The 72,089-nt window shown below is 39.4% G+C and overlaps 2 protein-coding genes across 2 annotated transcripts; one reads left to right on the forward strand and one right to left on the reverse strand.

Moving 5' to 3' along the window:
* Positions 1–641: 641 nt before the first annotated feature.
* On the reverse strand, positions 642–9,018 carry slc25a29 (solute carrier family 25 member 29). The gene is made up of 4 exons (XM_037750911.1): positions 8,671–9,018; positions 4,020–4,063; positions 3,655–3,738; positions 642–1,954 (listed from the first exon to the last, which is right to left on the reverse strand). Exons 1-4 carry the CDS (start codon positions 8,696–8,698, stop codon positions 1,190–1,192), a joined length of 921 nt encoding a protein of 306 aa, XP_037606839.1. The 5' UTR covers positions 8,699–9,018; the 3' UTR covers positions 642–1,189.
* A 1,499-nt stretch (positions 9,019–10,517) lies between these two features.
* On the forward strand, positions 10,518–17,784 carry slc25a47a (solute carrier family 25 member 47a). The gene is made up of 6 exons (XM_037751566.1): positions 10,518–10,691; positions 11,609–11,652; positions 11,748–11,819; positions 12,665–12,844; positions 15,018–15,282; positions 16,458–17,784. The coding sequence occupies exons 1-6, from the start codon at positions 10,655–10,657 to the stop codon at positions 16,766–16,768; spliced, it is 909 nt and encodes a 302-aa protein (XP_037607494.1). The 5' UTR covers positions 10,518–10,654; the 3' UTR covers positions 16,769–17,784.
* The last annotated feature ends 54,305 nt before the right edge of the window (positions 17,785–72,089 follow it).

Consider the following 72,089-nt stretch of genomic DNA (forward strand, 5'->3'; position numbering starts at 1 on the left):
CAAAGAGGTGCTTTAGCTTCCTTACACAAAATAAAAGTATTTATATTATAAGGCAGGAAAAATGTTTCCAATATACATACAAAAAAAGAAATGCATCAAAAGCAATGATATATACAGGTGCCGTTAAACACTGCACATTTCAAGATATATATATATAATAGAATAATATAATCAATATATAATAATCAACCTTCAGTGTATACATACTACCTAGCCACACCATTAGCATGGTGGCTCAGTAGCAAGTCTAGATCAGTGTCATACAAGAGATTTATAACAGAAAATAAGCGGTAACACTTCATTTTACTGCAAATTTCATGGTAATAAGGTGATAATTAGCAGGTAACCTATTTGAAATTTCTTTGGAATTCCTGCCAAATTACCCCAATATTTATCGAACATTATTTTATTCTAAATGTTATTTAATAATTATATTACACTATTTCCCAATAGCTGGTAATTTACTTAATACATTTCCAGGAAAAGAATACAAAGTTGCTGTCTGCTGATAAATAGATAATTAGCAAATAAATATTTGAAATTTCTTTAAAAAAACTCCCTGAATCATTACATTACGTAGACAATAAGTCACACAATGGTGAGATTTGTGCCTGATCAGAAGTGTCTTCTATTAGTTTTGGTTTTCCACGTCCGATGAAGAGCAGCGCACAGCCGCTTCTCAAGCCTAAGTGCCCTATTTTAACGATTATATGTTATTTTAGCATTTAATTATTAAATAATGTTTATAATAAAGTAATTTTGGATCATTTCTGAGATAAATATTGGGCTAATTTGGCAGTAATTCCAAAGAAATTTCAAATAGGGTACTTGCTAATTATCACCTAATTACCATGAAATTTGCGGAACTGTAAAATGAAATGTTACCAAAAAAGCTGCTGTTAAAAATCTCATAGATCCCCATCTTAGTAGAGGTAACACCATCCCCTTTACAAGTCTGCATCTTCAGAGGCAAACCTGAAACTTTTGCTAAAAATAAATACAGTTTTTTTTCCTTTTTGACATGAAAGTACAAACAAGTTTATATAAACCAGGTATTTTTGACTCAAACTTGGGAATGACGGGTCTGATGTGAGACTGAGTCAGACAGTGATAAAGGTTTTGTACGTGTATTTTGTCTTTCCATGCTCTTGTAAAGTGCCCAGGTTGAGGGTGAGCCCCCGCTGTGTTGTCACAGGCTGGTGGCCTGCTGCTGTATCTGTGCGTGGTGACTCGGCTGAGGCATCTCGCAGTCTTTAGGTCCCTCCTCCACCCCCCGAGCGTACAGGAGGATGAGGGTGACGGTGGCGAAGGTGGCTGCATTTACAGGGAAGGCTCGCAGCAGCGTGGAGGTGAGGCCTCGCGTGAACACCATGTAGCCCTCTCTCCTGACGCTCTGCCGCACGCAGTCGGCGATGCCGCTGTACTGGTTGACTCCACCCACCCCGTCCGCCTGCCACCGCGATTTGATCACGTCCACGGGATAGGTGGAGAGCCAGGAGGCGATGCCGGCCATGCCCCCGGCGAACAGCAGCTTGGGGATCATGTAGCGGTCGTTGGGCTCACAGCCAATGCTGCGCGTCAGCACATCATAGGCCAGGAAATACACTCCGAAGCCAGGCGTCTCGCGGATGAATGTGGTGACCATGCCTCTGTTTACGCCCCGCAGGCCCTCCCGGTTGTAGATGCGTGCCAAGCAGTCCAGGGAATTCTTGTACAGCTTCCTGGAAGACTTCTTCTCCCCAGTGCCCTGCATTTGCATACGGGTTTTAGCCAGCTCCATGGGGCAGCAGATGACACACTGGATGGCGCCTGCTGCTGCACCAGCAAGGAACTGGTTCATAGGGGTGTCGTGGCCCAGCAGCCGCATGGTGTTTCCCTGAACACCAAATACTATAGCATTGATGAATGTAAGGCCCATCATAGGGGATCCGATGCCCTTGTATAAACCAAACATCTGTGGAGAGGATCAGAAGCGTCTCATTAGACAAGAAGATTTCACACATAACTAAAAATAAACAAAAACATTTAGGGTCTTACTTTAACTGTGTCAGCAACTTTAGATACAATACAAGACCAGCCTGTGCTTTGTGAGAACTAGCAGGTCAAAACATTGCTGCTAAAATCTAGGAAGCTTGCTCCTCCTAAAAGCAGAACAAGGTGTTATAGTGTAAAAGACACCATGTACTTCATCTTTTCAGCACAGACATTTTGTCTTCCTGGCTTCATGTAATAAAGGTGCCTGCAGTATATGTGAAAAATGTGAAACGCCTTGGGGCTACTTAAATAATGACCCTGGAAACAGGTGCTTCTTCAGTTTGCCTTGGCACAAAAACATGTTCTCCACCTAGCAGTGATCTGCTCCTGGTAGTTATTCAGTAACTATGAATAACAAATCCTGTGATGTAAAAATAGTTGACCTAATTGCATAAAATCATAATAATAAAAGAAAAAACAAATCCCAATGATAACACTAAAAGTAAAAAAAATAAAAATAGATTAATTGGGTCAACAGTGGAAAACAAAACTCTGAGCCCATTCAACAACTAGACTTATCCCCACTCAAAGTGTCCCACACGTTGGCCTCCCATGTTAAGGTGTCCCATTCAGTCTTAAGACCAAGAGTGACATAAGTCCGCTATCAGGTCTCTCTGACCTCACAGACTTTTAACTGAAGACCATGAACAGCCATGGTGGCCAGACCTTGCTAAAGATAGGTTCTGTTAAACATAACTGTTGCATAGGTGTCATCGTGAGCAGCAGGCTTCCAGCTTTACAGTCAACACATTCTCACTCCCAACCCGTCAAATACCGCCGCTTGGTCAGTGCCCTTCAGTATCGGAGACCGACTCACGGTTTACCCCTCTTGCGTTGCTTTTGGACGGACCAGGGACGGCGTGTCAGTATACGCTAGTTACATGCATAGTGTCCTTTCAAAATAAACTTCTGTTTTCACAGGAAGGTGGGTTTAGGCAAGACAAACCCTTTGGTAGGGTTAGGAAACGGGCGTGGCTGGCGTTAACTTCACGGACTAATGGCTCAAGTGACTACGATTCATGTGTCTGATGATACAAATGACTCAAGTGACTACCGACTCATGTGACTGACGACTCATGGGACTGACGATACCGTCGAGTCCCATGACTAACGACTGACGTGACAGAATAAGTAAACGTTACTTTTAGTTTTGTTTAGTTTCACACAGGACACAAACACCGGTCACCAAGTTGAAAGTCTTGTGTTTGTTTGACCCATTCACCACCCCTCCCGCCAACCCTGAGTGGATTCTAACGCTATTAATACTACGTCACTTGCTCAGAATACCAGCGAATACCGCCGTGGGTGGGTTTACATCGGAGTTAGTTGAAAGCCCGGTTCGTCACATACTGTCACTAAAGGGTGCTTCCGTACGTCGGTTTCAGATGCCGAGGGGCGCTGCCTAATCTGCGGTGAGAGCAGGCTGTTACAGCCCAGAAAGGTAGATGACACATAGCAACAAACCACCTGAAAAACACTTCAGGCTGGAACACCTTCACATGCTTCAGAGCCAAGCTAACCAAGCAAACACTGTACATAACATAACCTTGGTCACTTATCAGTAATATTACTGCATGCATATATTAACATTAGATTCGGATGGGAAATAAATCCACGTACCGACTCCTGCCGTACGATGGACTGGAAGCAGTGAAAGGTCCCACGGTACAGAGGCTTGTCAACACTCTGGACCTGTAGCCTCACCTGGAAAACAAGACACTCTTCAGTGATCAGTTAAACCAAACAGTTTCCCTTCTGATATACAATCCTAATCCGATCATAACAGAGCAAAGGGATTGAGAAATTTGAAATGAGCAATTCAGTTAGCTGAATGGTAATGGCAACTTGATGAAAAACATTGAACAGGAAACAGAAAAACATCTAAAAAATGTGCATTTAAACAGAGAATTACCTAAAAAGGCTTATGAAGTTGTTGAAACTCTGTAATAACATTGCGCCTTTAAAAAAAAAAAAACTTTTCCCACCTTAACTGTGTCAAATGGGTGTCCAACCAAGACTCCAGCAGCACCTGGAGACAAAGGAAACAGCTGTGAGTCATCATTACCTTTAGAGTTACTACACACGCCACTTTTTCTGAATCTGGACCCACTAACACATCATGCCTATTTAACCAGTTTTTGGCCTATTTCACCAGTCTTTGAAGGCCCCAACTATTGCTGCTGGCACTGTTGTGTAATTTTAGAGCATGCTGCCATCTCCTCCAGGGTAACACACACTGCCTTATCGAGCCCGAGCCAGCTCACTGGGCACCATCACCCTCTAAAACTCTCTTTAGGGTGCCTTTGAAAGTTACATAACCTAGGCTTGTGCAGCACATTCTTATGTTCTGATGCCAGTTTGGGCTTCTCACCTCACTCTATGGTGAAACCTGATAACAGTTCCTGGACAGACCGTAAACAACATTGAGCATTAGCACAGAAACGAAGGAAGTAGCTGCTACAATCCCAGATATGACAGCATTAGGTTTTTCAAGGCAATGTGATGATGTAAATTTGTCTACCCTAAGACATTCTGCCATACTTTTTGTGTTAGCTATGTCTTTAATATCTGTGGGTGTGTTGGATCATTGTGGGTAACGTTGTCAATCAATAAGTAAGACAGTATTTATTTGATTACGATATTATCAGTGAACAGTTTTCGGTAGATTTTCCAGAAAATGTACAATATCATGATATTGTACATTGATATTATCATTATCAATGTACAATATCATGATATATAAACAAAATATTGCAACATGAAGTTACTGGGGCTGTCAAAGTTAACGTGATAATAACGCATTAATGCAAATTCGTTTTAATGCCACTAATTTCTTAACCGCATTAACGCAATCAATCTTTTGGAGGTTTTAGTGAGCTCAGTTTTAAAGCTAGAGTGAATATACTGGCATCTTATTAAACTACAAAACCTAAGGAATCCATTGGTACCAATTGGTTATTTAGGAAGCTAAATAATGCTCCAAACTGTCATTATGATTATCTTATAATTTGAGCACATTTTTGTATGCTAAATGCAGTACCTGTGAGGGTTTCTGGACAATATTTGTCATTGTTTTGTGTTGTTAATTGATTTCCAATAATAAATATGTACATACATTTGCATAAAGCAAGCATATTTGCCCACTCCCATGTTGATAAGAGTGTTAAATACTCTCCCTTTAAGGTACATTTTGAACAGATAAAAAATGTGCAGTAAATTTGCAATTAATTGATTGACAACCTGAGAAATGACACATACCTCATAGAGGATTGTGTGGATTATCTTCCACTCCAAGAGGTTAATAACATCCAATCTAAATGTTCAAAACATCTAATGCTGCAACTAGCAAGTATTTTCATTCCTGACTGATCTAATGAGAATTATTTTTCTATTAATCATTTAGTCAATAAAATAAACTGTGACAAATGCCTATCACAGGTTGGCAAACAAATACTTTTGTCATTTTTTATGTTTTGAATTTATTGTTTTCTTTTAACAAAAAAAAAATATTCCAGATGTCAAGGAAATAATTACACAGTTTTAAGGTTGAAAAAAATAATGATAATAGTCCTAATAATATGAATAAAGAAGTTGTTGACAATAAATAGACCTGAGGTTATTGGCCCGTCTGTGTCACCACAGTAAACAAACCCCGGCAAGCTTATCCGTCATAAGCGCCTGCTTTGTCACCTGACCCATTTGTAAAAAGAGCCAATCAGGAGGAGTCCCAGCTGTAAGCTAGGGAAAGAACACAAGCAGGCGTGTGTTTGACACAATGACTAGCGGTCATTGACCTCAATGCAATGGTATGATCCAAGTACAAGGAAAACAAACACACGAGGGTGTTGCATCATAGTTGTTATAACAATTCTCGTCAGTGTGTCACCACCAAAAGTGATGCCACTTCATTTTAACCTTGTTTCGAGCTGAGCAACCAGCTTCCCATTTGACTGTAGATGGTTCTCTGAATTCTACCACTCTGTGAGAGGGTGGGAAACCACTGTTAAGAAAGGAAAGCATGAGATTGGTCTGTGAAGGGGTGTGTACTGATTCGTGTCATCTGCGTATGGTGTTTGCGGCCACCCTTGCTTGAAAGCTCGGGTTGCACTTGTGTAGTGTTTGCATGCTTTCAGTTCTCAACAGGGTGACACCAGGGAGAAATGCAGAAGGTTGGAGCACCCTTGGGTACCCTAGCAAGCATGTACAAATGTATTTCCAATGTAGACCTTGTAATATGCTGTAAATTGGACATACCAGAGAACTTACATTCTGTATTTGAAAGTTAGCATATTTTTTGTTTTTGTTTATGCGGAGGCACAAACATTGGCTCACATTTATTTATAAGTCCATTCTTGGTATACTCCTCTCCCATCTGTGCACTCTCATATCGCATAACACTGGCAGCTATAGCCTACGCTCGTCTGACCTGTACTTATTATCTGTACCTAAGGTCCGCACAGAACTAGGTAAGATGGCCTTTAGCTATTCTGCTCCCTTTTCCTGGAATACACTGCAAGCTAAGTTGAAACTGGGAAATCTGATTACTTTTGATGAATTTAAAACATTAATGAAAGGCCTAGAAGCAGAGTCAATCAGGAGCTGTCTGTGTTTCTGAATATTTTCACTTTAATGTTGGCTTCAAACACTTGATTTTAATAGTGTTTTGTATGATATTATGCTATGTATTTATTTTGCAGTTGTTTTATGTTGTGGCGTCTGAAACTTTAATGTATGTTTAAATGCTGCTGTCTTGGCCAGGTCTCTCTTGCAAAAAGAGATTCTTAATCTCAATGAGTACTAACTGGTTAAATAAAGGTTAAATAAAATAAAATAAAAATAAAATATTTAACCTAACCTTCTGCATTACTTTTTTTTAGCAATCACAAAAACTACTGTAGGGAAAATAACATCTTATAATAGTGAATTTTACATTAAAGTTTACTACTTGACACTGCAGCTAACACAGAATAAGCCTCTCAAAACTTTACACTCCCTCAAAGTCAAAGTCTGCCACCAGGTCAAAGGCAATCAGTGGCAATCATTTGTTGTAGGTGTGCCGACCTGCGGTGGAATTTGGAAAATGCACTTATAATCTTGTGATAGAGTTGCATCACATTTAGAAAGCATGGTTTATGGTTTGCTAGTGTTATAAGAGAAACAAAGGGGGCATTTCACAGCACATTTGCCCACTCCCATGTTGATAAGAGTATTAAATACTCTCCCTTTAAGGTACATTTTGAACAGATAAAAAATGTGCAATAAATTTGCAATTAATTGATTGACAACCCTACAAATGACACATACCTCATAGAGGATTGTGTGGATTATCTTCCACTCCAAGAGGTTAATAACATCCAATCTAAAATGTTCAAAACATCTAATGCTGCAACTAGCAAGCATTTTCATTTACTGACTGATCTAGTGAGCATTATTTTTTTATTAATCATTTAGTCAATAAAAGGAACTGTGACAAATGCCTATCACAAGTTGGCAAACAAATAGTTTTGTCATTTTTTATGTTTTTAATTTTATTGTTGTTTTTTTATCAAAAACAATATTCCAGATGTCAATGAAATAATTATTACACGGTTTTAAGGTTGAAAAACATAATGATAATAGTCCTAGTCAAAGTCTGCCACCAGGTCAAAGGCAATCAGCATGTACTGTATTTACAGCACGTGTTGTAGTGTAGGTGTGCCGACCTGCAGGTGGAATTTGGAAAATGCAACCTGTAATCTTGTGATAGAGTTGCATCACATTTAGGAAGCATGGGGTTTGTGGTTTGCTACTGTTATATATAAGAGGAACAAAGGGACATTTCACCATAGCTAGGTCACACTATAATGGCTCCCTGTCTCTCAAGAATTGATTTCAAAATACTCCTGCTGGTTTACAAAGCACTAAATGGTTCAGGGCCAAAATACATGTCTGATCTTCTGCTATGTTATGAACCTCCAGACCTCTCAGATTCATCTGGATCAGGTCTGCTTAGTGTCCCCAGAGTCAGAACTAAACATGCAAAAGTTCAGTTTTTATGCACCAAATATCTGGAACAAGCTCCCAGAAACCTGCAGGACAACTCTGAGTTCTTTTAAATCAAAGCTTAAAACTTTCCTGTTTGCTTCTGCTGCCTTTTATTAAACCAGATAATGATCTTATACTGCACTAGAGCTTTTACTCTTGTGTGTTATTATTCTATTTTAGCTTCAATCCTAGCTTTTATTTTTAGCTTATTTTTATTTTCTAATCTTTAATGTTTTTATAGCTGTTTTAATTATGTCTTAATGTTCTTTTGCACTTTGTTGCAATGTTCTTGAATGTTTATGTAAAGCACTTTGAATTGTTGCTGAAATGTGCTCTACAAATAAAGCTGCCTTTCCTTTACTGTCTTTTGATTGTTTTTATTATCCTTTTAATTTTTTTTTTCTTTTAACTTATACTTCTATCTTATGCACTGTGTGCTCTTTTATCTTGCTTTTCTATATGTAAAGCACTTTTAATTGCCTTTGTGTATGACATGTGCTACATAAATAAAGCTGCCTTGCCTTTTGCCTCAAATCAAGGTGTCAATTTCTGGACTCATCTAACACATTACAAGATAAAATGCCTAAACACAAGTACAGCTGACAGACTTACCTCCTATGCATCCTGCAAGGAAGTCCATCTCCTCTCTTTCAACGTCACCTAGCTGCTGAAGGACTAAATGTGATGTTAAGTTAGATAACTGACACTTCTAGTTAGCGTCTATGTTAGCTAGCACTGCTAGCTCCAAATCCACCTCTTAGACCTGGCAATTGTATTGTTTTAATGTAGCTTGTTGTCAATTTATCCCTAACAAAACTCTCCTGGTTGACCTACACGACCTCAGTGTGTCGTTACAAGTCAATGCGGACACCTTCTCTTCGCTGTCTGTGTGATTCAAGGAGGTTTATTCTGTAGCACGCAAAGCTAAGCGACACAGGAAGTAGAACTAGTAGTTAGGGGGCGGGACTTACCGGGGGGAGTTTTTTATCCAATCAGAGTGAAGAGATGACGCCGACACCCCGCTACGTCAGACGTAATCCTCGTCATTCATTGGCTGCGGTGCCGCAAAGGGGCTTCCCAGTGTTATGAAATGCGTCACACAAAGTGCCGTGTGATGTGTGTTGCTTTTGAATGAACTGTCTGTCCATGAAGTCTCGTGTCAGGTTTTTTTTTTTTTTTTTTTTCATACTTTATTTCGAAAGTTCAATACAGTAGTGAGTAGTAGTTCAGATTTATCATTACAAATAAAATCAGCAAAAATGTTTTAAAGTATAAAAAAAGATAATAATAAAAATAATAATAATAATAAGTTCAATACAGTGGTTACTTAAAAAAATCAGCAAAAATATTTTATAGTATAAAAATAAAAAAGATAATATTGATAATAATAATAATAATAATAATTATAATCATAAGTTCAATACAGTAGTTACACAAAAAATCAGCAAAAATATTTTATAGTATAAAAATAAAAAAGATAATATTAATAATAATAATAATAATAATAATTATAATCATAAGTTCAATACAGTAGTTACACAAAAAATCAGCAAAAATATTTCACAGTATAGAAATTAAAAAATATAATAATAATAATAATAATAATAATAATAATAATAATAATAATAATAAATTCAATACAGTAGTTACACAAAAAAAATCAGTCAATCAATTTTGAGTTTTAAGGTTTCAAAATCTTTAAAAGAATAAAAGGGGGTATTCTTTTAAGCCATAACATTTTAAGGAAAGTGTTGTGAGGGTTTGCTTTTGAATGAACTGTCCATGAAGTCTCGTGTCATTTTTTTTTTTTCCATACTTTATTTCGGAAGTTCAATACAGTAGTTACATAAACATGTTCAGATTTTTCATTACAAAAAAATCAGCAAAAATATTTTTACCGTATAAAAATAAAAAAAGACAATAATAATAATAATAATAAATCAGTTGATGAGGGCAATTCATAATTTACAAAATTGACTTTTGTGTTCGATAAGTTTATGAACCACTTTTGTTATTATTATTCAAAAATGTGCAACTTCAAGAAATTACATTTTATCTGTCAATAAGCTTAAAAAGTTCCGCTGAAAAAGGTTTTGAAAAGCGACGTTTTCATTTCATTTCATTCATTTCAAAATGTATTTCGAACATGTAAAATACAAAAAAAATAAAATAAAAAATAAAGAAAAAGAATGATCATACCAACAAGTGGACAGTCAGAAACAAGTAGTATTTACATACAATTAAAAAGCATAAGAAAAATAAATTGTCAAACTCTTGATGCCTTGAGTTACATGTTTTTATGTATAAAGTCTGCTTTGAAATAATTAGAATCTAAATTTTTGTCTTTCATGTAGTTTGTGTTGTTTAAACACAATTTTGTCTACTCAAACCACTCATTTAGATCCAATACATCCTTCGGCTATCTTCGGGTAAAGTCGGGACCAGTCGACGCTGTTCGGCTAGTAGCGAGTCACGCCTCTGTTACGTCATCACAGCAACACACTCAAGGTTACTGCTGGTTATGCAGCAGCACATGCGAGAGGAAGAATGGGCTCACATTTAAAAAGGATCTGGCGGTCAGTCACCATCTGACAGGATGCATATCGCTGACTTTGTGTCTGGATCAGTTGCAGGTAACAGCTAAAGCTACTAGTTTCAGCATTAGTTGCTGTCTGTTTGCTAAATGTCTAGCTACTGTATTAGCATGGTACAATAAACATCTACTATGACAGCATGTGCAAAGATTATGTATGTACGGTATGTCTCTTGTAATATGGGTTTTGCTTGTCCTCTTATACATGGTATATCTGCAAAGTTAGTTTGCAAATTTTAACCTGACGAATTTAAATATAATAGTAGTAGAACTAATCTGACATATCAGAACTGCCATATGCTTGTGATTCATTTAATGTCCTTTCACTGATATAACAAAAATAAAAGTTACACATTACTCAAAATCATGGCTTAAAATTGGTTATTTTGTCCAGTCAAAGCATTCATTTTTAAAGATGTAAAACAAATTATAATAATAATAATTATAATAATAATAATAATAATAATAATAATAATAATAAACTTTATTTGTATAGCACCTTTCCAAACACAGTTACAAAGTGCTTTACATAAGTTAAAATAGTGCAAACATCAAGATAAAAACAATACAGAATAAAAACATAAAAACATAGGCCAAAATAAAATGTTGAACTTGAGACTTTTGTACAAAAAATCAACAATAATGAAATTTAAAACAAGGGATTGCTATGAAAAAGGCCTTCCTGTAAGGGTGATTTAAAAGAAGAACCAGAGTTTACTACCCTGAGTTCCACAGTTGTGGGGCTCTAACAGAGAATGCCCGGTCTCCCTTTGTAACAAGATGGGCTGTGGTGACAGTGAGGAGGGTCCTACCTGAGATAAGCAACCAATCATCACGTTGGACCTTCCTGTCAGCTGCACATCATTAAAAAGGATTGCAGTTCAAGCTTAAATAGCCTTGAGCATTGCTGTGTTTCTGTTGTATCCTTGATGCTCTCTTTCCTCTGCAAACACACAGGGGCATGTGGAGTTGCAGTGGGCTACCCTCTGGACACTGTGAAGGTACACCAAGTGGCATGTATCTGAAACATTATGTCAAGATGTAACAAATGGATGCCATTTTTTTTTTTACATCATATTCTTTATTTATTTTCTAGGTCCGGATCCAAACCCAGAAACAGTTCACTGGGATATGGCAGTGTGCGGCGGAGACATTTTCAAAAGAAGGGGTAAGTAAGTGGAGCCGGTGTAGACTACATGGTGCCACGTTTTTTTTAGTGTGCCTGCTATAAAATGTTCTCAAATGATTGTTGCGAGTTGTTGTAAGGCAAAAGCAACATTGGGTGGGTAGAAAGCATTGTGTCAAGTCAAGAAACAGAGGCTGCCACCAAAAACAACAATGTGAGAAGAGCAGGTGTGTGTGTGGGTCAGCTGAACAATCTCTGAACCAACTTAATCACACACAATCCAGGGTTAGAATAACATAGGAAATGGAGCCAATATCTGGTAAATGTGTCACTGTTGTTCAGATAAGTGTCAAAAGTGTAACAGCATGTGAACTACACATTTACAACAACTTTCATAGACGAACATTATTCAGGGTATCTGCACATCATCACAGTGGATTTGGACTTCGGTGCTAATTAGCCTGCATTAAAATGTAAAGATTAGGACTGCAACTAATGATTATTTTCATATTCAGTTAATCTGTCGATTATTTTCTCCATTAATCGATTAGTTGTGTGATCTATAAAATGTCAGAAAATGGTGAAAACTGTCCATCAGTGTTTCCCAAAGCCCAAGATGACGTCCTCAAATGTTTTCTTTTGTCCACAACTCAAAGATATTCAGTTTACTGTCGAAGAGGAGTACAGAAACCAGAAAATATTCACATTTAAGAAGGTGGAATCAGAGCATCTTTTCTTTCAAAATGACTCAAATCGATTAATCTGTTATCAAAATATTTGGTGATTAATTCTATTTCTGAAAATAAATGTGATAGATGAAGAGTGGGGCGCTTTGTTCGCTACCTCTCTGTGCTGTATCATTTGTTTTTTCTCATTTGCTTCATCAGGTGCATGGCTTCTTCAAAGGCATGTCCCTACCCGTCACTACGATCTCCATGACTTCCTCAGTGGTGTTCGGTACGTACAGGAACTGCCTGCAATGTCTGAGTCAGGCGCGAGGAGCTGGTTCTGGTCCAAACACCAAACTAGAAATCTTCCTGTCTGGTATGGCGGGAGGTATCGCTCAGGTAACGGAAACAAATCCTTTGAAAAAATTGTTGAATCATGTGCCTGAATAATGTGTTTCATTTGACCTGCAATTTAGACTGTAAGATTCATGTTTCTTTATTCATCATAATACACAACAATTACAGCAAGCAGTCGTTGGCAATGAAAATCTTGGGTTTCAGGTACCCTTCAACAATGCTCATTAAAAATACATATTCTGTATATAAGGAAAATGACACATGTTAAAGCAAAATGAGAATCAAAGACGTAAAATAGTGCAAGTTAAAATATAGGGCGTAAATATTAACATTCACAAGCATAAAATAAGAAATGTAAATATAAGTAATGTAGGGCTGTCCCGTATACCTTTTTTTTGGCTTCGAAGCTTTGGTGAGAAATATTTAAAGGTATTCGAAGCTTCGGGGCATGGCGCAGCGCATATGTGGGATTTTTCCTTATTTAATGGGCTATTTTTGTATTTATACATTATTATTACATGCTTATATGTAAAAACGAAGCATTCGAATACTGATTCGGAGATCGATTTCCATGGCAATGGTCGAAGCTACAAAGCATTTGGGTCAGCCCTAATATATAAACTGGAAAAACAAAGTTTGGAAACTTGTGTTTGGTGGATTATTTCTCTGTTGTTACAATGCTAATTGGCATTGTATTTTAAATCGTTGGAAAGCCTGTTTATTTACCTTCACAATGATGTCCAACTTGTAAGGATCATGCATTTGTGGGATGAGCAGCACAGCTGATTATGTGGGTAGCGCCCAAGAAAAATTTGCAAAAATACTCCGTCAATGGTAAACAGTGTATTCTCCTGTTGGTGTTGACTCTTGTTTTGAGTTGTTTGGTGGATTGGATGAATGAACTCTCTATCAGTAACAAGGAACAAACAAGACATATTGGCTATTTTACACTTTATTAATTTAATCCACCGTCAGGAGCCTCAGTAGCGGTGGAAGATCCATACGCAGCCACAACAGCCTGGCACCTCCTCCTCATGCAGGTCACCAACCTGGTCACACATTGCTGTGGGATGGCATTCCATTCCTCAACCAGGATTCGTTGCAGGTCAGCCAGCGTGTTTGTGTTGGTCACTCTAACACGTACAGCACGCCCAAGCTGATCCTACAAGTGTTGAATGGGTTGAGGTCTGGACTCTTGGCAGGCTGTTCCATTCTCTCACTCCCACATTGTGGAGGTAGTCTGTGATAACCCTGGCTCTGTGGGGGTGAGCGTTGTCATCTTGGAGGATGAAGTTAGGTGCCAGATTGTGGAGATATGGGATCGCCACTGGCTGCAGAATCTCATCCCGATATCTCCCTGCATTGAGATGGCCTTCAATGATGACATGCCTTGTTTTGCCAGTGAGGGAGATGCCGCCCCACACCATGACACCGCCCCCACCAAAAGCTGTTACTCCATCAGTGCAACAATCAGCATAGCGTTCTCCGCGTCGTCTCCATACTTTGACCCTGCCATCCAACTTTGGCAGACAGAACCTGGACTCATCACTGAACATGACATTCCCCCACATGTTCAGGTTCCATTGTCTGTGTTGTCGACACCAGCGCAAACGGGCCTGATGGTGAAGGGCAGTCATTGCAGGCTTCCTGGTAGCCTTATGAGAATACACTGTTTAACATTGGCAGAGCATTTTGGCAAATTTTTCTTGGGCGCTACCCACATAATCAGCTGTGCTGCTCATCCCACAAATACATGATCCTTACAAGTTGGACATCATTGCGAAGGTAAATTAAACAGGCTTTCTAACGATGTAAAATACAATGCCAATTAGCATTGTAACAACAGAGAAATAATCCACCAAACACAAGTTTCCGAACTTTGTTTTTCCAGTATGTATATAAATATATTTGTGGAAGGCAGTATTTCAAATAGATAAGCTGATATATATACAGAGGCGTAAACAGTTTGCAAAATAGTAAGTAAAATAGAGTATGTAGAGTATATAGAGCTGAGGTGACAGGTGACAGTATATTGGTAAAGAAGTAATGGCAGCGGTGTAAAGGGTAATACATAGTTTACATCCATGTGTATATTTGGCACCTAAAACACACCAAAAAGTACATTTTCTATCATATCCCCAGATGTGTATAACCTTGCAGATAGTTAGGTTTTGAGATATCCACTTCTGAGACTCTCCTTATCTGCCTCCAACAGACGTCAGTGATGTCTCCAGGTGACATAGTGAAAGTGCGTCTGCAGTGTCAGACGGAGTCCATGCGCGGAGGAACCAACGTGCTCAAACCCAGGTACCGCGGTCCAGTTCACTGTCTGCTGAGCATCATCAAAGAGGACGGCTTCATGGGGCTCTACAGGGGAGCGTTCCCGCTCATGCTGAGAGACGGGCCGTCGTTCGCCACGTACTTCCTGACTTACGCGACCATCTGTGAATGGCTGACAGAAAGCGGCAAGCAAAGACCAAGTGAGTGACGTCAACGCTGCATTATATCTTTCAAGAAAAGGCTCTTCTTGCGTGCTGATCTGTATCAGCACTGTAAAATTGTCTTTATACGTGTCTTCATATTTTCAGTTACAGCCCAAGTTTTGACGTTTTAATCTAATAAACGTGTGACGTCATACCTTATTATTGCAATATTCAATTACAGCTCTTCTTGTTTGCTTGTCAGCCTCAGTCGTCGTTTTGTATTACGGGAAATCTAAATTGAAAGTGCTGCGTAAGCTGTAAACAAGCTCATATCCTTGAGGTTGGCCAAGAGGAACACAACCAAGGCCAACAAGCATTTAAATGCCAAAACTCTTCCTAGTCCATGAGCCTGACCCCCAAATTTTAGAGGGACCATGACTCATAGTGATTTTTTTTAAAGGTCTATTTCCCTAGTATTGGAAAATGTATGATAGCATTGCAGCAATAGTAGCTCTCTTTGTGCTATCACTTCTTTTTCCTTCTTTTTTCATCATCGAGACAGTATAAAAGAGGGTAACCTACACACAATATCATGAAGCCATATATCATTGTAAAGCTTAGACTATAATCTATCGAGCAGTCACATTGTCATGACACTGAGGACAACATAATTTGACCTTTGACCTCTAACGCTGCAATAAGGCAAATTCGGAATGCTTCTGCAAATGTCCTTATAACTAACTTCATGTATATCTGTTGTGTCCATGGATAGTTCCACCATTAAGAGCACAAAAATAGCTTTAAAAGGATATATTACATGAATAACAACAATAAAAACATTTCTTATCAGAATAAACGTAACTTTGTGCAGTTTGTATCTGATAGAATATTCAGAACTTTGCATTGGATTCTGTTATTGGGGCAGTTTGTAAATGGCTTTCTAAGCAGCAGAAACAAAATAATAAAAAAAACTTTCTTAAGAAATTAATTCTCTACCAGGTTTATTATTATTTTATATTTTCCCACCCTTAATCCATTGTCTATATATACATGTTTCAGCCCGTGTTCAGTAGCAACGGGTTATAGTCCAGGTGATATGTGAAGATGATGTTCACGTTTTCGTAAAAGCATGAAACTTGTACACTTTGCGGCCCTTTATGTTACAAATTCCTTGAAGATTTAAAAAGACAATTAAAAAAATTCCCTTTTTAACGTCTTTTTATTTCCTCCAGGTTTGGGTGGTGTGATGCTGGCCGGTGGGTTAGCAGGGATGATAGGCTGGACTTTAGGGACACCCATGGACGTGATCAAAGCCCGTCTGCAGATGGACGGTGGGCGGAAGACGAAGCGATACAAGGGTTTCTTTCACTGCATCACCGAGACGGCGAGGACTGAGGGAGCCGGGGTGTTCTTCAGGAGCTTAGGCATCAACTGGCTTCGCGCATTCCCCGTCAACATGGTGGTGTTTGTTACATACGAGGTCCTCACCGGTTTCCTCCGAGCCGGACCGGACGGTGTCGAACCCGCCTCGTTTAAGGCTTGAATAGTATTGACTGAATCCATTCTCACTGCCTCTTCATGTTCTGTTGGAGTTTGTTCGTTTGTGTTTAATGCTGATGATAGTTTTTACATAACAGCTAAGACATTTGGCAAGAAAAATGTCTGGTGCATTGCAATATTTTAATGGAATGATTGCTTCTACAGCTGTTAGTTACATGTATATTACTCAGTTAGGTAGGGTAATGTATCCTAATATGCTCAGGGAGTAATTTATCAGTAACAGGCAGTGTTGGTATCATAGATTGGACCACATCCGACCACTAGATGGCCTCCCTGGCCAGCTTGTTTCCGTTTTTTGCTATATGTTTATGAGAAGAGAACAGTCTGTATTTTCCACCAGAAGAGCAGCGCATTAAGAAACCTCAGTAGTTTTTAGAGTGTTAAAACATATACTTAACTGTATTCAAGGGCATTTAAGGGCTTGAGTTTAGTATTTATGAATGAGCTGCAGCACGCACAATTTACAGTACGATACCCGTCCAGTCCCTCGCTGCTTGTATGCATATTATATCATCCATGACTCATTTGCAGCTCAGTAGCAGAATGGATGGGCAATCTAAATAAAACATAATATGTTAATATTTTAAACCTTGGATGAACTGGATTTACAAAAGAATTATTCTAATAATAATAAACACTAGGCTCAGGATAATCAGTAAATGTTTGTATATCACTTGTTACACACTACAAAAGTGACTGATGTTACGATCAACTTTGAAATCCTCAAAGCAAATTGTCTGTTATCAGAAGATTAAGCACATCTGAAATGGCATTTGTTTCATTCCGTCTTTCTCTTACCCATATTATAAAATGCATTTTACTGCTACGTGTAGGTATTTTTTTAAGGGCGTAGGTTTGGTCTCAGAGCTGGGGACGCAGTGAAATCAGGGTTCCTCTACTAGAGGAAAAATGTGAATTATATTTTGGGTAATTTATTTGTACGATTGTCATGGAAATGCTTATTGTGCCTTTCATAATAAAGGTAGTTCAACAAAATAATTACTCTGTTTTTATTTCTGCAGGAACACTACTAATCCAACACATGTAGTTTCACTAATATAGATCTAAAGCTTAACACAAAAGCGAGGAAAGATACAGTAAATTATGTAATGTAAGCAAGCAGACACTGGAATAATTACTCATTGAACATTCATTATTGTATCAAGAGCATTCTCCTTTATGTCCTTAGCCTTGACTTATAGTAGTATATACAACATCGTTGTGTGATTATATTATAAATACACCTGTAAATGGAAATTAATGCAGGAGATGGGAAGTAAGCATGTTTTGTTTGTAAAATCAGGTAACTACAGCAGTAAAATAAATGTAGTTAATAAAAAGGATAATATTACCATCTGAGATGTAGTACAGTAGAAGCATAAAATGGAAATACTCAAGTAAAGTACAAGTACCTCATAATTGTAAAGTGCAGTACTTGAGTAAATGTATTTTCCACCACTGTGTAACAAGATATCAATCATAATGATGAAGTGCCAGTTGAGGGTACATGGGACACACAGATATACACACACAATTATAAAGTATTTAAGTGAACAGACATAAATACTGTAGATACATATGAACAACATACATACTTAAATACACACAAAACAATTAACTTCTTCACAACAAGGCCCCCCTAACAGCCTGTTTCCAGGTGAAGTGTGTCCTGTATGATTGTACAGATTAAATGTTGCTGTGTGCTCTGTGCTGATCTGTTCTGTGGGGTTGTACCACCATCTAGTGTCCGAGTAGGACACCAACATGGTAATGTCATCCACACCTACATTACCAAATTGCACAGGCTTTGCTCCAGCTGAGACCTTCTGTGTGTTCCAATACCCATACCACCCCACTATTTAGTATGCCAAAAAAATACTTAGTATGTCCCAATTAGGGCTGTCAGTTAATTGCACATTTTTCATCTTTTCAAAATGTATCTTAAAGGGAGATTGTCAAGTATTTAACACTTTTATCAACATTGGAGTGGACAAATATGCTTGTTTTATGCAAATATATGTATATATTTATTACTGGAGATCAATTAACAACACAATGCAATGACAAATATTGTCCAGAAACCCTCACAGGTACTGCATTTAGCATAAAAAATATGCTCAAATCATAACATGGCAAACTGAAGCCCAACAGACAACAACAGCTGTCAGTGTGTCAGTGTGCTGACTTGACTATGACTTGCTCCAAACTGCATGTAATTATCATAAAGTGTGCATGTCTGTAAAGGGGAGACTCGTGGGTACCCATAGAACCCATTTTCATTCACATATCTTGAGGTCAGAGGTCAAGGGACCCCTTTGAAAATGGCCAAAATTTAGCGTGAAGTGTGGAGCGTCATTTAGCCTCCTTGTAAAATGAGGCTAAATGACGCCAAAAAGTATGAAAGTATGCCAAAAATACCAGGATGTTCTACTACATCTGGTCGCATTTTGCAGTATAGAAGCCAGCATGCTTTTCTGGCTATTCTGGTAGTTTGTCCCAATTGAATACATACTAGATGCAACAGTATGCACTTAGTAAGGGCAGCTGCAGTACATAACAAAAATAAAAAAGTATGCGATTTATTTGGAACGTAGACCATGTTCCTGTAGGCTGCCATTTAAAATATATCCAATTATATTGAACTCTAATGTATGCAATATAATGTAATTGTATTCTACTTTGATTTGTTTTGCAGAACCAAAGATCTATGTCATGAAAAGTGTGAAAATTATTTCAGCCTTTATTTTTTAGATGAGAAGAAAAATTACAGTATAATCTTATAACAACTTGTTTAAATCCTTAAAATGATTTGGAGGTGAGTAGTTCATGAATAGATACTTACTGTTGTAGTTGTGATCAGATTACTGCAGTGTACAATTTAATGGAACCTGTTGCTTCTTCAAATCTGTACAAATTGTATCTCCAGTGTATCAAATGAAAGCCCCAATTAATACTTCCATTGGTCCAGTGTGCAAAAGCATGTTTTAAACTCATAAACTCACAACTCAGAAATACTGAGACTGTTTTATCTGACTTGAGGTGGACCGTGCAACATTTGTGGCACCGTTTTCCACCATTTTCCAATGAGGAACTACTGGTAAAGCTTTGATTATTATAACTGATTGTATCCGCTCTGCACCAGTGATGTCAATGTAGATATAAAGATCCACCGTCTGCCTGAAATTCCCAAAAATGTCCCTGGGTTTCATCATTTGCCAAAGCTCCTTGAATGCAGCAGCCACCTTTTATATTCCCTTCCAACTTCTAAGTATAAGAGGGACAAACAAGCCTATTGTTAAATGAAATAATTAACCGAATCTGATTATCCCACAAGCAATATCAAGTGGAATCCAGGAAAGATTTTAAGAGCCAGCGCAGCGACCAGCCCACAGACGTTATTACTGCAACAACTCTGTCTCTTTCTCACTCTCTTTCTTTTGTCTACTTGTTCTGTGAGATTACAATTATGAACTCCGCATGAGTGTTAAATTATGTTTTCGTCTGTTATACATGTGTAATTGGTTCATGTTTATCCCACCATGAATACAATAAAGCTCCATTATAAAGAACTCAACTGTGATAATATAATTGCCTTACGACTAACAGATTTACTCAATGGATGAAGAGGGGTCACACTGGGTGAGAACCCAGGAGAGTTTTCACTCACTGGGTGGCAGCCCTTTAGATTACACACTGTAAACAGGAACAAAATAACAGAAAAGGACAGTCTTTTTAGCAAATTTGTGGTTCGAATCAGTCTTAATTACTTAGCAATAGTTAAAAACTCTCTGTGCAGCACATCAGTTTCATGCCCTGTATTGGAACTATGTTAAAGTGCATCGTCCCTATCAAATAAATCAAATCAAAACGTGTTTTATAACTTGTAAAGATATTAGTTGGTGTTAATTAGTCGCGACCCAACAGAACAATAGTAGTTCACAGCCTTTGAACTGCAATGGCTGGCGGTTTGGCCATACATAAAACGCTGCACAGTTTGCTGAAACTGAACGCCTTTTATTTCACTTCCCAAGCTTCATAAAACAGCCTTTTTCCACAATCGGATACTTGCTGAAGTTCTAGGAATCGCAGACTGTACTGTGAAATGAGAAAACCCCTGAATGTTGCCTTTGTTAGCTGCTTTTAATTAAACGCTGCATGTCTTTCCCCCGTTATGCAACAGCAGCCTGCAATTACGCAAGCATCTGAAGATCTCATTGAATGAAGTTACAGGCCGATTGATCGTCTACGATATTTTCAGTTGACTTCCAACATATTTGCAAATGCTTCGACGTCTCACATAACATGCCCCTGGGCTTGACGTAAGAGCTATACAGAAATATGGCCTGTCAGTGATGAATAAAGATCTGTTTCTCACCTGGATTGTTACATTCTTTGGATGATCTTCAGACAATTTGGCAACTAAATAGCATCACTTCTGCTGCACAAAGCAGATCATGCAACCGGTTATTATCCCAGTCGTGAATATCATGTTCGTGGCATTTTAATAAGCAAATCGGTGGGATGAGCTCTAGCGCATGACTCACATCAGAAGAGGCTTTCATGTCTTCCAACTGTATAACAGTATATGTGTCTGTGTTGGCCTATGTTGTATATTCTGGCATCACATACACAGAAGCCTTCATCAATAGGCCCTAATCATGCTGTGGAATAAAAATGTCCTTTCCAAAGAAGTGCAGAGACACATGATAAATCAACCAACAAGGCTTTGCGTGGGTGATTCATTAAATGATGGGTGTTCACATAATGTTGGAAAGCTTCATTTTGTTGTCAGAATCGGTCCTCGGTAACTACCACTTGGGCCCCAATTCACCAATTGCTGTTTGGGCTATTTTGGGAGCTCTGCGCTCCCCTGTCAGTGACGTGTGCTGCTGGGTAAATTTGCAGCTCCGGCGGCCTGGGCCTGCAACCTCAGATGGCATCAATCGGGAGAACATGGCAGGGTGGGAGGGAGGAGAGGGACGGGTAACGGGGAAGATGCTAGAAGGAGAGGAGCAGAGGCGGAGGAACTGGACAGAAAATATTAACTGTTGCGAGATGACTCAAGGACATGAGTGGGGCTTGAATAAGAGGACATAATGTCCAAAATGGCAAAACTAACCAAACTAATCTATTAGAAATAGGTATTTTAAAGTGAATCTGAATCTGAAGAGGAATCTGTTTGCATCAGATGAGAGAGATGAAGGCTGCGTTCATGGGAACTGTTATTCTTACTGATGACTAACAAGTGTAGGGAAGAGTGATAAGTGATGATGGAGGTGGAGGAGTGGGGGCGCTATTGTACTTCGTACTAACCAACTGTGGCAAATGGAAGGAGGAAAGGACACACTGAATAAATCTTTTTGATGCTGAGTGCAAATTCTGCCTGAAATGCTGTGCTTGGTAATGTTTTTGTTTTGTTTCTTGCATGGAAGACTGCCTAATGACAAGTGCTTTTAAATGGGAATGTTTTCAATATTGGATTGCAAAAAAGAACAAAGAAATCATCACTGTCCATCACTGGTACTTCAGAGTAATTCTTCTTAAAAAAAAACAAATCCAATACAGTTAAGGTTTATTTATTTGGAAAGTCTAGCTGAGATCAGTATTAGCCATTACACACATGCAGATACACACTGTGTAATACAATCACAGACTTCTTTTAAAGGAACAGTGTGTAACATTTCGGGGGATCTGTTGTGCAGAAATGGAATATATTATTCATAACTATGTTTTCATTAGTGTATAATCACCTGAAACTAAGAATCGTGTTTTTGTTAGCTTAGAAAGCGCCCCCCTTCATATCTACATAGGGAGAGGGTCCTCTTCAAGGTGTCCGCCATGTTTCTAGTTCTCCGACACGCTTGTGAAACTGCGATAAAGTGAGCCGCAGAGTGCTAAACCGTGTGACCACCAGCTGGCGTCTGACTTCCGGTGTAGTAAGTAACGTTATTATGGTAAGGATGACCTCTGAGCAGGGCGAACGGCGTTATCACGGTTTTCACTTGGCAGCTCACGTTACTGCAGTCTGGGAAAGGGAGGAGTGAGCGAAGGGGTACTCAGTTGGTTGCAATCTGCAACCACACCGCTAGATGTCACCAAATCCCACACACTGTACCTTTAAAATATCAGTAATTAAAACTTGCAAGTAGGGCTGGGCGATATGGAGAAAATCAAATTGTTTTTTAACAAATATCTCAATATCGATATTGTAGTTTTTACTCTTTGTGCTTTCACAAAATATTTACACAATGAGATTTTTGATAAATAGTCAGTAATGTGGATATAATGACTAAGTGGGTTAAGGTAAATAATAGAGCAGCTAGAACAGTCTGGTAAGTTCAGAAAATCCCATCACTTAACTGTAATGCAGTCTTTAAAACCCGGAAAAGACACTTATGCAATATTACAGTATCCAAAATCTAAGACGATATCTAGTCTCATATCACAATATCGATATAATATCGATATTTTGCCCAGCCTTATTTGCAATATCCATCACAATTCATTGCAGTAACCGGTTAGACACTACTGGAAACCAGTTTCCAGTGTCAGTATGCTGTGATTTGCTGCCATAATTATTAGCTGTGAAATTAAATCTGTCTAATTAAGTTGTAAATTTAGTTATTAGCTGTGAAATTAAATCTAATTAAGTTGTAAAATTAAATTTGAGAACCAGAACAGGGTAAGGAACTGCAAAGCATCATCCATCCTGTGGAGGAGGTCTAAAGTTGTCAAAAATGCACTAGTGGTAAAATTTCAGACTAGCGTGATAAAAAGGCAAAACTGAATCTAACCATCCATGTCAGTGAATGAAAACTGGAATTAATTTGACTTAGTTACAACAGTAACGGCAGTGACACTAGAGAGCGCAACGAGCCGGGGGTTTAGTCTGTAGAATAAATGGAAGGAGACCCAATATGAATCCTTGCGGAACACCTTTCTCAGCATTTCAGGGCTTCAATTTGAAGAAAATGGCAAAAACGGTTAGCTACAAACTACAAGAAAGTCAAGTTATCATACAGTACTATGACAATGACTAAATCCTGACCAGAGGACATAGTCAACCCCCAGAAACAACCTTATTTGTATTGTTGAACAGTGATTCTAGGATTTTAGACAAACAGCAAAGAGCTCACCTTTATGCATTGAAACCACCTGAGCCAATTTCCGTATGGAAGGAACTCCGTCAGATGGAAAGTTGAATTGAAAAATAAGTAAAAGTGATGTTGTGATGTGATAGAACAATCAACATACATGTAGAAGGCTAAGTTACAAGTTGACTATCTGAGCATGTAACAAGTTTAAGTGAATATTTGGTTTTGTGATAAAAATGATGATTAACAAATCAAAGTCTTGTGACGATGAAATGTTAGCTTTGTCATTGTGTACAGGTAAGTTATCTAAAGGCTCATATGATGAGATGAAACAACACGTGGGCTGGTTGGGCCATATTCACAATAAAACAACTGGTGGCTTTTATTTTTTCTAGTGTTTCTAACACAAATTGTTGAGCGGTTTTCACAGAATGACAACACCAAAATGATGGGGTGGTTTGTTTTCCAGAATAAGATCTATTAAAATGATTTAGCAAGATTCTTCATATCATTGGTCTGCTTGGTTTGGACATCAGCTGAGACTGATTAAATTCAAAAAACATCTTTCAGCTTGTCTGAGGTGCTGGGAAACCATAATAAGCAACTCAGAGGATCTATGTATTGACCATAAATTCCTGAGACCGTCCCTAATTACAGAGATGGGGCAGTAAACACCCGTAATAGTGTTGCGCACATTTCAAATATCCCCAGTTCCCCATTCACATTCCTCAGCACTGAAGAGGAGTTAAGTAGACATACAGTGAGGTTTGCATAAATCAATACAACACCTCCTTTCTCTTTGCTGTCACATCCAATCACAACACCAGTTATGTCTTCATTTGAAACATTGGCAATGAGCCAGGCATCTGTGGGGACATCCTGTACAGTTACATGTGTACAAATTCCAATATGGGATTTGGTTTCTTATGTTTAGGTCTGTACTTTATACTGTGAACGTTTGTCCATCCCTGCAATTGTACAGCTCTTCATTTTACAGTAAAAACATGTTTTTTATATATATATATATATATCATAACTTTTTTAATTGTCAATTTCTCTATTTTATCTATGTTTCTTGACTGTTGCAGTACTTGCTTTTATATTTTATTTTCTCTATTGTTATGCACCAAAAATACCAAGGCAAATTGTTTATATGTCATGGTTAGGAGAGCAGGCAGAAGCGGAAGAACTCAAACACAGATGAGGAGAGGCTAACTGGTGCAGTACAATGATTTTTTACAAATAAAAAGGCTTACAGGCATTGAGTCATCCAATTAGACTGTTATCAGCCTATTTCATAAGCGTTATAGTGCACCCAGTACTAGGTTTTATCATCTATCTTCCTCATCCATTGGGCCCATAGAGCAGGCGCAGTAGCGTTTCCTTTAACTCCGCCTCCCAGCTCACGCTCCAGCCTCGGTCTAGGGAAATAACTCTGGATTCCGCTATAAGTGCATTTTACAACTTTTAATATCTAATGATTTAAATAAAAGCTATTCAAGTGTTTATACTGGGAAGTTTATCTATCTAAAAGAAAAAAAACAATCCCAGGAGGCCAAAGCAGGGAACACATTAAACATGTCGAGGCCGAATGCTGATTGAATGTGCTGTTGGGCCATTGAAGGCAAGGTCTGGAGCACTAAGAAGGGTGATGGACATCGACCTGAATGACCTTCCTTGCGTCATTTATGCATGTAAAGAGACAGTTGAGGACAACAGAGTGATGACAGTCATGCAGTTCGACCAGGAATCCCAGTCCCCCACCAACAATATCGAACTGACTGTGATGAAGCTGAAGGAAAGGGAGTGAGAAGGGCGGTAACAAAATTCCTTGACCCTTAACTTGTGATCTCACTTGTGGTGACATGTAAATATTGTGGCGAACGTTCGGAGTTTTTGCGTTTGAGTGTGGACAGAGATATTTTGTAAAACAAAGGTAGTGTGGACAGATTTTGATTTTTTTTAAACGGAGGGGAAAATATCCGTTTTTAGAAATATCTGTATACTTGTAGACCGAGCCTTAGTTTCACTTTCACTTTTGAAACATAGTTTCTTTTAAGCCAAAACACAATATTTGTTTGTGTTTTCGTTGCCTAAACCTAAAGAAGCCTTTTTGTTTGTGTTCAAAACTTATCATTTCATTCAGGTTTACAACGTGTTAGAACATGTTTCTTTTATATTTCGCTTTCACTTTTACAACGTAGTAGGCCTAGTAGGCCCCTAATGACCCACATATATGGTATTCATGGACTGATAACAGTCGAATCGGGTGCCCAGATGGCAGGCAGGCAAAACTCCATACAGCAACAATGATGATCTGACAATGGAACAAAGTAAGTGGACCGGTATATGTAGTGACTGACTGATGGGGAAGTGGGAACAGGTGAGCAGAGGTCTGGTGTATGCAGGGCTAATGAGGGACAGGTGAAACTAATCAAGAAGGCGGGAAACACACAAGGGCAGGAACTGGAACAACAGGAAAAGTTAGTTTTTCAAAATAAAACAGGAAATTATGACTACATGAGAAGAAACAAAGAAAACAGAGCAGACATTGTATGTGAAAACCTACTTGGCAATAAACCGGATCCTGATTCTGATAGCTCAAGGTATATCTTAAACTCAACTGAGAATTTAATTCCATTATTAATATTAGATGTGTTAGAGGAGGAAGAGTATAGTTTTAGATATAAGAGCCCAACCTTGTCTGATACATTCGGAGAGACATATAATGCCATCTAAACTCAGTTTTATCAACATAATGTTGATTTTGATTAACATATATGCAAATTCACAAAATGTTCTTATCGAATGTATCTGCATTCTGCTGCTGTTTTCCTGCATATAGCATACTGATATAGCAACTGAAGCATGATAAACATTTTTTATGAATATGGTTATGTTAAGGCCCTCAGAGTACATGGTTAAGGTTGTTGAATAATGAAAAAGTCACAACCAACTTTAAGCATAAGACAGGACATGCTTACCACAATCTCTCCCTAACCAGTATGAAGCGCTTGGATAACGTCTCTCACAAACTCTTTTTTTTTCATTCTTCATGCAATTACTTCTGTCACTTCCCATATGTATTAGTGCAACACCGTGAACGCTTTCGAGGAAAGACTGTCCGCAAGTGTGTTTCCAATTCATTTGTCATAGAGCGATGTAATCGCTAGGACTGCTGGCTTTTTGTCCTATCTTTGATTGTGGTCGTCGGGAACAGCCATGAACAATTTTTCTTTCAGATATGGTCAGTCAGCATGTTTGTTTGAAGCATACCCTGACCACCTCCATACAAATTGCTGGCAGTACAAGAACATATCACTAGATTTTCTGGAAAAAAAACGATTATGTTTGTGGCAAATCAAATTAGTTGTATATAAAGCATGCCAGGACAGCTGTATAATGCAGACAACTGTAGGAATGGAAATGTGAGTGGAGTAGATTAATCCCAACTATCACTTGGAAGCAGCCTTAAAGCAGCAGTGGCTAGATTTGGAGCAAATATGATTAAACAGAGTTACTTGAAACGGTCACTATATCCTGACAGTAGTGCATGAGACGAGTAATCTGAAAAAATATCATGTGCGTCTGTGTCCTCCGGCGCTCCTAACGGCATCTGCAAGATTTCACAGACCGGAGGAAAACAACCAATCAGAGCCGAGCTGGAGCCTGCCGTCCAGCTGCTGTCTATGAGCCGGCTGTCAATCACTCACGAACTCTGATCAAACGGTCAAACTAGGCAGCGCTGATCAAATATGAATCAATATTCTATTACTGTAATGACTATTTCTCGCCTCAAATGTTTTCAGAAACATCTTGTAGCATACTGTTTAGCCGTAAAATGAGAAAGTTTGTGACCCCGCAGCCATGTTGAGATCAGTTGAGGAAATACCAAGCACCGCCCACCAGCCGGAGCACAGCAAATGAATAGGAACGCTCTCTCTCTGAAATGACCTGTGATTGGTCGAAGTCTCCCGTCACAGGCTAGATTTTTGAAAGCCCGAAAACAGACCAATGAGGAGGTGCAGAAGTGTAATTTTCTCTCAGAACACTTGAGTTACTATATGCTGGAAGGTTATTATGGAATGTTTTGCCCACTGATGACAAAAACATTCTGTCTGCTGCAGGTTTAATAGACTGCATGTTAGTTTGGCTCCATGATGTTAAGGGTCAAGTCAATCTCAATTGCAACAGTCCAGAAGCTGTCCAGAAAATGCACAACCAAGAGATGCTAGTTTACTTTTGACTTCTATGTCTCTGTAACAAGGGACAGGTGAGGGGCCAGCAATAATGCAGCGCTTAACAATGAAAGACAGTGGTGACATGTAATCCTCTTTTAGATTTTGTTGATTGTTCCAACCTAATGTCATTTGATCTGGTATACAAGATGCTGTATATAACAGATGGTGCACAGACTGGAGGCAGGCAGGGAAGCGGGCCATTGGCTGCTTACAAGCAGCTTTTGAGAAAACAGGGTCCAGGCAGATCAGGCTTTTGTTAACAGAGAAATAAAATAAGGTAACCATCGATTGGGATTGCACACAAAAATATGCAAATTATAATCTTTATTAGGATAATAATAAAATAAATCATTATTGTGAGTTAAGCAAAAATATTGCAGGGCACATGGGAGAAGTTAGCTTCCCGGGCTTCTGCCAGAAAGGGTCTATTTTAACCCAAACCTTGATCTTATCCTAAACCTAACCTCCTGCAGAAAGTTCTGAAGGCTAACGTCTCCCATGTGCTAAATCAGGTCAGTGGATGCTTGGAAGGAAGTGAAGAGAGGAAGTATTAGTATTAAAGGCACTTAAATTGGCCTGGGACCCACACTACCCCAGGTGGAGAATACATTACTATCCACAACTCTAAATATTGCATTGGCTTCAGACCACCCACAGAATCCACACTACCCCTCACCTTGAACACTGATCAGTAATACTGATTGAGTAGTCTTAAAGTAGCTGCTACAGCATCATTAACTACCAGTCTGTGTTTAAAGGAGCAGTAACAGGCCACAAAGTGCTTGAGAAAGTGAACTAAATTGGCCCAAGCAAGGGTCTGCAGAGTGCACAAACAAACACGAAGTGAGAATGAAGAACGCTTTTGCGAGACCAGATAATGAGCAGACATGGAGAGAACAGAGAAAGCACAAACAGAAGAGACACAGCAGAAAGCGAAGGACAAGCATAACTGGGAGAGAGGGGGAAGGAAAGAGGAGAAGAAGCAGAGAAAAACAGAAAAAAGAGATATAAGAATAGGAGAGAGGTGAATGGAGGGAGCCGTCACGCAGCGCTCGGAGCGAGCCTTGACGTTGACATCTCTCATCGCCTACTCACTCTGACAGCCTGGTGCAATGTGGAGGGTTCAGACCAGGTCAGTCGCTCACAAACATGCTGGACAATCTTGACTCTGACGACACTTTGGCAGAGGAGACCAAGGGGAAGCAAACCCCAAATATTCAAACCATGTGTTGAGCCAGTAGATAAATTCCACATTTGCCCTGTTAGTTTGCAACACAACAGTTTAAAATGTGCTCAGACTTTTATAAAATGATGAAATTATTACATCTTCTTGGCATTGAAAGCTCAGTGACGTCAGACTGTAGATTTACATCATAAATCTAAACTTTATGCACTATTGGCAACATAAAAATAAGAACAAAGAGATCTTGTTTTTCCTTTTTATTCCATTTCCAGCTAATTAATAGAACACAAAGATCATTACAGCTGTAAGCAGCGATAAACGGGTCCTCGTCCCTTGTGCACGTTGGGGGTATTGGTGGGACACTGGTTAACGCGGCTGAGCATTTCCATGACCATCAGACACCGTGTTCCTGAGTTAGATGGTATTTCCTGCATGGAGTGCATGACCTGGAAATGACGTTTTGCAAAATTTGTACCACTTCCTGTGTCCACTATGTGGCGCTATAGAGCACACACACTAATTATACATCATGTTGCTGTTTATCATCTGTACACATGTCAATTTCATGTAAATTGAATGATCTTTGTCACATAAAGTGGTGGACACACTGCCAGCATGAGGCTCACGTGAGTCTCGCGTGGCGTGTTGTTTTTTATTTCGGCGTCCATGTTAACAGGTTAGAGTGGACACACTGCCCGCATGAGACGCGCGTCAGACGCGTGTCTATTTTATAGAACAGAAGGGTCGCCTATTTTACACGCGAGACCCTCGCGTCTCAGCTGCGTGTCCTTGCAGCAACAGACAGTGAAGGTGATCTATTGACAGTATATGGACATCATATCAGCTACATGATACAGTTTACATGTCTAGACATCTGTAGAATATGTCACAGACAGTGAAAGGGATCTAGTGACTGTATATTAACATCGTACCAGCAAGACTTTACTGCAGTTTACATGTCTGGACATCTGTATAATATGTCACAGACAGTGAAGGTGATCTATTGACTGTATATGAACATCATCAGTGACTTGGAAAGCATCATAAATGAATACAGTACGGAGTTTTAATTGTGTATTATTACTATTATTTACTAATTACCACACGTTTCTGAACCCTTCTGTCTAAAATAAATATAAGTTATATTTATCATGAAGTTAAATGGCCATTAAAAGGCAAACTCTATGTAGAAAGAAAGGGCTGTCAGCAGCAGCAGAAATACAGCTGACAGGGAGCAGACACGCTCCCGACAGGCAGCTAATTAGCATCTAGTGTGAACACCCTAGGTGTGCATCACGCAGCCACGACGCGACGCTGCCGTCAGGCGAGCCTCATGCGGGCAGTGTGCCCACGGCATAAGGCTGTCTTCCTGTTGCCAGTTGGTGGTGCTATGACTATGACTCACTACGGGCATGTAGATGTCTTCAGGCCCGAACTCTTATCCAGTATGTGAAATTTGGGGGTAAATTGGACAATGTAAAGTCCAGTTACAACAGCTTCCTGTGTCATGGTTAAACATAAAAATTGTCCACCTCGCCACGGCGACGCCATTCCATGAAAACACAAAAGCTTCACAATTTTGCATCGTGAAGGTGTTGAGATTCTGCTGACCAAATATGAGATGGATGTGTTGAATCCTGTAGGAGGAGTTTTGAAAAGTGCCTAAAATGGCATTTTTTCACATGACCTATGACATCATCGTTCAACTATTCTTTCGCAAATTAGTGTCACAATAGTTGGAGGGTTATACCAACCAAATTTGAAACAAATCTGATCAACCCTCAAGGAGGTGTTAGAAAAAGTTTGCATAAAATCCATGAAAAATAAAAATGGCCGACCTGTAAAAGCCACGTCCGAAATGATGAGAGCAATTTGAATGTGTGAATATTGGAGCAACTATGTCCCAACTATGGCCTTCCATGCATTACGGGCAGTATGGTGCCCGCTAAGCAAGAATGAACCATAGGCGATATATAAGAAGTGAACGTAGTCACCGTTACGTCACCCGTTGGTTGTGGGCTTCTGTTTTGAAGCCTTTAGTTCGGCATTTTGGCTGTCGCCATCTTGGTTTTTTGGAACCACAAGTGACATGAGAGGGGTGGAGCTCAGTATAACTGAACCCTGACATTTTTAGGCAACCAAAATATTACAATTAACTTTCCAGAACTGAAAACACACTGTGAAAGGGTTAAAGTTCTAAGACGAAAACGCGGACAACTCCCAGATCGGACGATGCCGTGGTAGCAACCCGTCAATCACAAGGTAGCCACGCCCTAAAGCATACTTATGGTCGATTTGACTCTAAAAAGGACCATAATGTACTAAATGAGCATGTTGTTGTATTGATGAAGACTTGAAACTGACAATTAAGAAAATAAACTAGCTAATAGTTTGAACATGAGTGCAAAGTTATGTGAGTTTTGGCGCATCCTTAAAATTCTCAAAAAATGCAAATGAACGCACAATATCCAACATGGTTGACTTCCTGTCCGGTGAAAAAAAATTAAATTACATTTATATGTTCTTAAAGATGAGAGTAATGATCACACCAAATTTTGCAAACATTAAAGGAACTGTATCTCAACACTGGCGTGCATTTGGGGACGTTATGGAGCCCACTGGTTCTAAAGTGTGTGCCAAATTTTGTGAGTTTTCAAGCATCCCGAGTCCCTCAAAAATTGCACAACAGAAAAATAATCTCTACAAAAACAACATGTTCCTCGCACTTTCAGTGCCAAGGACCGTTGGGGCCCTGGCACTTTCATGCTCGGGCCCTAATTAGCTGGAAGCTTCATGGATTTTAGCCATGAGTGTGCAGCTACGAGAGGAAACAACTGAAGGGTATGAAAGGGCACTATTAGAGGCCACTTTGTCAGAGGGATGTTACTCATTGACCTTTTGGAAAAACAGAAAATGCGTGTCATATGGACACAGGAGACTGCTGTTTGTTTCCAGATTCCTGAAACTATTAAGTGCACATTGCACAGTGTTAAACTGACAATGAAAAAAGGATGTGTGTGGGGATAGGGAGGTGGTTCCAACAGAGCTCGGGAGGACATTGGGCTTGTGTCAGAGCTCTGGAGGACATTGGGCTTGTGTCTAAACCCAGTTTAACCATACCATACTACTGCAGATCAGAAAACAGTCATGTGAATCATTTTTTAAACGACCATTTGTAAAAGTTTTGTAAGTCACTGACGAACAAAGTTCCTTCCAATTGGGCCATTATATGGGTCGATTTTGAAGACAAAGTGTGGTGAATTTTATTTGGAGGACATGACGGTGTCTTCAACCTCTACCCTCTGCAACAAATGTATTATTTATGTTAAAATTGTGTTGAAAAATTACGTTCCTATGCATATAGCATTGAAACATGTATCCATTGCAATCATCAGCTGGAAATAGTGCTGTCACATTTGTTTCATATATTGATTCTGACCTTGAATAGATTCTATGTGACCTCAGGCATACGTGCACTTGCAAGATCATTAAAAAGAAAATGTGAGTAAAACAAGACTTCTCTCTAGTTGTATTGTTTGTAACGTGATATCTACCAGAGACTGGGTTGAAAGAAGATGTCTATATTTCTTTGTCTTGTATGTAGTTCGCAGTGAGCTTTGATTATTCTGCTTTTACTTCGAAATACAGATAAGGGTGCTCTATATGGAATTATGACTTCCCGGTGCACCTACATATAAAAGGAATAGAAACTATGTTGCATGCACCATGAAAACATTTGCAATACAGATTTCTTGACTTATTAGAAAATATAAATGTCTTTGCTCGGGGTGAAATACCTTTTTCCCACTGATTATAAATCAGGAATATTTTTGCGAAAAATGTGACTATTTCATAGTTAAACTATATTTCATTGGTGTGTAGTTGGCATTTTTGTGATATATATGTTTTACAGGTTAGGTCTGACCTATTTAACTGCTTTATCGTGGCAGAACACTGGAAAACCTGTTATAATGTAATACTATCTGTGTGGTAAAAAATAACCTGTCAGATGGTTATAATTGACATATCTGACGCACAAACTCTCTCATAAAGGATTTATATTTATGTTTCTCTGGGTTGACCCATCAGGTCTGTACTGGTTCATGTACTGTAATGTCTGACTCATAAGGTGAGGCCGTACAAAGTGCACAGAGAATGTACACAGCGCACTTTTTGGTGTGCTGACAAAAGGTCAGACAACTGCCCTGGGCATTAATTACAAATTAGAAAGTTGATTATGAACTAACCTAAAGATTACACAAACAATGCTTTATTATAACAGGAAGCTAATCACTCCATGGGCTGGGGTAAATGTTCAAACTGACAAAATCGTCACAAGTCTGCAGTTAATAAGCCTGGGGTTGAACAAACAGATTATGGGTTGGGAGTTATCTCTAAGAGAACAGTCCTCTGAGGACAAGGCAAGAAAATATGATGGAACATTTGTGATCAGGTGCTACAGACAGAGGCAGATCTATGTATATATGAACTGCTCTATGAAATGTAAGTAACAGCTTGTCATGTATTAATCTGGTAATAGGCATCCACCCCCTTTTTAAATGTATTTATTTATCTTTTAAATATTTTAATAATATTATTTATTTTATTTTATTATTACTTTTTTCTTTTTTCCTGTTGGTAAGGCAATACACTCTTCTGTAAATTGTAAATAATTGTATGTATATATATATATATATATATTATATGACAGATTGTTTATTACCAATGTATAATTATAATTCTTATACTTTGTATCACCTGCAAATACTGGCTGGAAGTGTGTGGCTGGAATGCTGATGGACTAATCATTTGAGTTATCAGTTAAATTGTATTGACAACATGTGCCTTTTTCACAGCAGACATGTTGAGTAATCATGGCATCAAAAGCACAGGTGTAAAAGACACCATTGGCGATGGCTCTGCTCCATTAATCAGTACCCAACAGTTCAGCCAAGGGTAATATACAGGAAACTATGTAGGAACATATTATGCAGGGTTTTACTCCGGCTGGAAAAAAAGGACGTAATCTGGTGGGAGCCCTGGAGGTGTGCGGGGACAGGGGCGGTTTGCTGTACTCACATGAACCCCGTAGTTCCAGCAGAGCTCAGGAGGACATTAGGCTTCTTGACAAAGAAGCCTTGTATCCTTTTGGAAGACCGCATGAGGCCGCAACCTTTTGTTTCCCTCGGCTCAGCTTCAAACTGCTGTTTGACGCAGACCTCCTCTCAACGTCAAAATAAAAGTCTGGACCCAATTAATTACAGAATATATCACATCTTCTCCAAATGCTTCCATTTTGTTGCGATGCTCAATTATACATTGTTGGCGCTGGCAGCATTAGTTACTTGTGGAGTACTTTCCCATGCCTTTTTTTGTTGCTGAGCCACGTTATAATGGTGAATAGTCTTCTTGTTAGACTGAGCTGTGTAATAATTGACCTCTTTCCTGGATTAAAAACGTTTATTATGTGCTAGCTGGTTTCTTTTTTATTTAAAAAAAATCTTAGAATACAAGTAGAGATTTTCTTTAATCAGAGACTGAGAAGGTTTAAGCCACGGACATTGATATGAACTGTTTTAATGTGCACGACCTAATTGCTTGCCTGCTTTTTATGTCGTTTCTTGTGTTTGGTGAGCCGAAGACAAATTTCAACCCGGTTGGACAATAAAGATATGTTCTTTTCTATTCTATTCTACTAATTATTTAAGAATTGAAATGATGTCTTGTCCTGAAACAATGTCAAAATATTATCTGGCAGGCAGGCAGGCAGGCAGGCAGTAAACAATACAGCTACATCATGTCCATCCTTAAAGTCCTCAAATTTTAACAAGGCATTTTATAATTGATTGAAAAAAAGCCAAATTTTTATTCCAGGCAAAATACACAATGTTCTCAAGTTCTCATGGCTCATGGAGCACTGAATTGGACATATGGAGGACATAAATTGGCACGGTTAATGGGTGACATTCCTCTCGTAATGGGTTTTATTATCAGATAATGGCGCCCTGATTATAAATAAGACCTTTGCTCTGTTTTGTGTCTTGCGGTCCAGTTGACTGACTCGCAGAGTAAAGCAGAGGGAAGAAGAAGAGCGGCAAATGAAGTAGAGCTGAGTGATGAGTTAAAGCGTGTTGTCACTTCAAATAATGAAAAACGACCTCAGAACAGATAGATATGTCAAAAGAACATAAAAGACTTTTTGTGGTTTCACACAATTAATTTCAAACAGACTTTAAAAGTTGTTTGACCCTAGAAAACCTGCAAATGAAACCATGAAGAGTTAACAATGGGATTCATTTTTGACTCATTCATAGTTGGTGCACACTTTTAAAAAAAGTTAAATTGTACAACTCATAGTATAACGTTGACCAGCAAGTATGCCTATAAAGTTCTTTAATAGTTCTGGAACAATCAAATGTCTTAATTGCTTTGTAGTGTGGTATTTTATTTATTCTGCAAAATACTGTCTGATGACTCACAGTTGCAGTAGCTGCTCTGTGATTCATTCTGTTCTGTGTATTTGAGTGACATGTACCTGTGTGTGTAGGTGACTAAGGCTGAATTTCAGGGAAAGTTGACTGGTTCATCACCTCAGGTTATAGACTTCCTTAATCTCCAAATTAGTTGTGGTTTAGGTTGCTTGTTGGTCACTGTTCTCTGAGATTTGTTGTAAATTGTGTGGTGAAATGCTGCTGGCATGTAAATTCTGCTAATTTGTACATACAGTATAGGTCCAGATGTGCAGTATAGCTCAGCTAAACAAAACACAATTTTAACTACTAGCAACTCAATGAGTACCTAGCAAAAACACGCTAACAAAGTGGTGCTAGCAATTTTGCAACTTCATGCTGTGCACTCTATGACCAAAACTCACTGAACCAACAGCCAAAGAAGAAAAAAAAATAAACTTTGCTTTATATAGCCATAATCATAACCATAAATTATGTCTTACATTTGCTTTTTTGTGATCAAAAGATGTGTTCGAGGGCATATCAATGCTGCTAATGGCTACTCCAATGTCTCTGGATTAGTTCTGAGTCAATACCAACAATCTGTATTCATTTGCATGACATGGAGGAGCAATTGCACTCTGCCTTCCTCCAGCATCGAACAGCCTATCCTCAGTCTTCCATTTGAAAACACGCTCCATGTCTCCATCTGGTGGATGCATCGTGGTACTGCACTCATCCTAATGACACTGGCCATCAATAGAGAGCTGGTCAAATAGACCAATGGGTTGTGGTTTTCTTTGAATGGGAACATGTATAGAGGTCTGATTGATTTTTTAAAACAAAGCCAAAACAGTTGTATTCAGATGGGATTAATACCTATAGCGACATGCAAAATGAAAACAAATGAGTTTTACAGTTATTTGAGAAAATTTCAAATGGCACAGATGGTACTCAAATGTACCCACATTTGAAGATTCCGCCTTAACATGCTTCTACATAGACCTCCCCAATGTTGCTCTGCTTCACTATATTAGCATCAGTCTGGGTACAGGTAATGTTCAGATGTTGTGATATGGTTTTCTGGGGGTTTCGGGCTGCAAGTGCATCATTCCAAAGGGATATGCATTCTAAAAGTGTACAGTTTTGTTAGGCGGAAATGAAATCTTTAATTTATGCTGTGTTCCACCTTCATTTACCCTGACCCAGTAACATATATACTGATGTTTACACCTCTGCAGAAATCTCACAAGTGTTACCTTCATTATGATACCAAGATTATTCAAATAGACTTTGTAGTTGCAGAGATACACTTTATTCATTTTGGGCATGTTATTTTTGAGATGGGGCCTGAGCCAGAGGCCTGGGGCTCAAGATTAAAGCTTGATTGGATTTGAAAGAGAACATAAATGTATGAGAAAGATTCCATGTAGTCTTTGTCAGTGGATCAGTAACATAAAACATGAAAATAGGATGGCAGCCCACCACTCCAAGATACAGTATGTACCCTTCATTTTTCTGAGGAGCGTTTTAACAACAGCTGTTGAAGAAAGCATCTACATTCAACTGCTGATGTCCCATCCATTTTTCCCCTTTTGTTGACAGTACTGCACTGTGGTTGAGACTACAGAAAATACATTGAAGTTTTATTATCAGATAATAATGAGGTTGTTGCGATAGAGTTCATACATCATCATGATGTAATGTAGGACTTGATGTGAGTAATAACAGGTGCGAGATACTGCGGTGCGCCATTGTCTATCTCAACCCACAACATCAGTTTGTTTTTTTATGTCTTATCTCTGTATTACTGTGTATTATTATCTCGGTGTTATTGTAATGGAATCTCCCAGAACATAAAAGCATAATTTCCACAGTTACATACAGCCTGGCAGGGAGCAGATGAAGCAGAGATGTTGGATGTCTCCTTCAGTTGAGTGTCAGAAAGGAAAAAGACAAAAGGAACTGTGTTCATCTGCAATGACCTCATGTACAGTATTTTGCCTTAAGTGCATACATGCTTGCATACATGTTTTGACCTTGTTTTGCCTCATCCTGACACTATCCAGTAACAGATAGTGTAGAAGGACTCTTCTCTTCTGTCAGTCAGATAGAAACTGGCATCAGAACATCAGGGGTGACACACAGACTGAACTCTTTGTCCCGTCGTCCCTGTTATCCTTTAAAAGAGAACTGACTGACAATAATTAAGTAATTTAACATGTAATGAAATTATTTCAACACCGGGCCCGGGTCAGCTCTTTCTGTGATCATCGGGGGTGAGCTATCTACATTTTCAGACCGTAGTTGTCTTGTAGTGTTCAGCTGGACATAGTGTCGGTTTGAGGCTTAATGGGTGTGCTGTTGGATTTTTATGCTGCTGTTTCTGTGTCTACCAGCTGTGTGTGTGTGTGTGTGTGTGTGTGTGTGTGTGTGTGAGTGACAGGCTTTTAGGCTGTCGTGTCTGTACATTATGTACACGAAATATAAGATGTGTCATGTACATTTCCTGTTTGTCCATAGTGCCTGTATCATTACCTCTCACGTGTCGGGCTAAATTCTGGTTCATAGGCATGCACATCTTAGTAGTATTTGGCCTAACTTTAGTTAACAGTGTTTAACTGTGTTTGAGGGAAAGGCCTTGAAACTGATTTTCTCAGTTGTCACCCACATTTTTATTTATGATCACACCAGGGGATCTGAAAAGACAACAAAGGACATTGTTAGTCATAAGTGGGTACATTTTCATCATCAAAAGAGGAATATATTAATGAGAGGGATGCTTGTTTTCATGCGCTTACTTCTTTGTCTTTGTGCCCATTTGATTATGTGTGTCATTTTACATGTTCTTTATTTGGTGTTTGCATTTAAATGTACCCTCAGGGCTCACAAAGTACACCCGTATAAGCTTATGCAATCCAACACAACTGTTCTGCTATAAAATCAATTTTATGATGCTATTATTTTCATGGCTTTTTTTACCCTGTCATAGAGGTGTTAATTCAATTTGTCAATATGATTTAGCATTGAGGTCTTGAAGGTCCACTTGAAGGTCTTGGACAAAACATTACAAACACCTCTCACTATAATGTAGTCCAGTACAACACCACCTTCAACTATGTTCTCATTAATGAACATATGATTGAATTTACACCTCAACAAAAACTGAACATTGTAAACTTCATAAAGGTAGTATTTATGGCAGAGCTGTTGTATTGAGTTGTAATAGGTTGTACAGGTGTAAAAGTACATAGTACAAGTATTAGCATCAGTAATTAAAGGTACAGTGTGTAGGATTTAGTGACATCTAGTGGTGTGGTTGCAGATTGCAACCAACTGAATACCCCTTCGCTCATTCCTCCCTTTCCAAAACGTGAGCCGTTCGCCTCCCTCAGCAGCCATCATTACCATAATAACACTACACTTCCTAAGCATGTCGGAGAACTACGGTGGCCTCCAGGTAACGTAAAAACACGAAAGGCTCTCTCTCTAGAGCCAGTGTTTAGTTTGTCCGTTCTGGGCTACTGTAGAAACATGGCGGAGCAACATGGTAGACTCCGTAAAGAGGACCCAATTCCTATGTAGATATGAAGGGCTCATTCTAAGCTAACGAAAACACGATTCTTAGTTTCAGGTGATTATACACTAATGAAAACATAGTTATGAATATTATATTCAATTTCTGCTACTAAATCCCCCCAAAATGTTACACACTGTTCCCTTTAAAGTATCAAAAATAAAGGGTCCATTTTAAGGAATGGGCCTGTTCTAAATGTTATATTATTGATTCATAAATCTTAAGTAGCATTTTAATGTAGCTGGTAGTTTAATCTAAAGCAATACATTCCATTTTATGGTTATCATATGTTTTATGTTTATGTTATCACAGTTCAATATTGACCTCTGAAATAATGAGGAGTAGAAGGGTAAAGTACCTCCCGATTACCTCAAACTCTACACTACCAGTTACTGAAGCAAGCCAACACTTAATTGATCAAAGAATGAAAGGATGGCAGGTGCCTGGCAGGAGGACAAACACAGGATTTCATCTGTGTTTGAGAACCATTTGTGGGAGGTCAAGGCACTGTGGCAGCTGCAGGAGCACCGAGCTGACGGAAATGAGAGAAAATGTCAGAAGAAGGTTAGCCAATCCAAAGAGCAACTCAAAAAGGACAATGTGGCCAGCACAGCGAGGGAGGGAAGTAAAGCCTGAAACAGAAGAGCATGTGGAGACCTTGTCCGAGCTCAGCCACGAACAGGCTGACTGAACTAAAGCAAGGGGCAAAGAAAATGTGATGCTCTGGAAGAGGAGTTCAGGAAGAAGCTGACTGAGAAGGGGGTGGCTGAGAAAAGGAGATCAAAAAAGGAAAGAACTAGAGAAGATGTGAGGATGAAGAAGGTGAAGAGAGACAGCAACGGTGAGGTGGAGGAGGCTGCAGCTTGACTGGCTCAGGCAGGGGATGAGGGACAAAAAGTGGGATCTCTGATCTCATAAGAGCGGTGGGACCGTCCTAACTTCCTTACCTCAAGCTGTGCACAGTGCTGTGGAACAGTTCCATAGAAGCATCCAAGCTAGGAAAGGATGTGTGGAAGTTAAGTTTCTGAGAAGAACTTCAGTGGCTATGTCATCAGTACTGGTGCCGAAAGAAAGCGAAGAAGGACCAGGGTGGATGCTGCTTTTTCAAACATGTATCCTACGGTAGAATGAGCTCATTCACATCAGAAGACCACATGCACATTTTTAAAGCACAAGGTTGAGTGGCCAAATCTAATTCAGCCCCATCAAACAGTGTTACTGTGCAAAGTATTCTCATACAACGGTTCGTATGATATCCTTCGAAAAAGTGATTTTTTCATTAGTTTTCCTACGAATGTCCAGCAATACATGACAATTTATGCTCATTACATGCATACGGTCTTTTCAAAGTGAACTTCCGTCTTCACAGGAAACAAATTCCTTAGGTTCAGGCAGTAAAACGTCTTAGTTAGGCTTAGGAAAAGATCGACTTGGTTAGGATTAGGCAACAAAACTACTTAGTTAGGTTTAGGTAAGGATTGACTTGTTAGGTTCAGGAAGTAAAACTACTTAGTTAGGTTAAGGAAAATATCAACTTGGTTAGGATTACGCAACAAAACTACTTAGTTAGGTTAAGGAAAAGATCAACCTGTTTAGGATTAGGCAACAAAACTACTCAATTAGGTTAAGGTAAAGATTGACTTGGTTAGGATAACACAACAAAACTACTTTGTTAGGTTTAGGAAAAGATCGTGGTTTGGCTTAAAATAACACTGTAAGTGGCGTAACTTCAGTACATCAGTTACGTGACAAATAAATCAACGTTGACTTCTGGTTTCACACGGGACACGAACGCCGGTCTCCCGAGTGAAAGTCCGGTATTTTTAGACCCACTTACCAGACCACCTCCCTACGTGGCGTTCAGCGCTCTTTATATGCCCTGGTTGACAATTATGTGGATTGCATACAAACTAATTTCTTGGGATATACAAGTTAAAGTTTACATTTTAATGGATAATGACCACCACTAATAATGTACACAAATATTCTTTCTGTTCCTGCTTGGAGTTAAAATGAGGTCACAGATGCCTGGGACCAGTCTAGCCGTTAATGAGGCCCATGGAGTTAACATACCAAAGCGTTAAGAGGTCACACGACCGGATATTTCACTTATACAAAGGCTAGACACAACAGGCTTGCATCATACTGATGCTGGTGTTATTTGCATGTCAGCAAAAGAGGCAGTAAATGATCCAAAACCTTCTCTGCTCCACTTAACAATTTTACCTCTGTGAAAGCAACTGTCATTTTAGTTTGAAATTCGGCCAGCTGCATCTTTCCGTTTTACCACTTATAGGAACATGGGAACAAATGGAGGGGCCTTATTATTCCTAATTGTCACCGCCATTCTGTTTTGGCACGGGAAAAAACACAAATAGCAACGTTGATTGACTTTGATTAAATTAATTTGTTTTTGGGGGTAAGTTCCGCGTTCATTAGACTCGCTTAATGAACTTTCTTTCGCTGACCTGATTCAACCTCTGCTGCGTTGCTCAATTTGCCTGTTTGTCTAACTGCTGTATTTGAACATACAGTGCCTTATTTTGTAAATAGCGCACTGGCAGCAACGGGTCTTCTAAATTTTTTCATTAGGAGACCACCAACCCCAAGCCTCATTAGGGAAGAAACACACAGAACCCATGCAGAGAATTGGAGCTCCAATAAATTACCTCGTGTAGAAAAAACTCAAAGGAGGATACACAGAAGGGATGACGGAGCATTATGCAAAAGCTTTATCAGTGATACATTTTCTGTTTATTTAATTTAAAGTTTTGTTTTCTATAAGTTTCTATAAAAGCAATCCAGATTCCACCAAGATTGCTACTGATTGCTAGTGATTCTACATATTGTAGCACTTGTTTTTCTATGGTTCCATAGCTTCAGCCATTCCTTTATGTGTTCATAGACTGTATTTAAGAAGTGGACGTAGCCACCGTGATGTCATCCATTGGTTTGTGGACTGCCATTTTGAAGCCTCAAAGTTCAGCATTTTGACCTTGGTTTTTGTCCATCACCATTTGGTTTTTTTACAACCAGAAGTGACACAAGAGAGTGGAGCTAAACACAACCGAATGCTGAATAAGACATTTTTAGGTGACCAAAATGTTATTAGTAACTTTCATGAACTAACAACACACTGTGAAAGTGTTACAGTTCTAAGACAAAAACACAGACAACACTCAGACCGGACATCGCCATGGTAGCGACCTGTCAATCACAACGTAGCCACACCCTAAAGCATACCCTGCTTTATGGTCTATTTGACTCTAAATGGCACCATAATTTACTAAATGAACATCATGCTGTTTTGAAGAAGACTTGAAATTAGCGATTGAGACCATAAACTCATGTTTACAATGTTTACTGAGGTAATAAATCAAGTGAGAAGTAGGCTCATTTTCTCTTCTATTTTCTCTTCTATAAACAATCAGACTTCTTTTTGCAACCAGAGAAATCCCCCTGCTGGCTATTAGAGAGAATGCAAGTTTAAGGCACTTCAGCATTGGCTTCACTTCTCAGACCCGAAGGTAGCCCACTGGTAAATTCACATTGAAAAATCGCATGTATAAGCTTGGCCAATTGGCTATGAATGAAACATAGCTTATACAATCCTATAGGAGCAGTTCCTAAAAGCAGTTATTAGTCAGTCCTCACTCTCCAAGTCTTTTCAGAGGCTAAAAAAATGGTAAATTGACTTGTCAAGGGGGTTAGCTCAATGTGCTAGAGCACTTTACTATAATGTTATTTTGCCCAGCCTTCACATTCTAATGGTGCACCAAACTGGTGAGCCAGGGAGCATCATGGTGGGCATCACTATGCTCGATAAAAGATAATAATGACAAAAAGAAACAATGCACAAAATAAAACATCAATGTATATATATGTACATATGCTGAAAACCTCTGTAGTTGTTCATCGTTAACAATAATTCGATATTGTGTCAATCAAAAGAATGTATTTCATCTTGAAACGTGTCCACTGAGTTAGAGCTGATCAAACGTGAATAAAATTGAACTTCAATCTCACTTGATATGGAATTTGTTATTATCTTTTGTTATCAGTGTGGTAGGACTTCTTTCATATCCTAAAAATAGTATCTGATAAACCAAGACACGAATGGACATAAAGACTCCAGTTTTTCAAAACGAAACCTCTCATAATTCAGATTTTCTGGTTCTGAGCTGAATCTTTGACATCAAAGAAAATGTCAAGACAGAAAATCAGAAAAGAAAAAGGGCACTCATATGCGCATCAGAGGGATGAAGCAGATCGAAAGGCTTATGAAGTGCACATGACAAAAGCAGGACATATCTGGGGAGCGCCCTGAAATGTTTATGGACAACGTCAACAACACTGTAAGCTATGTCTGTCTTCCTGGAAAAATACTGCGCTTTGGAATTATCGCCTTTCTCATTTCAGCCACATGGATTTATACGTTACAGTAATCAACTGAATGCAAATCTCACATTATACTGTAAATCCTTTGTAAGTCTCTTTTAGGATTAGCAAATTTTATCAGATAAACACACACGGTTCATGATGCAAATGACACAAATAAATAAGTAAAGCACCCGCTAATTTTGGACGGATATCTCAAACCGTCTGTCACACTCAAGGCCTGCAGGTGACAAATCTAAACCTGGTCAAACATTGTTTGTTTAACTTAACAACTTAAAGGAACAGTGTGTAACAATTAGGAGGATCGATTGGCAGGAATATAATAAAATATGAATAAGTATGTTTTCTTTAGTGTATAATCACCTGAAAATAAGGGTTGTTACCTTAGAATGAGCCGTTTATTATCTAGGGAGCGGGTCCTCTTCACAGTGTCCGCCATGTTTCTACAGTAGCCCAGAACGAACATAACCACTGTGATAACTTTTCCCGCTTGGGCCGGAGTCGATAACGTTTCTCTCTCTGGAGTTAACCCCTGCCGTCACTCCACTCAGCCGCTGGGAAAAAAGACAAGGGTAACCTCTTTTGGTCTTGAGGAGCTGCAGCATTTATTTCTGCACAAAATGCAACTTCCACTGAACATTCACTAGATAATCTCAAAGCTAAACTAACTATGTGTTTTGCTACACTAGCTCACACACTCTACACACTGGCTCTGCTATTCTCCAAATGACCTACTCTTACAACAGCTGGCTCTAAATGGGGCCATTCACGTCTTTGCGTCGGCCACTGTCATTCTCCCACACACTTGGCACATGGGAGATGTTTAAATTGGTTGCAATCTGCAACCTCACCACTAGAAGTCCCTAAACCCTACACACTGCTCCTTTAATGCAGTCTCAAGTTTCGTTATTCATCATATGCACAATACAATCGAAGCAGTCGTTGGCAATGAAAATCCTGGGTCTCAGGTTCTCTTCAACAATGCTCATTAAAATGTATATGTGAAAAAGGCTCATTGATGTACGTGGAGAGCGAAGGCTGGCCCGTGTTGTCCGATCCAATAGAAGAGCTACTGTAGCTCAAATTGCTGAAAAAGTTAATGCTGGTTCCGATAGAAAGGTGTCAGAACACACAGTGCAGTTTGTTGCGTATGGGGCTGCGTAGCCGCAGACTGGTATATAGAGTTTTGGTGACAATATAGTGGTAAAGTGTCAAAAGAAGAGCTCAGGAGCTCAAGACAGCTGCAATCAGTTAAAATAGATACGATTTCTTCTTCCCTCCACCATGCTTTCAAACACAGTATAGCAAAAAGTATGGGGTCATTTATTACGATGGATGTCTTTCCCAACCCTATTTATCTTTTAGTTTGCACATGCCGTCATAGCAAATATGACAAAGCAAAAATGTGACTAGGCAAAACTGAAGTCAGACACGTGTAAGGGGTGACGGCAGACTTGTTTGTTATGAATTGTAAATGGGAATCTGTGTGTTTGGTTTGGCACACTCAAGGTTTACAAAAAAGTAATGCTGTGTCAGTTTGAATTCTTTGACTATTACAATAATCGGGTCAGACAAAGCTGATTAATTCCCGGTTGCTACCACTTGTCACCACTCTGAGACCAGACCAAAGGCCACAACCATGAGTGGGTGGCTGCAGCTCAGTGCTTTTCCTTTATCTCCACCATCTGTAAATGATTGGATATTTATTTGACATACACGGTGTCACTCATCTGTAAATATGACATCTTGTCCTGAGAGTACTGTATTAGCCACGTTTTTCTAGGACTAGTCTGTGTGTGTGTGTGTGTGTGTGTGTGTGTACGTGAGAGAGGGTGAGGGAGGTCACGAAGGACAGCAACAGCAAAGTTGGCTTTTTTCCAACCACACCGCCACTGCTAATTGCATCAACATTAATTACAGATTGAAAACTGTGACAGCGGCCGAGCTGATCATTTTGATACACAAATAATGGAGACAAAATCTGGTTATTTTTATTTCGCAACGGATATCAGAACAGAAAGTGTCTCGGATGCCAGCTGAAAGTACTCTATAGGCTCCCATAAAACCTTGGAATTTATGTGCGGCTTTCCGCACATAAATTGTCCGATTTTATGGAAAAGCATATATGCAAGAGTTTTATACGAATTATTTACGGCACCTGAGATGCAAAGCGGATTCCCATGAAATTTTGCTTCACTAAGAGAGATGTATTCCATCGTTAACGTCCCATTGTGTACATGGGGAAATTCCTCTCCGCACCTGTTAGTGCTGACATGACATGATGATGATTCATATTGTGTCTGAAATCACACTTTTCTTCTCACTATAGGGTTAACCGCTGAGTGACTATTACATAGACAGGAAGTAATAAATTACGGAACGACATTGCGGATTAACAAGGAGGCCTCGGGGGTAGAGAATGAGCTCATTGGGCTCCATTACCCCCCCCACCCCCACCCCCTTTCCTTCTACTCTCTGTGCAAATTAAAATATTACCTTGCCCCAGTTTTGCTGTGTGGTTATTTGATTCACATTTTAATGACATTAAGCTCAGGGGCTCCGGTTAGTAATCCAGTTCATTGAATGAGTGATTTTGGAGACTTTGTGTGAAGCGCGTATAGAGCGCTCCAGGGATGACGTATTTTTGTAGGACAACCATCGAAAGTTAGCATCGCCCTGGGTTCCTACAACAAAAGGCGAATGGGATTTTTCCATTGGGTTTTGGATTATTGCAGAAAATATTTCTGTAGCAAACACACGTTTATGATACTTACACGTTTTGTTCAGCAAGATAATCTCCTCAAATGAACACCACTTTTATGATGGTACGGTGAGCAAGGCAAATGGCGTTACCAAGGTTTTACACTCAGTGGTTAGCCTTACCGCAGTGTTGAAAAGGGAGGAGTGAGCGGAGGGGTACTCAGTTGGTTGCAATCTGCAACCACACCAATTGATGCCACAGAATCTTACATACTTTACCTTTAAACATCAATTAAATCTGTCACACACTGTTGCATGACATGCCTTAGATAGGGCAACGTCGATGGAGTGTTACAATATACACTCACCGGCCACTTTATTAGGCACACCTGTTCAATTGCTTGTTAACAGAAATAGCTAATCAGCCAATCACATGGCAGCAACTCAATGCATTTAGGCATCTAGAGGTGGTGAAGACGACTTGCTGAAGTTCAAACCGAGCATCAGAATGGGGAAGAAAGGGGATTTAAGTGACTTTGAACGTGGCATGGTTGTTGGTGCCAGACGGGCTGGTCTGAGTATTTCAAAAACTGCTGATCTACTGGGATTTTCAAGCACAACCATCTCTAGGGTTTACAGAGAATGGTCCGAAAAAGAGAAAATATCCAGTGAGCGGCAGTTGTGTGGACGAAAATGCCTTGTTGATGTCAGAGGTCAGAGGAGAATGGGCAGAGTGGTTCGAGATGATAGAAAGGCAACAGTAACTCAAATAACCACTCGTTACAACCAAGGTATGCAGAATACCATCTCTGAACGCACAACACGTCGAACCTTGAAGCAGACGGGCTACAGCAGCAGAAGAACACCCGGTACTAGCACCGGCCACTTTATTAGGTAAACCTTGTACCTAATAAAGTGGCCGGTGAGTGTATAACTACAAGTTACTTATAAATGCATCATTTGTACTGACGTATTTACCCCAAAACAGCACTACGTCAGAGCTCGTCAGAGTGTGTTCCCATCGCGGTTGTTTGTGTGCTTTTCAGGGTCAGTTCAGGTAAATTGATTGACCGCTGTGATGCTTAAAAGCCGCATCAATACAGGTCATCATCATCAACAAAGGAGTTAACACGGGGGTCATGTCCGCACTGTTGGCTCAAAGAGTTCATTTTCGAGTCCAAAAAGTGGGGAAAGACCAGCAAGAGAGGGGGCACGGGACACAACAGATGATGGGATATACTGCTGCAAGAGCAAACATGTTTTTGAGAGCATGTCCTCATTTCATCCGTGCCAGACGATCACATATTTTAACGACTCTGTTGTTCACGTGGGAATTTGCTCTGGCAGGAGCCGTGAAATGTAAAACATCCCAGAAAAACACCTCCATATGGCTTTTTATCGCGGCACGGTAGTACATATAACATTGTCTTACAGCGAGATTCTATATGGAACCAATTATACATATATCAACTTTTATGTGTCTTTTACAATGAAAGATTGCTCGTGAAGCGGAGCAAGCGGTTTGGCCATATGTGCGGCTGAAGCCAAAGGGGAAAACAGGGGGGGGTGGTGAAGCAAAGACAGGAAAAGAAAGTAAGAGAGGATGTGACCGGACAGAGCGAAAGGAGGAGGAGGAGGACGGGAAAAGACGACAGAAAAAGCAATGGCATGTTCTCTTCATAAATGATCACAGGGTCTTTGCGGTTGTTGCAGCTGAGTAATTTTCTGCTGCATTTGCAGACCACCTGGCATAACATCACCCCGCCCCCCCCCCCCCGAGGGCCATTGCATAACATCAGACACATGCACATGCACCTAAACTGTGTTGCTAATTGGTTTGTTACAGTAGCTGAACAACAATGAATTGAGATTTCAGCTCGCCACGGATGACGTCAATCAACTAACAGCTATCTTTATTTTGCTTTAACTCTGTTATTCTTGCAAATCCCACCATTAAAACCGTTTGGATTCTGTCTCATTCCAGCCCGTGTGGAGATTTATTGCGCGCACAGCGAGCGTTAACAGTCGGGTGGAGGAGGATGAGTCGTTCAGTGTGGGCCCGAGCTCAGGGGATCCATAAAGTTCAAACAAGGTGACAGATTTACTCCCAGCAGATGGGAGTGAGTTGAGGTCAAGCGGCGATACTGAATAAGCACACGTCTCCTCAAAAACCAGGACAGCCTGCTCTCATAAACATCACAACAGAACGAGGGCAGAGGGTGTTGTAATGTGTGTGTCTGCTGCACGCCATGACTCATCTGCAGCCTTGTTCTCTCAACACCTTTTTTGCGCACTGCTGGAAAAGTTGGATATCTGACTGTTTTTGCAATTGAAAAGAATGTTAAACTTGCAGCATTTTCGGTTATTATTATTATGTAGCATGCGGTTCAGTGAGCAAATGAGGATCCCTTTGCATCCGGAGGAGCCTGAATTGTCTCATGGCACAGATCCAGGAAAGAACATTAGATAATGACATAATGATGTCTGAGTCACTCGGGTTAAATTATAACTCAGACGTATAACTACGATATATAGTGTTGTAAATATGCTGTATATTCTATAAATATACTGGGTGTTATACATACATGTGACCCATTTGTTTCTGTTTGTAAGTCTAGCCACTGACCTCTTCCCTCATCAAGGGACTCGGCCTACATGATGGTTATTTAACACATTATTTTTATAGCCAGACACTGAGGTACATAAAAACCCAGAGGCCAGCTGTTCCTGAGATTAGATCAACCGTGTGTACTTGCATGCATGAATATAGTATTTGCATATACAGTGAGTCAGCTAGACGTGCTAGACACGCATAATGTCAATCATCTCTTGACATATAAGCAAACAGAGAGACATTGAGATGTCTTCTTAACATTTTTTGTGTCCATGCAGAATAATGTTTTATGTTCATTTACTTCTTGCAGGGCCACCCAAGACCAAATCAAAAGTGAGACGAGGCATTTCTGCACTATTTTGGGAAATACACAAGCAGCAACCTCTGGTGCTGAGAGATGAAGCCAACGCGGTGCCAATTTCTACAGTTCATCGAAAGGCCACTTGAGGCCGGCTACAAAAAAAGTCAATCCCGATAGATCCCCATGTTAAAAAGCTTAACTTTACAGCAGAAATAAACATGTTAACCATTGGTACAGAAAACTGTTTTGGTCTCTATAGCTAATATCTCCATTCATGACAACTGTGCATGGGGAATTTTTATATAACTCACCCATTTAAATTATATTAGGTCTAATGTCCACAGGGGCATTTTTTAATCGCAAGGGATCGCCTCGCTTCCCAACATTGGACTGATTTGAAGGGATTGATAGGCTGCCAAAAGGCACTAGGCACCTGATTGGACAAACGCTTTTCCTGGTGGTCTGCTGCTCCCAGCTTTCTAACCGGAACCAACATGGCGGCTCGTTTGGAAACTTTCTTCTCTTATATTTCGAAAATAGTTCACCGAAATGTGTTTCTGAAAACATTTTAGGAGAGAAATGAGCCATGCAGTTGCTGAATCTGTCTTTATTTTGGATCGACAACGTTTAGTTTAGGGAGTTTTCCAGAGGCGGCTAGTCACGGCTGCTTACATAGACAATGAATCGGAAGCGTGGAAAGGACGGAGGCATGTGGACATGTATTATAAGGATTAAAGTTAGGCATAATTGAAGGCTTGGCTGCTCTGCTGCGTCACCCGGGCTGCCTCAGCTCCACTGACGATCCACATCTTTGCCCATTTTTGGATTAGCTGTGAATTAGGCTGTGTCGTCACTGCCAAGATGCCAACGGCTGGAGCCACCCACTTTGAGCTTCACACGGCTCTTTAGAAACCTATGGGTGAAATCACCGAGCCTACGCCCATATAGTCTATGGAAATATACCCATATATGTCTGTCAAATATGAAACCGGAGCCAGCAGCCAGTTAGTTTAGCTTAGCATAAAGACTGTAAACAGCCTATCTCTGTGCAAAGTGACAAATCTGTCTGCCAGCACCTCTAAAGCTGCCTAATTAGCACGTTAACCTCACAAACCTCCTGTAAAACCATTAATTATCACTTTAACACTTTCCTATTTGTACAGATTAAACCAACAAGATATAACATGTTAAACGAGTCTGCCGACTCCGACTATATATTAAACAAACACACGTGAGCATGGTATCAACCTTCTCATCTAACCCTCAGCCAGACAGCGAATAAGTGTATTTCCCAAATTGTCAAACTATTCCTTTGATGAATGTCTTACTTTAAAGCCATTGAAAAGAGATGGGAACCAGTCTCTACATGTGTCTTGATCACGTGGGTCACAAAAAAGTGTTGTTGAAGTTCACAGGTATTGAGCATGTGATCTTCATTAAATAACCCTGCGCGACAGGGCTGCTGACATGGCAGACTTTAATGTATATTAAAATGTATATTTTGAGAGTGTTTACGTACAGAAACAAGAGCTTGCACAAGACTAAGTGTAAAACTCCAGAGGTAAGGGCATCTGTCAATTATTATAGTAATTATTGGACCCAACTTGTCCTTACTCCAACAGAGCACGCTTCACATGTTACACACCCTTTCCTTTCATCTCGGCCTTGTGTTGACCTCTCGCTTGGTAAGTGTTCCCTCCGTTCATTGTTTTCCTGGAACCTGTCATAATCTCAACATGTGTTTTGCCTGCTCTGCATGTTGAGGCCGTTTGTGCTGCAGGCTGATAAGATATTACCCAGTGACATGTCGACAAGAGAAGAGGTTAAGAGAGGTAAAGGCATGACAGGCCCAAGTTAGCGTCAGCTGTGTGTCAATAGCGAACAAATGAATAAGCTAGAACAGATGGCACCCTTTTTGTATTAACTATTATTATGTTGTTTTGCATAATGGAAATGGCTGTAGGTGGCTGCCACTCCTTTCTTTGTACAAATGGTTAATTACTATATGCTGCTAACAGACAGACAGGCTGATATGTAAAACCATCACCTCTGGTAGAGGTGACACATCTTCGAAGGAAACATGACACAGACTGACTGTCTGAGTCTTCCTCTTTGTTACTGCTGAGCATGTGGTCGCTCATTTGCAAAATACAGTTGCAATTGAGTCAGTAGTAAATATTAAAGAACAGGTTTACCGCCTCTAAGCTATACTGAGGACATTTTTCAACAAATATTTAGTTTGACATCTCATTTTACTGAACATATATTCACATCAGTAATATTTAAATGAGTCAAAAACGTCCATTCCAGGTGCTGTTTAAGGCCAAGTGAGAATTAAAAAAGATTCTAAAAAAATCAAAAACAATGGAGGGAGAAAGTTAAAGATATTTACTATATGTGGAAAACATAACTGCAAGATTACGATTAAAAACAGATGTATTCCTGACTAGATGGTACACAATTATTTCACATTTTTTCAACTGATATGAGCTACAGTAAGAGATAGTGAAACAATTCCCATGGACCTCTCTTCTCCTCATTTGACTGTGTTTATGTTTATTTATTTAGGCATTATATCTACTATATTATGTTCAATGTACGTATATGTATTTGTGTATATATGTATATATTTGTATGTATGCGTACGTATATACTGTATATGTATATCAGTGGCGGCTGGTGACTTAAAAAATTGGGGAGGATAGGACGGAAACTAACCCCCTGTGTCATGTTATTTTATTAAGTTATTTCTCATATTTTGCACTTGCACCTCCATTTTATGTATACATATATGGGCTCAGTTCTACTTGATATATAATTTATATATATATATATCATATATATATGATATATGTGCTCTCATGTTCCTAATTTGATCATATGGGAGGGGGGGCTTACATGGGATTTTCATTATTTCATTTTTATTCTGTAAATCTTTTAATCTGGAAAAAACTTTATGCTTAAATTTGAAAAATGTTATATAAATTATTATTAATATTATTACTACACTAGTTGCCTAGGTTACTTATCTCTACTTTCTTATGTAAAATGAAAAACTAAGCAGTAAAACAATGGCTCATAAGATTTCTTAAAAACAATCACTGCAGCGTCAGGGGTGGGAATAAACCTTATATATATATATATATATATATATCATTATCATTATTTTTTATTATTTTTTATTTTTGTTTGTTTTGAGGATGGGAACTAAATATGGACATTGAAAAGAAATCCATGGACTGTCCTCTAAGAACTAAGACATTTATGGCTGTGGCGTGTCCCTGAACAGATGACTGTACTGTATGATTGTACTTGATAAAAGGAAATAAAAAGAAGTTCAACAAAAAAAAAATCAGATAAACCCGCAAGCCGTAGAATGTTTTTTTAAAAAGACTTGAAATTTTGCAACATGTTTCATCCTGTAAACACAGATGCACATCAGATGCCACACATTCTTCCTCTGTTCCCAGAATGTGACGCTCATAACTCAGATGTGGGCTGGGAAAGCTTCACTCTTGCTGTCAGACAGCATTTCCAATCAACCTTCCGGACGCCGAAGTTACGTGATTGCGCCGTGGGCTCGGCTGACACGGTATGCAGATAGTGAAGGGAGCTGATTCAGATGACTTTGAAATACTGGTTGATAAAGGTTGCGTAAGACACATCAACAAACACAGAATGTACTCGCTGAGGTCGATGATAGCAGGGGGATGTTCAGAACGGGGTAAACACAGCACAGGCACAAACACACACACAAACACGCACACACAAACTGATCTCGAAAGTGAAATCATCAGGAAAATCAGGAAATCATTACGCACACAAGGATGATTCAAAACACTTGTAGCAGCTGTTTCTGTTAGAAAAAAACACACGCATGCAAAAACTGTTTCATTCCAGGTCACGCGGCGTATCATGACACACTTAAAGTTCTTACAGGTTGGCGGCTTTTCAAGAGGGAAATCCAGGGCACTGTCAGGCATACTGCTTCCATCATGTCCTTGATAAAAAAGATTCACCTCAGATGAACTATTATTACCTCATCCTCTGACATCTGACATCTGTTTTTTAGCATGTACATGTGTCACTGTCAATATACTGTAAATTCTACTCACTATACATGTAGATATCTTTAATCATCCACTACATGTACATGTATATCCATTAAGTATTTATTTCTTTGCACTATTTGTATAGTTTACAACAACTATTAGGGCTGTCAAAGTTAATGCGATAATAACGCGTTAACGCAAATTCGTTTTAACACCACTAATTTATTTAACGCAACTTGCAATTATCAGGTTGGAGTGAAGATACTGGCATCATATGCATCTAAATAAACCTAATGTCATACTACCTTGTCGCAAAGGAGCCTAAATAATGCTCCAAACTTATGCAAAATTTTGGTGAGGAAAAAATGGAAAAATGGCCATTTTCAAAGGGGTCCCTTGACCTCTTACCTCAAGATATGTGAATGAAAATGGGTTCTATGGGTACCCACAAGTCTCCCCTTTACAGACATGTCCACTTTATGATAATCACATGCAGTTTGGGGCAAGTCATAGTCAAGACAGCACACTGACACACTGACAGCTGTTGTTGCCTGTTGGGCTGCAGTTTGCCATGTTATGATTTGAGCATATTTTGTTATGCTAAATGCAGTACCTGTGAGGGTTTCTGGACAATATTTGTCATTGTTTTGTGTTGTTAATTGATTTCCAATAAAAAATTTGCAGAAAGCAAGCATATTTGCCCACTCCATGTTGATAAGAGTGTTAAATACTTGAAAAATCTCCCTTTAAGGTACATTTTGAACAGATACAAAATGTGTGATTAATTTTCAATTAACTATGGACAATCATACCCCTATTTTATCACCACTTGTGTACATCACAGTTCTGTCTATTCCTTGCCTTTAATTGTCCAGCTTTGTTGTCCTTGTCCCTAGCTGTTATTATTTTTCTATTTGTGTGAATACGTTTAGAGAGATGTATAAAACCAGAGACAAATTCCTGTATGTACTTGGCAAAATAAAGCTGGTTCTGATTCTGAATTCCTTTTAATGAATAATTGCTTGTGTCATCACACAGTTCTAATTAAAGTGTGTTGTTGTATGAATGGCTATAAACATCTTTTCATCACGCTTCACTTGCTCCCAGTTGCTGCTCGTGTTAACTTCAAGTCACTAATGCTCGCCTATGTAGTAGTCGACACTAATACGGACCCACCTACCTGAACTCCTTTAAGGTTTATGAGCCTTTTTGATCTGCAAATGAATGACGACGAGTCAGGCATGCAGACATGTGATTGGCAAAGGTCCAAAAGCAGGAAATACCACCCTCAAATGTTACATAGATTTTAGTTTGCTCAGCTGGTGGAAGTTGCAGGAAGCAATCGTTCTCAATATTAAGCTTTTTCATGTTTGGTATGCTCATCTAGGAGATTTTGACGATTTTAATGATTAAATGCATCAATCACGTGTAGCTAGAATGGGGGAAAAAGAGGAAAAAAATGGTTTAAATAAAATATTATTATTTACCCAAGCATTTTTACAGGTCAAATACAATGACCTTGCTTAGAAACAAGTTTTTTTCTTTTTCTTTTTGTTCTCATATTAGTCATTTCCACAATGAATGTGGTGGTGTGTAACAACCAAAAACAAAACATTTCTTAACCCCTTTTGGCCGTTAACACATTCAAGTCATTGGCCACAGACAGGGCCTGTGGGCAGCTTGGTACAAAGCCTAAGAAAATTATAACAATATGACCTTAATACACAATATTTAGATTATACCTTACATACCGAAACTTTAAAATTTTTTGTAATAACCTAAAACATAAAGTCTTTATATCGATCCAATTTTACCCCCGTTTACACTGGTGACAAGTCAAGTATTATGTCGGAAGACATTATAAGGGACACCTAAGATTTTTTAAATATTCTTTTTGAATTGCTACAGTAAGCTTGTCAAATGCTGAAAAACAAAAGGGCAGCGCCCACGAAGGAATTGTATTGTCGGATAATTTTAACTTTGCAAAGTTTGCAAAGGTTTAGTGAATTAATTTGATCGTTGATTGTTGAGTTCCAATATGAGGCGAGACATTGTGAATTGTTGCCGCTTTTACCTTATTACTACTTTTTGCTTTCTGTCAGCCCGTATTTAACTTGTTTTATAAAATGCCCATTAGCCTCAACTGTACTTTGTGTTTTGTTCCTTATTACCAGTTGCTAAACTAAGGTGGTGAACTTGGTGAACCTGCTTAGAAGCAGCATATTAACAGCCATTGTGAGCATGTTAGCATGCTGACGTAAGATAGAAATCTATCCAATCCACCAGAAAACAGGCCTGCTTCATGCCTCTTGCTCTATCATCCTGACAGTCACACTGGATTGTCACTGCTTCAAGATGGCTGAAGATTAGACAGGCCGCCTACGGCCACCTACATTTTTCAGTCAGCCTTCTGTCTGGCATAACCCCTGACCTGCCAGATGGTTTGTTACACAGAACCTGGGAAGCCGTCATCGGAAACTGTTTGGAAAAGGGTGGGCAATTTAAAAAAAAAAATACTTGGCAGGTGATTGGACGAACCATCTGTCAATCAAACCCTTGCTGAAACCAGTCGGGAGAAGAGTGAAAAAAACATCTTTTCCATGGAGAAAAGTTATACTTTGCGCCATACTTTGCTCCATTTTCAATGAAGAAATACTCTCCAGTTCTGCTAAAACTGCGTCTCCGTCGCGTCACACACACCTTAACCACGCCAGTAGCTTCCAGTAGCTCTTCCCAGGAAGCTGATTGGCTTGACGGACGCCAAACACTTTACTTGTCAAGATGGATTTTCCTGTGATATGTGACCCAGCGATTCTCGCTTGATCTTGTGACATTACGAGAATCCAGCTGCCGTCCAAGGTGATGTCTGGCAGACTATATATGGAATGTGTAACTAGGGGAAGTTAGACAGAGAGAAAGGAAAGTTATATATGTAACCATGGTTTTCTGAGAAGAGACTATCTGTCCTCCTCAAGGCCACTCTGAGATTCTTTCCATCATAATGGTGACCTGTGAGGATAAAGGAGCACATGTTCGCCCCAAAATACCCTCGTCTTAAAATATTTATCTCGGTCTGATGTCAGTAGGTCAGTCCCTTTTACATTATGTAACTAGGTGGAGAAGTAGCCTCTTCATTCAGAGAATGATGGTTACAAATGAGACCTTTTGATCAGTGTCCTTGTATTTAAGGAGCTAATCCTGGCTGCATTACATATTTATAGTAGGAGCAGGCAGCAGGGCAGGATTGTCTATTTCTGCTGCCTTGATCAGGCTTATTGTAGGTTTATATTAAACTTGATGGTATGTTTACCCTGCGTACCCTTATTAGTTTAGGAAGGTTTTAACACGATAAGAATTGAGCGTGATGATCTCGTAGAGCTGTTGGTTCCCTACTGAGTTGCATAAATTTTACTTAACTACGTGGAACAGTTTGCATGGTGCTCTGAGACTTAAAATCAGTGACAACCCCACTCCCAATATCTATTTATATTGGCCTAGTTTCAGATTGTACAGTATGTATTTAGCTACAGACAAGCAACAAAACCAATAGAGATATTGTTCCCGGCTTTGTAGAGCTTTGTATGCTCGTCCTTATCGTTTGTTTTCATGTATAGATGGTTGGGTCCTAGTTGTGTGGTCTGTTCTGGGTTTAAGGTTACATATTAACAGTTAACAGTGCGGCTGTTCATACAATAGGGGACAGGTATGCTGTTGCTAATGTGTAATCACATGGCTCACATGTTCCTATTGTGTAAAGAGTATAATGTAAAGACTCAGCAAGTTTCAGCCAAACCTGAAAACGTTAATTTAATTTAATCATTTCTATTTCTTTGAGAATAAATATATATTTATAATATCATATTATAGTTGTTGTTGTTGTTTATTTGAGAAGGAGGATATTAAATCACATATAATTAGAAACTTATTTTTATTATGGTCCTTGCTGTAAAGATACAAGAGATTTGGAAATATCACATTGTCCACAAACCAGCAAAATGAATACCTCATTAATCATTATCACGAAAATCACTGCAAAGTCATACATCCAAAAAATAATCATAAAAGATGACACACAAATTAAAATGGCATGCTCATGCCGCCAAGATTCCCATAAGCTATAATTAACCCTTCTTGTGAGAGAAACCCAGAAAAATAGATCGTAAAGTTGTTTTCGAGCCACTCTCCTTAGGCTATCAGACAGATTTTATAGTCTGCTGAAGTATATAAACAACGGTATGCCCATCCTTGCAATCCATAATAAAAGAACAGCCCGTCCCTCTTATTAAACAGGATACAAAGCGTTTATAGATACAGCTCGGAAGGACACTTTGTGCTAGCTATAGATTCTGTTTTTCCTACGACCCTGATTCTCCACGGATTATCAGTATACGCCTCTTTCATCTTCCTTGTGTCATTCAGTTAACGCCATCTCCGCTCATCTTCTCCCGTTGCTCTAAGCTAATGTAACACCAGTGTTATGTAACGCCGTGCAATAAGCCAAATAAATGAATCTGTGCTCTGACAAGTGTCCCGTGGGTCTAATTTTATCAGTGCTCATAAATAACCACAACTCGTCAAGCGTCGTTCCTGTGCTGCAGCATGCTGCTTTGCATATGGAGGGTGTGTGTGTGTGTGTAGTCCTCACGTTCTCGAGCTCAACACACTCTACAGGCGTATATAATACGTCATTGCAGCTGGCACCATGGTAGGAACTTTCCCTCAGATAAGATCTGGTGTTTGGAGTCACAACTCTCTGTCTGCCCCGTGGCCGGCTAATACCAACTCTGTGACTCATGTTGTCTCGCCTCCTTTAACCTCATTTACATCACATCCCCGTCAGGTTTTTTTGCATGTCAGCCATCCCGTACACACGCCCGCATTGCGCCTTGTACCCTGCCGCTGTTCCCTGTTCCTCGGAGACACCCTGGTCTCACGTGACCATGTGTCCCTCCTACGCAATATATACTTCCCTCCCGTTGCTTCTTTTCCCGCCTATCAGAGCGAGAGCCTGCTGTTAGATTATAAAAAAGAAAAAAACTGTCTCCCGGTGACTCCAGCTCAACTCATCGCACACTGCTGTGCAGTTAAACTTAAACCCAGTGTGATGGTGTTAGAGAAACAAAGACAGAGAATAATAAACTGGGAAAGATTTTTCTTTTTTTTCTCTCGTCCTCATTTCGTTTCAGCCAAATGAACATGAATCAATCATTTATTCTCCTTGGGCACTGATGAGTAATCCCTCTTTAACCCTTTCCCATGAGGAACAGCTGCTCAGTAGCTTTTAACTGACGCCTTCCCTTCAGCAGCCTCTCTCTTTAAAATGTGATAATGCGTGTCAAAGTATGTGTGAGAACACACAGCCCTCTGTTTAACACAGTAATTCAGAGCACCAGACTGCAGCAGTTTAGTTTGGTTAGAAACATGTTTTGATGAAAATACCAATAAATTGATTTGAGAGAGCCTCCAACCAAATGTAAAAAAAAAAAAAAAATAGAAATGACCTGTTGATCACTCGGAATTTTGTTTTGATGGATATTATCAGCCCGGTCGCACCAAAAGCGGTATGAAGGACACAATAATGTGCCAGGCATTAAGCGTGCATTATGAACGCCTTTCTTGCTTTTCATGTGTCATCTGTACACCATGTAGTCTGTACTGACTGCAATGTAAACGCATCTGCGTAAATATGCAACACTCAGAGCTAGTGATGAATAAAGAGGGAGAAAGACAGCTTATGGTGGGCGGGAGGGGAGGTGGGCGGGAGGGGAGGTGGATGTGTCCAACAAACACAGGACTTTCAACAAGGAGACCGGTGTTCCAGACCGGTATTTTTTTTGTAAGTTACGTTAGTGACGTTTGTGACGTGTTTTCCGTACTTATGTTACGTTGTTTTCGTACGTATTTCACCAACACATTCACACTCCCAACTCGTCAAATACCGCCAATTGGTCAGTGCCCCCTTGGCATCGGAGACCGACGCATGGTGTACCCCTCTTTTGTCACTTTTGGATGGGCCAGGGACGGCGTGTCAATATACGCTCGTTTACATTCCATTACCTTTCAAAGTAAACTTCCGTTTTCACAGGAAGTTAAGTTTAGGCAACACAAACGCTTAGTTATGTTTCGGAAATGGACGTAGGTTACGTTAACTTCACTGACTCAGAGGACTGAGTAACGACTGACATGACAAAATAAGTCAACTTTTAGTTTCACACGGGACACAAACATCGGTCTCCTGGTTGAAAGTCTTGTGTTTTGTTTGACCCATCCACCATCCCTCCCTCACCGCCCTTACCGGACTCTCACGATATGACATCACTTGCGCCGACCACCGAATAACATCACGGCTGGGATTCCATTGGAGTTAGTTGAAAGCCCAGTTCGTCACAAACTGTCGCTAAAGGGTGCCTCTATACGTCGGTATCCGATGTTGAGAGGCGCTGCCCAATCGGTATTACTTTATGTACTTATTTTAAACCCAACCGTGATGTTTACTTAACCTAAGTGAGTGGTTTTGTTGCCTAAACGTTACCTTACTTTTGTTACATGGTGTACAATTGACATGTGAAAAGCGGCGTACAAATGACATGCTAAAATGCGTCCTCTTGACACGCAGAATGTCATTGTTATGTTGTGCTATTTATAAGCCTTCCTATGAGATCGGGTTGATATTATACCTGCATTTAAACTTAAACTTTATTATATTCGTCATATACATACATACATACATGAAATTTAACTTCTGCATTTAACCCATCCTTAGGAGCAGTGGGCTACTTTGAAGCGCCCGGTGTTGAAGTGTCACAATTTCGATTCTAAATCGGATATCGATCGAAAACATCAAAAAACAAGACGACATGTTATTTTATTTTTCTCCGCCCCGCTACTCATGATATGAGTAATAATAAAAAAAAATAAGATCATGATATCAGTGCCTTAAAGGTACCTTGTAGAATTTTTGACCAAAGCTAACCACCTTGCCACCTTAATTAACTCTAATACTAATGAGAGATTCATGCTGCTCTGCTGTTGAACAACAGATCTTATTTGCAATAAGAGAGATTAGAAAGAGAAATGAAAAAGAGATGACATCATAGTGATGAAATCAGTGGAGGGTATAGGCAGATGGTGGCATCAGAGAGGCTTGGTGGTCTAACTGCAACGTCCCCAGATGCTCGGGGGCCTTTTGTTGCATGTCATCCTCCCTCTCGCTTGCTTCCCGTTATCCCATCTGCAGGGGCTTTTAAAGGAATCTTTCAAGGAATATTAATATCCTGTAGGCTTCAAAGATTGCTCTGAAATCTTTGCTCCTTGGGCACACTGTCCGTAGAACCTTCTCAAACCCCTCCTGCAACATAATCCTTTCTTTCCTGGTGATCATCCATTCAGTATGTTCCAAACACGAAAACAAATGACAAATATGCTGCTTCTGGCGCTTCTTCCTAGCGCTTCGAATCTATGAGGATGCGATTGCACGACAATGTTTGACCATGTTGTGTAGAAACTTTAACAGATCCAAAAATAGTGAACATACAGGTCAACTGAGGAGGATTTTACTGCAGGAGTGGTTAGTACTTATATATGGTGATAATGAATTTGAAAGCAACTAATTAAAATCCTCAAGGTTGTTTAGATCATAAACACAGCTCCACTTTTGTTAACACCCTCTGTGGAAGGGGTTGAGGCTCGTTGTTCTTTCATCCTCTGAAAAATGAATTTTAAAACTTTATTACGTAACAGCGAGAGGTATATCTCCATAGTAACAGCAGTATAAACACCCTCTGGCTCGATGTGGTAACCGAAGCTGTTCAGCATTCAGTCATCCTCCTCTCATTTCATGAACATCTGAAGACGCAGCAGCAGCAGCCTGTCAGGGATGCCCCATGAGGGTCAGAAACACAAGATGATCACACAAAGCGCATGTCAAACGCAAGTTCAGATTTTCTGATGAAAAGAATTGAAATCAAAAAGAGACTCACTGTTTTATGTAATTAGTCACCTTAAGCGACCCTCTCTTCGCTTCAGTACAGTATGTACCAGTGAAAGTACATTGTGTTCCTTAAAGCACAATGAGCAAACCGCTGAATAAATAAAGCAAATAAGACTGTTTGAAGAAATGTTTTAAATACATTTGCACTGGAGAAATCAATTCCAACTTCAAAAAGAAAAGAAACCCCAGGAAGTGTTCTTAAAATAGAAAACAGTAGTGCAATCCAATGTCTTGCAGACTAGAAAATGAATATAACAAAAGGGAGAGAGGCTAATGGAAAAGGAAGGTCACACTCACCATAACAAATTATTACATAAACATAACATTGCATCAGTGCAAAAGTGGTGTACATAGAGTATTAACAAATATTGTTCAGGAATAGTGTATTCAAATGGTCATTTTATCAGTTTAAACATATTGTTTTGTAACTGGTTTCTTGTGCACCGGCATCATTATAACAGTATTACTGCATTACCCATCATGTCAGTGATATAATATTACAGTATAACAAAGATGGAACAAGTGTCATAAAAATGTTAAAAAAAAAAAACTTTTTACTTTAAACTAGGGCTGTCAATCAATTAAAATACTGAATCGCAATTAATCGCATGATTGTCCATGATTAATTGTGATTAATCGCAAATTAATCGCACATTTTTGTACCTTAAAGGGAGATTTGTCAAGTATTTAATACTTACACTAAGATATGTGCAAAATTAAATATGAAATATAGTGCAGAAAAAATGTTTAATCGCAATTATTTGCATAATTGTCCATGATTAATCGCGATTAATCGCACATTTTTATATGTTCAAAATGTCCCTTAAAGGGAGATTTGTCAAGTATTTACTGTAATACTCTTATCAACATGGGAGTGGGCAAATATTGCTTTATGCAAATGTATGTATATATGTATTATTGGAAATCTATTAACAACACAAGACAATGACAAATATTGTCCAGAAACCCTCGCAGGTACTGCATGTGCTCAAATCATAACATGGCAAACTGCAGCCCAACAGGCAACAACAGCTGTCAGTGTGTCAGTGTGCTGACTTGACTATGACTTGCTCAAAATTCTCATAAAGTGGGAAGGGGAGACTCGTGGGTACCCATAGAACCAATTTTCATTCACATATCTTGAGGTCAGAGGTCAAGACACCCATTTGAAATTAGCCATTACAGTTTTTCCTAGCCAAAATTTAGCATAAGTTTGGAGCGTTATTTAACAAGCTAGTATGACATGGTTGGTACCAATGGATTCCTTAGGTTGTCTAGTTTTGTATCATGCCAGTATCTTTACTCTAGCTTTAAAACTGCCGCAACCTCCGAAAGATCGATTGCGTTAAAGAAATTATTGCCATTAAAACGATTTTGTTAACGTTATTATCGCCTTAGCGCTGACAGCCCTATTTTAAACCATGTTTGTTTTTGCCTTACAGCTGTGACAGATGTACATTTAACATTTTTATATACTGGGAAAATAGCCCACACACTGGGCAAATATACACAGTGTTTCAATACTTAAATATATTCATAACGTTTTACCTTTGAAATTGTAGCCTTTAGGTTTCCTTTTCTACTTGTATTCTAATTCATTTTATTTTATTGCACACTGCTCACACTATTATACTTTTAGCACAGCCTCAAGAGTATGCCACCCTGCATTTTACTGCTCATATATTGTATGAGCATGTGACAAGTAAAACCTATGACTCTTTCTCTTACATGCTATGATAATTATGTCCATAAATCAGAAATAGCCAGGGAGGGATAAAGAGGCCCCCATATTTATCTTATTTAATGTCTGATCATTTTGTGCTCGTAAGCTAATTCTAGACAGTGAAATATAAACACTGAATAAGGCGAAATTGTCGAACAGTTTTCTTTAAAGTTAAAAATTGCTAAGACACAGACTGACCTTAAACCCGTGAAGCTGTCAAAGGACTGCCTGTGGCTGCTTTGATGAATGGTAGCTATAGATCCAGACTATAAACAAGCTCTGGCAGCATTAGCACGTTAACAGTGACAGATGTGCGGTGCACCCAGAGCCGCGACAGTCACGATGTCTCCAGGTCGCAGACTGGTACTCTGACCTAGTCCATTATTGATGAACTTCAACAACTCTTCCCCAAACCATTAAGCAGCAGATCAGATTAACACACAGCTTCTCCAAGCCAGAAAATCATCCTGCTACTTTTTAAAGCTTTTTCTGTTAGCGCTTTTTTTGCTGGAGAGGACAAATTAAGAATCCCTCTTACAAGTCACGTTACCTTTCTTCATGTTTTTGCAAACACAGAGCAAAATGTAACCGGTTGGCCAGGTAGCACTCCCTTGCGTGTGCACTATGTGAAGTATGCCAATCATTCAGTTGAGCAAGCGTGTGTATGTACAGAAATATAGCCACGGAAGCTTTCATGTGCTCGTGACATATTGTATTCCACCACTGAGACAAATGATTCCGCATGCCTGCACTTGTTCCACTACGTCGCCGCTGTCCTGACTGTTGTCTTCAAGTAGATTCAAAAATAGCAGTTCCAGCATCAACCAGAGGGCCACTGTGAGAAGGTCTGGTAGGTTCAAGGTTTTTATTTTCCACACACTCAACATATCTCTACACTGTGATGTGAAATGCTTGTCTGTCTCTAGTGCTGTGCTTGAAATCTAAAAATAGAATTAAAAAAATAAAGTAAAAATACATTATAGGCTATACAACAATACAATATGTACAACAAGATAAGGTATGTGCAAAATTAAATATGAAATATAGTGCAGAAAAAATGTTTAATCGCAATTATTTGCATAATTGTCCATGATTAATCGCACATTTGTATATGTTCAAAATGTCCCTTAAAGGGAGATTTGTCAGGTATTTACTGTAATACTCTTATCAACATGGGAGTGGGAAAATATGCTTGCTTTATGCAAATATATGTATATATGTATTATTGGAAATCAATTAACAACACAAAACAATGACAAATATTGTCCAGAAACCCTCACAGGTACTGCATTTAGCATAAAAAATATGCTCAAATCATAACATGGCAAACTGCAGCCCAACAGGCAACAACAGCTGTCAGTGTGTCAGTGTGCTGACTTGACTATGACTTGCCCCAAACTGCATGTGATTATCATAAAGTGGGCATGTCTGTGAAGGGGGAAATTCATGGGTACCCATTGAACCCATTTTCATTCACATATCTGGATGTCAGAGGTCAAGGGATCCCTTTATTTTCTAGTTTCGTATGAGGCCAGTATCTTCATTCTAGCTTTAAAATTGAGCCCGCTAAAACCTCCAGAAGATCGATTGTGTTAATGCCTTAAAGAAATTAGTAGAGTTAAAACAAATTTGCTTTAACACGTTGTTATTTGCGTTATCTTTGACAACTCTAAAAAAAAAGATATTAAATATGATGCAAATAAAGGGATGCAGGGGGTTTAATGGAGGTAATTGTCAGCAACATCAGAGGTGTAGTTTTGTCAGGAGCTTTGGCAGTATCCTCATTCAGTATTCGGATGGCCTGAAGGGAAGTAGCTCCTCTTTGGCCTCTCAGTTCTGGCCCTGACTGCAACAGCTCAAAGAGACCATTGCTGGGATGGCTCGAATCCTTCATGATTCTGCCAACCTTGGCCCTGCACCACCTGGTGTAAATGTCGTTTTGGCTGGAGTTCACCCCCCCACAACCCTCCGTGGTATGCTGTAGAATGTTTTGAGTGTTTGTGGTGACATCCTGAATTTCCTCCGCCGTCGGTGGGGACAAAGGCGCTGCTGTGTCTTTTTGACTAGGATGTTTGTGTGAATAGACCATGTCAGGTCATCTGTGATGCGGACCTTGAGGTACTTGAAGTGGTTCACCCTCTCCACTGCCGTCCCGTCAATCTTGAGGGGGGAGTAGTTCCTCCCCTACTGCTTCCCAAAATCAACAATCAGCTCCTTGGTTTTTATCGGACATTCAGTGAGAGGCAGTTGTCCAGACACCACAGTGCAAGTTGGTTTGTGGATTACAGTTTTGATGTCTTGAGTTTGGCCGTCGTCATCTTGTTTTTTTGCAACCAGAAGTGACACGAGAGGGTGGAGCTAAGTACTAGCTAAGTAACCATATGCCGAATAAGACGTTAGGCAACCTGAATGTTACAATAAACTTTCATGAACAGAAAACACACCGTGAAAGGGTTAAAGTTCTAAGACAAAATGACTGACAACTCCCAGACCAGTTCTCTGTCCCCTCAAAGGTCTGACAAGACGACTTGCTATTAGTCGCTGGCGCAAATTTGCAAGTCCAAGTTCACCAAAGTTGAACAAGATTGTGAAAAAAATGTATTTCGCCCCCGCGAGCAAACCCACTGACCGCATCAATGTCATTGAAATTAATTGATTTAGCCTTTAATTTTGCAGTTTGAAATACTGGAGTGACTGGGCCTTTAATCGAGGAGGCCTGCCAATTCTGTTTTGCTTCGCCTCAGTCTTTTTCTCTTGTGTATGTTGGTTTTTTTTGGAAACCGGTTAACTGACTGCTCCACCCCTGCCTTAAAGAATAAGGCTGGTGGCAATCTATATGTTTACAGTATCAACAAAAAGACCAACAGAGCATTTGACAGCTTCTCAATACTTCTCACATTCCCCAGCCTGTCAGTAGCTCTCAGCCCCCAAGCACATTTGTTCCTACTGAACATGTAAATCTTTAAAAACACATCACAAAGATACTTTCATTTAAAAAAAGAAAACTGTAGTTTTTAAATGTTACTCAAACAGAAGGAAATATTGTATTTTTAACTGTGCATTTGGTGCTCTACTGAGTATTTGGAGCAATAGCCTATGTGGGATTGACTCCAAATTCAATTTTAGCTTTCCTTTGAGTCAGTGACTGCAGCTGTACGGATACCAGTGGTTCATATATAAATAAATTAGGTACCTTCTTCCCTTTCATTTAATTTAACCTTGAGTGTCTCATGTGCTTATAGTAAACAATGACTCTCCCTACAGTACTTTCATTTTTTATTAGTTCAAAATGTACCTTAAAGGGAGATTTGTCAAGTGGGAGTGGGTAAATATGCTCCCCTTTGAAAATGGCCATACCAGTTTTTCCCTCACCAAAATTTAGCGCAAGTTTGGAGCGTTATTCAGCCTCCTTCGAAACAAACTAGTATGACATGGCTGGTACCAATGGTACCAGTATCTTCACTTTGTCTTTTAAACTGAGCCCGCTACAACTTAAAAAACGGAAGTTGCGTTAATGCGTTAAAGAAATTAGCGGCGTTAAAACAAATTTGCGTTAACGCATTATTATCGCGTTAACTTTGACAGGCCTACTTTTAATATTTCAAACAGAGTGACTCAACATAAATTGGGAGCTTGGTATTTAAGATAATTTAAGGATGTATTATCTGGGGAGAAAGTCCCAAAGTGGTCTTGTTCTATTTGATCAAGTCCTTATACCATCTCTCTGTCAAAACAGGCAATGAATGTCTGTAACGGGGAGTGGGACGCAACTACCTAATAAAAATGAGCCTAAAAGAAAAAAAGGCTCTTTATCGTCACGAAGATATTAAGATTAGTGGACTCAGATAGTAAATTAAAACACCACTGCCGAGGAGCTGACTAGAGGATAAACTCTCTGGGAAACAGAGTAATGCCAGGTCAAAACTGAGAAGCCAGGCCACACAGACCGACCTCACTCTAACTGACTGAACTTGAAACAGAAAGCTGTGAGCACATCATGCAGAAAGGTTCACGTGGTAACTTCTGCCAATACACCCACCTCTAACAGAATTAAGCTCGCACAATGAGACAATGACTCAGCATCTGAACACTGGAAACCAGAGGTAGAAATAACCTTCACCCACCTGATCCTCATCAGGGACAATCAGGCTCCACTGACGGCAAGTGCTCCTCACAGTGAATTTGGTAGTGGAAAAAAAAGCATATAAACTCAGGTTTAAAATATTCAAAAGACATTCAGATTGTGTTTAAAAGCTATTAGAAAGAAGCAGCTGTAATAATATCTCCTATTTTAAATTTTTGATGAAGGCACAATATTGCTCTTTTATGTTTTTAATAAAAACTTAATATTCACGCAAGAGTGAGTGCCAAGTGTGTTATGTGATGTCTGTATGCAGAGCGTGTTTTGTTGGACATCTTCATTAATACGTGATATCTTGATTAAAAATAGATAATACTTACATTCCTTTCTGTTTTATTGTTAAACAAACACATAGGAACCTGCAAGCACGGACAAAAAATCGTCGTGTTAGACACTGTCTAGCAGCTCAGCTTTTCAACTCCATGTGAGTCCGTGACCCCTCCGTCACGCAAACCAGCAGGTCATGTGAGTGAAAACAGCTCATGAGGGAAGAGAAAAGTGGTCTCTAAACAAAACTTTGCTCAGCTCCAGTCTTTAAAGAAATTCATACCAGCTTCCAAAGTGCAAAGGTTTTCTGGGAGCACTTTTAACTACGTATAGGTTGCTTGTTGTTAATTGACAGGTTAGGGCTTTCACATGGTCCATTGCATGTTATTGTAAGTTGCCTGACAGATAGCGGTAGGCTGTAGGTCAAGCTGATACCGGATGGGCTGGAAACACATAAGCGAGGATTTGTACAGAGATTTTAAAGGGCCTTGGCTCAAAATTAAAGAAAAAAAAAACTATATATAAAATATAGATTAAAAAAAATATTTTTCAAAACATTCTTATACTCAAACCTTGGCGGTACATGCTCACTTAAATTCAGTAACTGCATAAGGTTGAAGGTAAACCAATTTTTTTGTTTTATAGACGACAAACTTATATTTCCAGCTCTGACATGAAACTATATCCACTGGCCGTTCAGTAGTAAATAAAGTAAGTCAGTGAGATTACTTTTAATGCACAGCTGAGCATACACAGGCTTTGTTGCCTGTGTTTTTATAAGTGAGGCTCCTAAAGCTGGCAAATTCCCCAAATATGCAGATGTGTTAAAACTTCATATATGAATTATTATGTTCTTCACAGTGTTCCCAGTGTAGTCTCAAGAGTAGTGGAAACAATCAAGATGGACCTATAAATCAGCTCGCTTTACAAGCAAAGCCCATAGAAGGGAAACTATAAAGTTCATTTTATTTCTTTAAACCATCTGTTTAAAAAATGATATACACTCTCTATATGTTGTTCATATATTCTCAAAGGAATAGTTGGACATATTGGGAAATATACTTTTTTTGCAGAGTTGGATGAACATTGATACCACTCTCATGTCCGTACAGTAAACATGAAGCTACAACCAGCCAGTGAGCTGAGCATAAAGTAGAAACGGGTGAAACGGCTAGCCTGGCTCTGTCCAAAAGTGAGACAATCTGACTACCAGGAAAATCCGTACACAAAGCCAAAGGTAAAAACGACAAGTTGGGGTTTTACAGGCTATTATTTGCCAAACTACTTCTTGGGGTCGTGTCTAAGGTAATGCCAAATTGCGTAAACGTGCGAAAACTCTCGTGAGCCTCGTTGCCCTAACCATTCGAGGTCAATGCCTAACTTTAACTATCTTGCAAAAGTTTCGCATCTTGGGTCCTTGCTGGTTGTCTGTCAACCTTGTGACGACAAGATAAAACCACAACGTGACATTCTTACTCTGTTTTTCTACAGCTTAAACACATGATATAACTTGTTAATTTGTGACTTTTGGAGGCGCTGGTAAGCAGATTTTATCACCTTCGGACAGACCTGGTAAGCTGTTTCCCCGTTCCAAGTCTTTATGCTAAGCTATTCTAATCGGCTGCTGGCTGCATTTTCATTTAAAGTCCAGACACCAGAGTGGTATGGATCTTCTTATCAAACTTAGCGAATAAGTGTATTTCCCAAGATGTTGAACTGCACATATTTTTAAGATTGTTCCTTTACATTTGCTGTTATTGGACAATAAAACATGGAGACATAAAACAGCATATAGAGTGTGTGAATGCAGATGTCCCAAACCACTTGAAACCCAGGATGTTAACAGTTAATGTAGCACTATATTCTGCATTTCTGCATTTTATGTCGAGGGAGCCTGTAGAGAAATGGGCCATATCACATTGTAGACTATAGTTGAACCTTCATGACACATGGGGTTTGCTTTGGTTGAAAACTGTCCAACATGAATGGAATAATGTGATAATTTTGTTTTGAGGATTATTTTCCTGCTAATAGTTTTTACCTTCTAAGTAGGTCAAATAAACACAATTCCAGGAAGACCTATCCCAGGGGAGCCTCTATTATCATATCCTAATGACAAGTCATTCTTTGAAACACACTAAAGACTGTCTTGGGGAATGGGAAATTCCTGTCCAAATCAAAATCACATTAAAGGCCTTACAGGAAATCTCTGTGTTTTGACATTTGAGAATAGTCTTTCACTTTCAGAATTATCATATCAGACCTCAGCTGACGCACTTTGTCCCTGCTTTATCTACTTAGTTTTGGTGGTGTTTCTGGCTGAAAAGTCAAAAGAGGCCGCGCGACTCCATTTGTGAGCAGACTGATAAACTGCAGCGAGGGACACGGTGTAAAGCGTACCTATCTTCCCAGCACTGACTCTTTATCAATACAACAGATTAGTTATTTTTCAGGGCTAAATGACCCGGCTGTGTGATGCGATAAAGAAAAACAGCCACCCTCTCTAAAGTCGTGCAGTTTGGTGTATCAGCGCTGCTCTTGTGGACAAAGGACACTGGTGATCCAAGGTGATGTATCAGTGTGCATCGAAGGCTCCATGCAGCCACAGCGGCCTAGACGGATTAGCCTGAGAGGGACTACATGACGGTTGCTTAGTAACTACAAACCTACTCAAATGCTTGACGAACATAAGGGACAGGGCTGTATTTTGACCATGAATAGTCAAAAGTGCTTTTTATTGCAACCTTACCTAACCTTAAACTACATACAACATGATATGTGACATACACATGGTATACATGTCAACAACATCACCTGACAGCCCTCAAACTAGTGTGGCAGTTATGTGTGTGTAATGTCCCCAAAAGTGATCCAAACAAATACGTGTGTGTATGTGTGAGTTCTTGTGCATATATCTTTGTGAGGACCAATTTGAGTTTGAAACCTTCAGAGCGAGGACCTTTTTGGAAAGTGAGGACATTTTGTTCAAAGGCCTGTTTGAGGGTTCAGACTTGGTTTTAAGGTTCAGGTTGGAATTAGGTTAAGGTTAGGGTAAGGGGCTAGGGAGTATATTATGTCAATGAGTGTCCTCACATAGATAGTTGTACAGGGATGTGTGTGTTCTACCTGAGACGTGTGTATTCAGTGACTCTCCAGTGGCCAGTGTACTAATAGTGGTTTTGCTGGATCCCTGCCACTCTTAGTGCTTTGCTGCAGGCTCTGTCCAGGCTGTTTTTCCTATTCTGGGATGTCCTTGTATGACCCGCGCTCCCATGCCAAGATCCAGACTGTGTCTAATGAAAGTAAGGTTCCAGCAGTTTGTTTCAGAAAATAATCTCGAGAAAAAAAGAAAAAACAAAAACGAATCCAGGCTCAGGCCACCAGTGTTTCATTAAGCCATACTTGTCAAGCTGGCGGTTGAGAATTTGAAAAGTAGCAGTAGCTGTGGGATTGTGGTGGCAGACTAGGCGGTTTAAAGAGAAAGAGGTATTTACACAATAAAAAGTTCTTATTTTATGGGGCTTTCTAAGCAAAACAGACTTTGCTTATTCTAGAAAAGACTGCGGTAACAGTATTTAGAAGAAACCTAATGACATACAAAAAGATAATGTTTTTATCTTCGTGTTTTGCATATCGTATGATCACACTGTATAAATTAGAATTCAATATCATTATTCTTATATGGATGTAAAATGTTTTATGGGAATTTCTAACAAAAAACTTCCCTGATAACTAAAACTGAGTGACTGAATTAAGGTTCCTCAAAGGAAAAAAGGCGCCTGGTGTGAGGGTGGATGGTGATGCACCTAAGGGTGCCAGAGTAATCTAGGAAGTTGAAAGGTAAACCAGTTTCCTATTTGTCATATCGCATTAGTGGGTCAAAGTGTGTGTGTGTTTAAGTGAGTGACGACCCGTGACTCGAGGGACCCATGTCTTGAGTGTTTGTACGTTGGCAATCGTTGCTACAGTTAATGAGCTTAGGATAAAGCTTAGGAAACGTATTTCTGCGGTGACCTTTCAGATCGTTGTGTCACCACAAGGGCTGATCTAAGAGGTCCTAATGATTCTGGGAAAATCACATTCAACCCTAGTAACCGACACTGGCCAGGGCTTCTCCGCAAGCCAGCACACACATGCTCTTTTCTTATTTTAGTCGGGGTGTAAACAACAAAAAGACGCCAGTGATCTAATCCAGATCCCTGCAGAAATTGAACAGACTGGTTTGGAGAAACCAGATTCACAGGAAACCCTGATTATAGAGAGCTAAGTGTTTCTCTATTGCAGGCGTCAACATCAGACACTCTTTGTACTTGATGGGTGGCGTTTCTTACTTTTACAGTAAACACCTTGTTTGGCAGCACTTCAATGACCTTCAGGATAAATGACAACAGTAGTATGATATTACATCAGATAAGAAATTTCGTAATAATCTGTTGGCTAATATTTGCTTTCAATATTTAGCAATTGCAAGTGTACACCTTAGATCATCTCATAGAAAACACGTTTTGGACATTGTGTCCTTTCAGTCTCGATGGCCACAGCCCAAAACAACACTGGCAGCAGTTATATCATCA

The sequence above is a fragment of the Sebastes umbrosus genome, chromosome 18 (genome assembly GCF_015220745.1).
Source record: "Sebastes umbrosus isolate fSebUmb1 chromosome 18, fSebUmb1.pri, whole genome shotgun sequence".
Classification (NCBI taxonomy): Eukaryota; Metazoa; Chordata; class Actinopteri; order Perciformes; family Sebastidae; genus Sebastes; species Sebastes umbrosus.

Coding starts and splice junctions, on each gene's coding strand:
- slc25a29 (XM_037750911.1), bottom strand. CDS start 8,698: ATGGACTTCCTTGCAGGATGCATAGGAG. Junction 4,064..8,670: donor CCTTGCAGGATGCATAGGAG/GTAAGTCTGTCA, acceptor CTTTGTCTCCAG/GTGCTGCTGGAGTCTTGGTT. Junction 3,739..4,019: donor ACCCATTTGACACAGTTAAG/GTGGGAAAAGTT, acceptor CTTGTTTTCCAG/GTGAGGCTACAGGTCCAGAG.
- slc25a47a (XM_037751566.1), top strand. CDS start 10,655: ATGCATATCGCTGACTTTGTGTCTGGATCAGTTGCAG. Junction 11,653..11,747: donor ACCCTCTGGACACTGTGAAG/GTACACCAAGTG, acceptor TTTATTTTCTAG/GTCCGGATCCAAACCCAGAA. Junction 12,845..15,017: donor TGGCGGGAGGTATCGCTCAG/GTAACGGAAACA, acceptor TGCCTCCAACAG/ACGTCAGTGATGTCTCCAGG.